This window comes from Camellia sinensis, chromosome 6 (assembly GCF_055761805.1).
Source record: "Camellia sinensis isolate YWXY chromosome 6, ASM5576180v1, whole genome shotgun sequence".
In the NCBI taxonomy this organism is placed as follows: domain Eukaryota; kingdom Viridiplantae; phylum Streptophyta; class Magnoliopsida; order Ericales; family Theaceae; genus Camellia; species Camellia sinensis.
The window spans coordinates 156,669,895-156,741,983 of record NC_138966.1 but is presented as its reverse complement, the minus strand read 5'-3'; the positions used below and the strand labels follow the sequence as shown (position 1 = coordinate 156,741,983).

Below are 72,089 nucleotides of genomic sequence, written 5' to 3'. Positions count from 1 at the left end.
ACAATGTCGAAGAGCTTGGAAAGCAATTCGGCATCGTTTAGATCTCCTTCAACGATGAAGATCTCGTGCTTCGTTAAAAGCTGTTGTCTCGCTCGTTTCAGAGACGGGTCGTAATACGAATTGAAATTATCGAGGCCGAGAACTCCATCGCCGCGTTTTTTCAACGCGAGAGAGCAGTGGGTACCGACGAAACCGGCGGCGCCGGTGACTAGAACGGAGAAGCCGTGGGGGCGGCGGGGGGTGGCGGAGTGGCGGACTTGCTTTTCCCAGGAGGGGCCGCCGCCGTAGAAGGTGGAGGAGGGGAAGGTGTGGGTGGTGTGGATGTGGTGATTGTGATCGGAAAGGGGAGGGTAATTCAAGGTGAAGAAGAAGATGAGGACGAGAGCTACTAAGAGAGTGACTCGGAAGAGGAGTTTAGAGGAAGCTGCTAAGAGCTTTGTGCTGTTTACTCTTCTCATATAGCTGTTGTAGCGTTCGAGCTTTGAGGTCTTGCTGGTGTCTGGAGGAGACGCCATTAGATCAGAGTATGATGTAGTAATTTAGAGAGAGAGAGAGAGAGAGAGAGAGAACTGAGAGTTGAGGGTGTTTTACGTACTATTGGTGTACGTTTGAGCCCTGAGGAGGGAGAGTGTGTAGAGGGACACATATAAAGAAGAAGGAAGATGAGAGAGAAAGAGACAAGTGTTGGTTGGAAGCCACTTTCTTTTCACCTTGACGCGTTTGATCCTGCTCTGTAAAGTTTCGGAGTGGTAAATTTTTTTGAAGAAATTGTGAATCAAGATTGGAAATGTTCATAATTTTAATTGTTAAGGTTAGAGTTGGTTCGATGTCTATATTTATTTGTATCATATTATTTATTTATTTATTTATAAAAAATTAAAAATATATATATATATTTAAATTATTTCTAACTATTCTTTAATAAATTTTATTATTGATGTGAAATTTATTTTAAAAATATAGGCTGAATTATAATTAATACTAAATTTTTTATTAAAATGTTAATGTGTGTTTAGTTTGAGTTTTTTTTATTAAGATTTTTGAAATTTGAGTTTTTTATTTTTCATTTTTTTTTATATTTTTAGTGAATATTTTTTAAATTTTAAGAATTTTTTTTAATCTTTTAGATACATCTTACTTGGATATATCTAAAAAGTTAAAAATTTATGAAAAAATATTTTCAAAAATTAATAAATACATAAAAATATGAAAAATATATTGAACTCATTTATATATATATATATATATATATTTAGTATTTAGTGAATTTTTTTAAAAAAAAAATCACCAAAATTATACTTTTTATGTGTATTTATGTTAGGTGTATCTAAAAATTAAAAAAAAATACTTAAAATATTAACTATTCTTTAATAAATTTTATTATTGATGTGAAATTTATTTTAAAAATATAGGCTGAATTATAATTTAATACTAATTTTTATTAAAATGTTAATGTGTGTTTAGTTTGAGTTTTTTTTATTAAGGTTTTTGAAAATTGAATTTTTTATTTTTTATATTTTTTTTTATTTTTAGTGAATATTTTTAAAATTTTAAGAATTTTATTTTAATCTTTTAGATACACCTTACTTGGATGTATTTAAAAAGTTAAAAATTTATGAAAAAATATTTTTAAAAATTAATAAATACATAAAAATATGAAAAATATATTGAACTCAATTTTTTATATATATATTTTTAGTATTTTCAAAATTATACTTTTTATGTGTATTTATGTTAGGTGTATCTAAAAATTAAAAAAAATATACTTAAAATATTTTTAAAAATTCAATAAAAACAAAAAAATACGAAAAATAAAAAAATAAATTTTTTTAAAAAGTGTTTTTAGAAAACAAAAAACAAGCAAAGTGATATTTTTTTTTTTTTTTGAAATGAGAATAGAGTTAAAGATTTCTGACGAAAGCTTCTATTTACACCAATTTCACCTCTTTGCATCAACTTTCTTATTATCCTTAGATCTTGTTTGGCAATATCATTTTTTAGTTTAAAAATTAAAAAGTCACTAAAAAAAATTAAAAAAACCAATAATCTATATAAAAAAGTCAATGATTCTTGTTTCTGTCTACTTTTTGCCCATCTTTTCATAAAAAATTAAAAAATCATCCTAAACATACTAATTTTTTTACATCATATTTTAACCAAAAAATTAAGAAATTACTTAAAAAAAATATATTCCAAACAAGGCCTCACTCAAAGTGATTAAAATTTTCATTTTATTCTCTAATCACACCGTACTCATCTTTCTCTCTCCCTTTTAACCTTTCAAATTTTATTCCCACAATTATTTAAACCACCTCTGACATTACAATCACCACCTCTTATTGCCACCCCAACCCCATCCTCTTTCGCCATTGTTACCACCACTCACTTCTATCATCACGATACTCTCAAGCCCTCAACCACCACGACGCCCTCTCCCCACACCCTCTTTCCACTCCCGTGACACTTCAATCTCTTTTTTGCCAACACTATGACTTCATATCCTCACTCATCGCCAATGCTATATTTCCAGTTAGGATTGTTCAAATATCCGAATGACGCTTTTAAATTGACAAATTTGAACTGAAAGTACAATGAGCAGCCGACTTCACAATCATCAATAGTTGGTAGTAGCTGTAAGCATTAGATATTTTTGAATTGCAGGACGGAGAACAATTTTTTTTTTTATATTTAAGTGTCCAGGTTAGTTTTTGTGCATCTCAACTAATCTTGGAGCTTTGAAAGTAACGACCGGACAAATATCTAGTGCCCCTAAGGTATGACTCAAACTCGAAACCTATAAATTTTATCCTCCAAACATTATCACGGGGATAATTCTGAATACATCCCAATCAATTAATCCTAACTTGACAAAGAAAATTTTAAAAATATTACTTTTACACGTGGTAGTATGTAATTTGCTGGCCATATTACAACTTACATTCACTTGATCCTTTTTTATTAATATGTTTTTTTTCAATTTTTTACTCAACCCACAACTTCAACAACTATTCTCAATGTGTACAAAAAACTGTATGACACGTACGTGTGCTATTAGAAATGAGATGACTTTGTGTAACGGGTATACGCATACCATAGTGGTATACATTTTTTTTAATAATATTCATGTGATTTGTATAGATGTGGACTCGGTATATATGTCAGAAAGGTACATCATCATTTTGTACACTTATACCTTAGGCCAAGTTTGGGAAGACTAAATAAGTGCACTTTTTGTCTTTTTAGACTAAAAAGTTGAGGTTGAAAATATGAATGTTTGGGTTAACTTTTTGACTTTTTATGGAAAAATGTGTAATAAAAAATTGTAAAAATTAGTTTGTAGGGGAAAATTAGAATTGGGAATTGTGCAGCCGTAATTGTTGACTTTTGATGAATAGTAATGACTTTTTAACTTTTTGAGTAACTTTTTAGCTTTTTGGCTTTTTTTAAACTATCCAAACTTGGCCTAAATACATAATATTTGGAAGAGAGAACTACATGAGATGGAGAAAAAAATTATTAACATATGGTTTTCATCTCACCACGGACACACTTGTACTCCATGTGTTTATTATTTTTTTTTCTCTTCTCCCACCTGTATGTAGTTCTCCCTATTTGGAAACACTCCAAAATTAAGACTTGGACAACCACATCTTTCATGTATAACTTGTAAATATATATATATATATATATATATATATATATATATATAAATATTTTGGTTTTGTTACTTTTATTTTGATAAAATGCTTTGATTTAGTGCAGCTTATTAGTGATTTTTTTTTTTTTTTGGAAACTTTGTGACAACATTAATTTAGTGTAGTCAAATGCAAAAATAGTTTATTTTAAGTCAATTAACGAATTTTTGGAAGCTGGGAGATATCTATCAGCTTATATAGTACATGGGAGAAAGAGAATAAGCAACAGTTCTTAAAATGTTTATTTTGCACAAGAGAAAGAGGGAAAGAGGGAGAACAAGCAAGAGTTATTATAAAATGTTGCAAATTGTTCAAGGTAATAACTGGGAAAGTCTCTGTTTGGATAGAGAGAAAGTAGAGGAAAATTCAAGTGGGTTAACAACTACCCTAAATTGCATAAATGAGGTCAAAGGAGTCCTAAAAAAGTTGTGTGGTAGTGTTGATTTCGTTGTTGTTTTGTTGTTTGTGTGTCTTTGTTAGTGCATGAGAGTGTGACCGTTTGTTACCGACAGAATATTTAAGGTTATGACAAGCTTTGTGTTTTTTTAACCACTAACGTACAACGGTTAATTTATATTTTATATGCTGGTTTTACAGTTTTTAATTCTTTTTCTTGATAATATAATTTAACTTTTTTCCACCAGATTAAAAGCCAGCTCGTCACCAAATTAATATTTTAATATTTAAAAAATTATACCATGAAGTCGCCTAATTAGTAATTCATCCTATCAAGAATCATTCTTGGTTTATCCGTATTGCTTCCGAAATCCTTAAAAACGATGTACCTAATTGGTTCCTCGTTTGGTGGGATAAATTTGGCCTTTCCCTTGAAATTTTACCAGAATTAGTGCGAACAGCATTTAATGAATGGCATGTGGCTTACTCCCGTGCTTATTCATTTTTAAATAAAAACAGAGAACTCTCCATCAGTAAATCTGTCGTCCATTTTTCTATCCGTTTTGGAATACCATGGATATGGAAATGGGATTTCGCCTGTGACTACCAGAACAAAGTCCCCCGACTTAAAAGAATCTTTTTTGTTAAATGGTGGGATAAAATGGATATAAAAGAAACTCCTTCCGAAAATTCACCAGCATACCCAAGCTTGTTGGGAATCCGTTAAACAGCCAGCCTTACCAGCACCCTCTCCGGCAGAAGCCATTAACCCGTTTGTACAAATTCAGAAGGAATTAAAACAGAAATATCCTCATCTTTCCGATAATGAATTAATTGTTAAAAGTATGGATTATTTAAAAGACCAGTTCCTCCAATCAGTCAGCCAGGATGATGACGCATCCATGAGGTCAGGCACAAGTCAGACTCCATCCGAACAAGATAGTGATCCAGCTGAACACGTGTTGGCAGGAGAATCACAATTACCCGAAGACACTGAGCCCAATCTTGGAGATTTTTGGGACTCCCTTACAGCTGTCATCGCAGAAAAAGTAGCCAAAGACAAAAACAGTAGAGGAAAAGGACCCGAGCACTAGGCGTCGGCAGAACCAGACAAAGGACTTTTGCAAAAGTAGATGCTCGCCAACAGTACAAAGGAGATGCTGCTCCCCACTCCGTCAAAAGCTGAAGATAAGATGATAAGGTGGAATTTGTCGGCCCAGTCAAAGAAGAACACCTGTCCCCTTGTAATAATTTTCTTATCTTCTTTTGTAATATAAAAGGGCAGTCCTCACCCTTGTTGAGGCAGAGTGAATCAGAGTCAGTTTTTATTTTAATTTCTCTTGTAATATCTCTTCCAACCCCTCTGTGTAAAATAGTTTTACTTCCTCAATAAAAATTCTCTTTTGTATTTATGGTGTATGCCCTCAGTTAATGCCTTAGAACAGTACTTGTGGTTATTACAATTTTGGCAAAATCAGAAAGAGCATTATCTTAATACTCCTGTAGACCAGTATACACGCCAATACATTGCAGAGCGCTTAGCCGAGTGTGACCAGCGGATAGCAGACTTGCAGACGTTGATTCACGAACAGCTCATTGCGTGGGCGGCCAGTAGGCCTCCACCACCTCAACAGTAAGGTAATGAGATCATATATGTTGTAATTTGTTTTCTTTATAATTATATTATGTGTATGTTAATTCCTGGGTTTGTGCTATTGTAAGGTTAATTAATTGTTAGGGTTAGTGGGACGTCACCCAAGTCGCGTAGGGATTAGGTCGTTTAGCAGAGATTGCGTTTGACCGTCTGATGCCCGTAAGCCGTTGACAGACGTGCTAGCCTTAACCTTTAGTAAGCACCTTTAATGCTATCAGAGCCAAGTTTTAATTATCACATAAAATAAAGATAAATTAAACAAATTATACATATATGATCATTGTACAACCATGGCCGAACCACAAGATAATAACGTAGAAATACCAGGATCCGAATCAGTAACAACAGTAGGAAATACAATTTCCTCATTAGCCGAAGCAGCTGAATTAGTAGCTTACCAGAATGTGAAGGAAGCCCTAGATAAATGGACTATCCCATCTGTAGATCCGCAAACCATTTATAAGAAAGGACGCTTTCAATTTTTCAGTAAAACTATAATCAAGACATTTGAACATGCATCTTGTATCCAGAATAATGATGAAATAATCCGTTTAATTCACATAAATGACTTTATTCCGTTTTTAAAAACATATAAGTACATCCATATAGGATTAGTACAAATTGCATTTAAACCATTGACCCTTCTTGGTCAAAACACCAGTATCCAGTGCACCCTTAGAGATGGTAGATGTCTGAACTGGAAAGCTTCGCTTATGAGAGCTATTGAGACAAGTTTGTCTCATAGACCAGTATATTTCGATATTTATCCGAACCTTAGCATAGCCTTGTGCGATGCTAATCTTTCTGATGTCCTAGAACTACGAGTTCTTACTCATGGATATGAGTATAAACCCGGAACCCCTCCTTTTTCAGTACATTCCAGAATTTATATTAAGGCTTTAACAACGTTAAATCCTTATGTTAAAAAGAAAACTGAAACAGGACAAACAGTATTAATTGAAACCAATCTTTACAGTAGTCAGGTAGCCGTACCAAAGTTAATCCCCTGGAAGGATATAACATTTCCCGAAATATGGCATATTCCAAATGCTGTTCCTCCAAAACCGATTATTCAACATAATATTGATGATGTTATCCAAACACAAGGAGGTAATGTTTACCTTCAATTCCAGAAACCTTTGCTTACCCGTAGTAGTTCTTCTAATGCTAGTTTTCGGACAGCACCTAGAAGTTTTTCCAATAATAGTTTCCGATCTATGCCACCTTATAGAGTAGATCTTCCCGAATCTAGTAGACAGTCAGTTGACTCTCTTTTACAACAGATTCCTTCTAGACCTCCTAGTAGACCACCTAGTGATCCACAGGAAGATCCAATGAATTCAGAAATCCAAGGAATCAGATCATCCCATAACAGAATTCCTCATGGTGTCTATACAACACCTCCACCAGATAGCCCAACGGCCAGTGATATGAATTTTGAAATTTAATGGATTTTACACCAGGAAGTGAAAATAGAAAAATATTAAACCAGGAATTTAACCAGAAAAAATATAAAGACTTTCGAGGTTGGTATTTTGCCAGTCATACTCCTGACCAGTTAGCAGAATATAAAACTCAATACTGCCAACATCTTGAGTTACACCAGAAGTTAATACCTTTCGTAGAATGGTATCAAACAGTTAATCAACCTCAGCTAAATGCTATTGAAGACCAGTATAAAACCTGGACCATGACCGAAGGACAAGCCATCAATGCTATCCATCCGCCACCTCAAGCACTAGAGCTAGCTCCTAATGGTGAGACTACTCGTCAACCCTTATTAGCTACAGCATACATAGATGCTCAATCAGGAAAATTTGCGAAAACCGATTACATTAAATTGGTAGATTTAGGCTTAACAGTTAAACAACATAATTATACCAACTTAATCTGTCAAACCATGAGTAAACAATTAACCAAAATTGAAGAAGCTATTTCCACTTTCAAAGATAGAAGTTTAACTTTACCAGTAACCGGATCTTCTACCTTACATCCAGTATCCATCAAACCACCTTTAGAGGTTACTAACTTTAAGTTAAAAGCCTCTAATACAGAATTTATGGACACCCTTTTACAGAAAATGCAGACCTTAAATGTCCGTCCTCCAGAACCTATTCCACCCGGACAATCCAGTGGCTCAGTCCAGATGCTTAGAGCCGAGTCCACACCTGAAGATAACTTATCACCAGACCAAATTTATGAAATTCAAATGAATTTCCAAGAACCCTCATCTGTTAATAAACTGCATTCGTATAGTTCCTCTAGACCTGCTATGTTACCACCCAGTAGGAACTATTATGCTCGACCAACTCCACCTGATGTTCTTTATGAAGAGACTTACATCAATGACCAGGGAAGCTATCATGGCAAGACTATCTATGAATGGAATATAGATGGTGAATCCGAATACGACATTTATAAGAAACTACATCAGATGCTGATGTGTGCAACCGTTTGTCGCCAGTATAGTAACCAAGACCAAGCCATTGCTAAATTTATTATTAATGGTTTTACCGGACAACTCAAAGGATGGTGGGATAATATCCTCACCCTAGCCCAACAGTTCGAAATTCTTAATTCTGTTAAAACAGAAGTTGATCCAACTACCCATCAACCCGTCCAACAGCAGGATGCTGTTTATACTCTCATCCAGACCATTATTCTTCATTTTGTTGGCACCAGTACTTCTTCTCAGGATCGTGGCCGCGAATTACTTCAGAACCTTCGTTGCCCTTCTCTTACCCATTTCCGTTGGTATAAGGATGTTTTCCTCATCAAGGTTATGCAACGCCCTGATGGTAACAGTACCCATTGGAAAGCCAAGTTTATTGATGGCCTTCTTACCCTTTTCGCCGAACGCGTTAGGAAAAAACTTCGGGACCGCCATGACCGGATGTCTATTCCTTACGAACAGTATACTTATGGACAACTTTGCTCCATAATTACCGATGAAGGTCTTTCTTTGTGTAATGACCTTAAATTGTATCACCAAATGAAACAACAGAATCTTACAGGTAGAAAAGAATTAGGCGAATTCTGTGAACAATTTGCCTATGAACCCGTCATTAAATATCAAGGTAAAACTCGTAAGATTTCCCATAAGAAATCCTCAAAACCATTCCGAAAAAAGTCACACAAGCCCAGTCATCCGCAAACTACTAAGAAGTTTTCTTCCAAAAAATCAACCAGTAAAAATAAAGGTAAAACTAAATCCGAAGTAAAGTGCTACAAATGTGGCCAAACAGGACACTATGCAAACCGTTGTAAATCAAAAGCTAAATCTAAGGTTAATGAATTAAATCTTGATTTAGGCATTAAAGAACAGATCATTCAAGCCCTTGAAGCTGAAGAAAATTCAACTGACGAAGAAACCCCTTCTGAAGATGAAATTAACCAGTTATATTCTACTTCAACTAGTGAAGATGAACCAGAAGAATCTTGCCCTTGTAATACTAACCAGGAACACATATCCGAAATTAATTATTGGAAATCAATTGTTGAAATGAATGGTTTACACTTAGGTAAACCCAGCAGTATTAATGTGTTAACTGATACACAAAAAGATATGCTTGCTGTTACAGATCAGATCCAAGATCCAGAAATGAAAATGAAATATTTAAAAATGTGTTATGAACATCAACAGACAATACAGGAAACTCCTCCTATACCCGATTACTCTTACAATCTCCAAAATGTAATTAACAGGATTCACACAAAACCTGTGATAGAACAACCAACTACACTTCAGGATTTAAATATGGAAATTAATGTCCTAAAAACAGAAGTAAAACACTTGCAAACAGCTAGTGAAGCAGCAGTCAAAGATATAAAATATCTGTATACCCAGTTACCAAATAAACCAGTCAAAGAAAAAGAACTAGAAACTAAGACTGAATCTTCAACAACACCATATCTATTATTAGTCAATCAGGTAACCTTTCAGAAATGGTATATTAAAATCTCTTTTATGATTAAACCCGACTTTATTATCAAAGATGCTATTGCCTTGGTAGATAGCGGAGCAGATATGAACTGTATCCAGGAAGGAATAGTTCCTACCAGGTATTTTGAAAAAACCACCCAGAGTCTCACCAGTGCTAGTGGTAATTCTCTCCAAATCAGGTATAAAATTCCAGAAGCTTATATTTGTAACCAAGATCTCTGTCTTCCAACTTCATTTGTCCTTGTCAGAAATCTTGCTACAAATATCATCTTAGGCACTCCTTTCCTCTGTCTTCTCATGCCTATCCAAAAAATTGACCAAACAGGTATCTATTCCCAATTACAAGGAAAAACAGTTATTTTTGAATTTATCACTCAACCGTATACAAAAGAATTAGATCAGATTAGGGATCTAGTTAATTTTAAACAAAACCAGATAAAGTTTTTACAAAAAGAAGTTCAATTTTTAACAACAGAACAAAGATTGCAACAACCCTCTTTACAACAGAAAATTAAATTAATCAAAAAAGAATTTCAAACAGAAGTTTGTAATGATGTTCCAAATGCTTTTTGGGAACGCAAAAAACATATAGTCACATTACCATATGAACCAGATTTTGATGAAAAATATATTCCCACTAGAGCTCGTCCCAGCCAAATGAAAAAGGAATATATAGAATTATGCAAAACATAAATAAATAATCTTCTTATTAAAAAATTAATCCGACCTAGTCACTCCCCGTGGAGTTGTGCCGCTTTTTATGTAAACAAAAATGCTGAAATTGAACGAGGAGTTCCCCACCTTGTAATAAATTATAAACCGTTAAATGATAAATTAAAATGGATTCGTTATCCTATTCCGAATAAAAAAGATCTTTTGGATTGCCTCCAGGATGCAATTATTTTTTCTAAATTTGATCTTAAATCAGGATATTGGCAAGTCCAAATTGCAGAACAGGATCGTTATAAAACAGCTTTTACAGTACCCTTTGGGCATTACGAATGGAATGTTATGCCATTTGGTTTAAAAAATGCTCCATCAGAATTGCAACATATCATGAATGATATTTTTAATCCGTATACAAAATTTACTTTATCCTATATTGATGATGTCTTAATTTTTTCCTCATCAATTGACCAGCATATTCAGCATCTTAATATTTTTAAGAATATTATTATCCGAAATGGTTTAGTTATTTCTGCCCCAAAAATGCAGTTATTTCAAACCACTATCAGATATTTAGGTCATAATATTTCCAATGGTAGTATTATACCTATTAACTGCAGTATGGAGTTTGCTTCTAAATTCCCTGACGAAATTAAGGATAAAACCCAGTTACAAAGATTTTTAGGTAGTCTTAACTATGTTAGAGACTATTATCATAATTTATCTGCAGAAGCTAACATTCTGTATACCAGGTTACGGAAAAGTCCACCACCTTGGTCACCTGAACATACTTTAGCTGTTAAAAGAATTAAAGCTAAAGTCCAACAGTTACCTTGTTTACAGTTACCAAATCCTCATTGGAAAAAGATTGTTGAAACTGATGCTTCCAATGAAGGTTTTGGGAGAATTTTAAAACAGCTTAATCCCAAGACCCAGAAAGAGGAATTATTACGATTCCATTCTGGACATTGGAATCAAGCCGCTTTAAATTATCCGACCATTAAACAGGAATGCTTAGCCATTGTTAAATGTGTTATTAAATTTCAGGATGATTTATTAAACCAGCATTTTCTTATCAGAGTTGACTGCTCTGCTGCTAAGCAGATTTTTAAACAGGATGTGAAAAATCTTGCCTCCAAACAGATATTCTTGACTTGGCAGAGTTATCTATCCAATTTTGATTTCGATATTGAATATATCAAAGGTGAAACTAACCCTTTGCCTGATTTCTTAACCCGTGAATATTTGCAGAAATCTGTAAATGACCAGTAGAGGCCATCGTGGGCGTGGTCGTGGCCGGGGTAACACCCCTCGCTATGATCAAACAGAATATCCACCCCTCTCTCGAGGAGGTCAAACCAGTAATCCCTCGTCTAAGGATATTCTGGTTAAATTCCTGGTTTAATATTTTTCCTGGTTAAATTCCTGGTTTAATATTTTTCTATTTTCACTTCCTGGTGTAAAATCCATTAAATTTCAAAATTCATATCACTGGCCGTTGGGCTATCTGGTGGAGGTGTTGTATAGACACCATGAGGAATTCTATTTTGGGATAATCTGATTCCTTGGATTTCTGAATTCATTGGATCTTCCTGTGGATCACTAGGTGGTCTACTAGGAGGTCTAGAAGGAATCTGTTGTAAAAGAGAGTCAACTGACTGTCTACTAGATTCAGGAAGATCTACTCTATAAGGTGGCATAGATCGGAAACTATTATTGGAAAAACTTCTAGGTGCTGTCCGAAAACTAGCATTAGAAGAACTACTACGGGTAAGCAAAGGTTTCTGGAATTGAAGGTAAACATTACCTCCTTGTGTTTGGATAACATCATCAATATTATGTTGAATAATCGGTTTTGGAGGAACAGCATTTGGAATATGCCATATTTCGGGAAATGTTATATCCTTCCAGGGGATTAACTTTGGTACGGCCACCAGACTACTGTAAAGATTGGTTTCAATTAATACTGTTTGTCCTGTTTCAGTTTTCTTTTTAACATAAGGATTTAACGTTGTTAAAGCCTTAATATAAATTCTAGAATGTACTGAAAAAGGAGGGGTCCCGGGTTTATACTCATATCCATGAGTAAGAACTCGTAGTTCTAGGACATCAGAAAGATTAGCATCGCACAGGGCTATGCTAAGGTTCGGATAAATATCGAAATATACTGGTCCATGAGACAAACTTGTCTCAATAGCTCTCATAAGCGAAGCTTTCCAGTTCAGACATCTACCATCTCTAAGGGTGCACTGGATACTGGTGTTTTAACCAAGAAGGGTCAATGGTTTAAATGCAATTTGTACTAATCCTATATGGATGTACTTATATGTTTTTAAAAACGGAATAAAGTCATTTATGTGAATTAAACGGATTATTTCATCATTATTCTGGATACAAGATGCATGTTCAAATGTCTTGATTATAGTTTTACTGAAAAATTGAAAGCGTCCTTTCTTATAAATGGTTTGCGGATCTACAGATGGGATAGTCCATTTATCTAGGGCTTCCTTCACATCCTGGTAAGCTACTAATTCAGCTGCTTCGGCTAATGAGGAAATTGTATTTCCTACTGTTGTTACTGATTCGGATCCTGGTATTTCTACGTTATTATCTTGTGGTTCGGCCATGGTTGTACAATGATCATATATGTATAATTTGTTTAATTTATCTTTATTTTATGTGATAATTAAAACTTGGCTCTGATATCATTAAAGGTGCTTACTAAAGGTCAAGGCTAGCACGTCTGTCAACGGCTTACGGGCATCAGACGGTCAAACGCAATCTCTGCTAAACGACCTAATCCCTACGCGACTTGGGTGACGTCCCACTAACCCTAACAATTAATTAACCTTACAATAGCACAAACCCAGGAATTAACATACACATAATATAATTATAAAGAAAACAAATTACAACATATATGATCTCATTACCTTACTGTTGAGGTGGTGGAGGCCTACTGGCTGCCCACGCAATGAGCTGTTCGTGAATCAACGTCTGCAAGTCTGCTACCCGCTGGTCACACTCGGCTAAGCGCTCTGCAATGTATTGGCGTGTATACTGGTCTACAGGAGTATTAAGATAATGCTCTTTCTGATTTTGCCAAAATTGTAATAACCACAAGTACTGTTCTAAGGCATTAACTGAGGGCATACACCATAAATACAAAAGAGAATTTTTATTGAGGAAGTAAAACTATTTTACACAGAGGGGTTGGAAGAGATATTATAAGAGAAATTAAAATAAAAACTGACTCTGATTCACTCTGCCTCAACAAGGGTGAGGACTGTCCTTTTATATTACAAAAGAAGATAAGAAAATTATTACAGGGGGACAGGTGTTCTTCTTCGACTAGGCCGACAGATTCCACCTTATCATCTTATTTTCAGCTTTTGACGGAGTGGGGAGCAGTATCTCCTTTTTACTGTTGGCGAGCATCTGCTTTTGCAAAAGTCCTTTGTCTGGTTCTGCCGACGCCTAGTGCTCGGGTCCTTTTCCTCTACTGTTTTTGTCTTTGGCTACTTTTTCTGCGATGACAGCTGTAAGAGAGTCCCAAAAATCTCCAAGATTGGGCTTAGTGTCTTCGGGTAATTGTGATTCTCCTGCCAACACATGTTCAGCTGGATCACTATCTTGTTCAGATGGAGTCTGACATGTGCCTGACCTCATGGATGCGTCATCATCCTGGCTGACTGATTGGAGGAACTGGTCTTTTAAATAATCCATACTTTTAACAATTAATTCATTATGGAAAGATGAGGATATTTCTGTTTTAATTCCTTCTGAATTTGTACAAACGGGTTAATGGCTTCTGCCGGAGAGGGTGCTGGTAAGGCTGACTGTTTAACGGATTCCCAACAAGCTTGGGTATGCTGGTGAATTTTTGGAAGGAGTTCTTTTATATCCATTTTATCCCACCATTTAACAAAAAAGATTCTTTTAAGTCGAGGGACTTTGTTCTGGTAGTCACAGGCGAAATCCCATTTCCATATCCATGGTATTCCAAAACGGATAGAAAAATAGACGACAGATTTACTGATGGAGAGTTCTCTGTTTTTATTTAAAAATGAATAAGCACGGGAGTAAGCCACATGCCATTCATTAAATGCTGTTCGCACTGATTCTGGTAAAATTTCAAGGGAAAAGCCAAATTTATCCCACCAAACGAGGAACCAAGAATGATTCTTGATAGGATTCTGGTAATAAAAAATCTGGGTAAAAGCATCAATATAATCCCAGTAAGTATACTTTGTCTGTTTATTCCGGAGATCAAGATCACGGGTTGTATGCGGATGAATGCCCCAAGTGGAAATGGGCATAATGTTACGGATAACAATCTTACTGTACTGGATGGGGCTAGCGGCTTTGTTGACATCATGCAAAGTATGCTTGATCTCAGGGGCCCCTGTTTCGGTTAACATCTGTTCATAGATGTAGCGATACTGATCAAAAAATTTATTTTATGTTAATAAATTTTTAATACTGTTAAAATTTAAATATCAGTATGATAATTATATTTGTGCATAAAATGTTAGTTTGTCATAATATAAAATTAATAAAATTAATACAATGATGCTAGATGAAATAATAAATAATATTAAACTTTATATGGAACAAGATCGTCTATGGAGATATCTCCCTCTCTATATGGTCTGGAGATGTAAGGAGACGATGCCATCTCATTGATGAGGCATCTTGCTATTGAGATAGCACATTTGAACCGCATAAGACGGGCGTTCGGCCAGATGACTTCTCGGACGATCGGAGTTATTCTTATCAATCGCGGCTGCCACCCTTATTTACCGGTATGTCAAAAAGCATCCGCTTGGATGATTGGCATCCTACAGGAATCAGATGACCGACCGAATAACCAGCATGCACATCTCCAGACCATATGGAGAGGGAATTATCTCCATAGAGAAACCTGATTTCCTTGTTTAACTCACCCCAAATTATTTTTTTTATTTTTTTGTTGCCCCTATAATTTATTTTATTTTATATAATAATAAAATTATTTTTGAGACATGAGAATAAAATATTGATGCCCGCAAGGGTTCAAAACATAATTATTATTTTTGTAGTGTCCATCTAATTAACATTGATTGAAAATTTTCATTTTTATGTTTCTAAAAATGTATTTTTTAGTATAATTTATGCACTCTTCAATGTAAATGAAATAACTAAAATTTTATTATTAATTTTTGAAGCATATGGCTTGGTCCCTCCTAATTATAATTTAATCCAAAGTTCAGGCGCATTGGATCAAATTATGTACTCACAACAAAGTTCAGGTGCTTAATGTTGGGTATACCTCCTTATTGGAGTGTGGGACCCAATTGATTTATTAAAAGAGTTTGATTTAGTTTGGTATTAGTTATAATATATTTTTATATATTATATCTAATTTTGTGGAGACCTAATCCAATTTGAAAACAATTTGGGTTTGATTACAAAACCCTAGATTCACAATACATATTGGGGGTATTGTTTTTCCCAAGAAAAACGTGAGCGGCAGCAGCTTTGGTGCTTTGCTTCAATTGGTATTGTTTGTAATTCTTGATTTGACTTGGTCAATCAAAAATTGGTGCTTTGATTTGTGAAGAAGTTTGGTTCAATTTTCGGTTCTGATTTGGTTCGTTATTTTGGATCTTCTTCAACTCTGATTCTGAAGATTTTGGTTCTTCTATTTGGTGAGGTCTTTCCTCTTTGTTTATTTGTGATTATTTGGAATTCACCTAAGGGTGTTTTGTGAGACCATTAGTGTCTCGTTTGTAATCGTTTGGAATTATTTGGTTGATAGTGGAATCGGATTTCGATCCCGTGGACGTACCTCACATTGAGGGAACCACGTAAAAATTCTTGTGTTGCTTCTGATTTAATTTTTCCGCATTAGTTTTTATTCCCATTGATTGATTTACTTGTGGGGAATCACGGATTTTCCCTAACATCTGGTATCAGAGCTTACGGTTTATTTGAGTTTATTTATTTGTGTAAATCAATGGAGGGGAATGTGGGTCGTATGTCTAGCTTCAATGGAAGCAATTGGGTAACTTGGAAAACTAAAATGGAGGACCTATTATTTTGTAAAGATTTGTATGGACCCATTGAGGGTGATAGTGGCAAACCCGAGGGTATGAAAGATGATGAATGGAATAGGCTTAATCGAAAAGCCGTTGGTGTTATCCGTCAATGGATTGATGACAGTGTGTTTCATCATGTTGCTACTGAAACTTCAGCACATGATTTATGGAAAAAATTAGAGAGCCTTTATGATAGAAAATCAGCCACAAATAAAGCTTTTTTGTTTCGTAAGTTGGTTAATTTAAAATACAAAGAGGGCAGCCCTATTCCTGAACATTTGAATGAAATAAAGAGTATTGTTAATCAACTTGCTTCTATGAAAATTATTTTTGATGATGAGTTGCAGGCTTTGATGCTACTTAGTTCTTTGCCCGAAAGTTGGGAGACTTTGGTTGTGACAGTTAGTAATTCAGCGCCCGATGGAGTTGTCACAATGGGCCAAGTCACTAGTAGCCTGTTGAATGAAGAAACCAGAAGAAAATCAGCGGGTTCCTCTCATTCAGAAGCATTTGTTGTGAGAGGCCGAAGCAAAACAAGAGGGAGGTGTAAGACTCCTCATGGTCGTGATCAAAGCCGTGACAAATCAAGAGATGGTTCTTTTTCAAAGAAAGACGTTGAGTGTTATTATTGCCATGAGAAAGGGCACATGAAGCGAGAATGCCGAAAGCTCAAGAATAAGGAGAAAATGCGTGATAAAAGTGTGGATAAGAAGCAAGAAGACACAGCAGCAGTTACTACCAATGGTGATCTCATGGTCGTTTGTGAAGATGATTGTATCAATTTTGTGGGCCAAGAGAGCAATTGGGTAATTGATTCCGGTGCTTCTTTTCATGTGACTTCTCGAGTTGATTTCTTCACTACCTATACCGAAGGCGATTATGGTTCTGTTCGAATGGGTAATGAAGGTTTGTCCAAGATTATCGGCATGGGTGATGTTTGCTTGGAAACAAATCTGGGCTGCAAGTTGTTGCTTAAAGATGTGAGGCATGTTCCCGACATTCGCCTCAATTTGATCTCTACCGGGAAGCTAGATGATGAAGGCTACAACAACAAATTTGGTGATGGAATATGGAAGCTCACAAAGGGTTCCTTGGTGGTGGCTAAGTGTAAGAAGACTCATACACTTTATTCGATGCAAGGAAAAATTTGTAAAGGTATTGTCAATGCACTTCAAGATGATACTTCTACCGAATTGTGGCACAAGCGGCTTGGCCACATGAGTGAAAAGGGGCTGCAAGTTTTGTTCAAGAAAGAGCTTCTACCCGGTTTGAAAGGTACACATCTTAAAACTTGTGTTCATTGTTTGGTGGGTAAACAACATAGAGTTTCTTTTCATAAAAATGTTGCTTCTAGAAAAGAAAATGTTTTGGAGTTGATTCACTCGGATGTTTGTGGTCCTTTAAAAGTTAGAACACATGGTGGTGCACTTTATTTTGTTACTTTCATTGATGATTATTCAAGGAAAGTTTGGGCTTTTTTACTAAAAACTAAAAATCAAGTTCTAGAAGTATTTAAGCATTTTCAGGCTATGGTTGAAAGAGAAACAGGGCAGAAATTGAAGTGCATCCGATCAGACAATGGTGGTGAATACATTGGGCCATTTGATGAGTATTGTCGCAGCCAAGGTATTCGGCACCAAAAGACAGTTAAGAAGACTCCTCAACAAAATGGGGTTGCCGAGAGGATGAACCGCACCATTGTGGAAAGAACAAGGTGTTTGCTTTCACAAGCTAAATTGCCAAGATCCTTTTGGGGTGAGGCATTGAAGACAGCGGTTGATGTGATCAATTTGTCTCCTTCCTATCCTTTGAATGGTGATGCTCCAGAAAGAGTTTGGACCGGTAAAGATGTGTCTTATGAGCACTTGAGAGTGTTTGGTTGCCGAGCTTTTGTTCACATTCCAAAAGATGAGAGGTCCAAGCTTGACAGTAAGTCAAGACAATGTATTTTTCTTGGCTATGGGCGTGATGAATTCGGGTATAGATTGTGGGATCCGGTTGACAAGAAAGTCATTCGAAGCCGTGATGTTGTGTTTCTTGAAGACCAAACAATTGAAGACTTTGGCAAAGGTGATCAACCGGAACCAAAAACTAGTGATCTCATTGACATGGATCCATCTCCTTCATCTTCAGTTGATGATGAAAACGGGGGAGATGTGCAGCCACCTATTGAAGATGTAGAGGATGATGCTAATTCTAATGAAGTTGAGCCAGAAATTGAGGAAGAGCATCCAACTCAAGTACCGTCACCACAACTTGAGTTGAGGAAATCTACAAGGGACCGACAACCTTCAAGAAAGTATCCTCCCAATGAATTTGTGTTGATTTCTGATCAAGGGGAGCCGGAGAGCTACCAAGAAGCAATTGAGCATGCAAAGAAAGGTGATTGGAAAAAGGCCATGGAAGAGGAGATGAATTCCTTAGTTGAAAATCACACTTATGATTTAGTGAAGTTGCCTAAGGGGAGGAAAATTCTGAAAAATAAGTGGGTCTTCAAATTGAAGAATGATGGCAAGAATCTGAGGTACAAGGCACGTCTTGTTGTGAAAGGCTTTGGGCAAAAGAAAGGTATTGACTTTGACGAGATTTTCTCACCGGTTGTAAAAATGTCTTCTATTCGGGTTGTACTTGGCATGGCTGCAAGTATGAACCTTGAAGTTGAGCAACTTGATGTGAAGACCGCATTTCTGCATGGTGATCTTGAAGAAGAAATTTACATGGAGCAACCGGAAGGCTTTGTGGAAAAAGGGAAAGAGAAATTTGTTTGCAAATTGAAAAAAAGTTTGTATGGTCTCAAGCAAGCCCCGCGGCAATGGTACAAAAAATTTGACTCTTTCATGATGAATAATGGTTTTTCTAAAACCACTTTGGACCATTGTGTGTTTGTGAAAAATTTTCCAGATGGTAAATTTATTATTCTTTTGCTTTATGTTGATGACATGTTAATTGTGGGTCAAGATTCTACCATGATAAACAGGTTGAAATTGGAGTTGAGCAAGTCTTTTGCTATGAAAGATTTGGGACCGGCAAAGCAAATTCTTGGCATGAAAATTGTTCGTGATCGCAAAGAGGGGCTGATTTGGTTATCTCAAGAAAGCTACATTGAGAAAATTCTTGAGAGGTTCAACATGGATAAAGCAAAGCCGGTTGGTTGTCCACTTGCGGGTCACTTCAAGCTTAGTTCGAATCAATGTCCTACAAGTGAGAAAGACAAGGAAGAGATGCTGAAAGTTCCTTATGCTTCAGCAGTTGGTTCTTTGATGTACGCCATGGTTTGTACAAGGCCGGATATTGCTTACGCCGTTGGTGTGGTGAGTCGTTTTCTCTCTAATCCGGGTAAAGAACATTGGGCAGCGGTAAAATGGATTCTAAGGTATCTTCGAGGGACTTCAAAGGTATGTTTGTGTTTTGGGGATGGTAAACCGATGCTTGATGGGTTCACAGATTCTGACATGGCTGGTGATGTTGATTCTCGGAAATCTACTTCGGGGTATTTGATAACTTTTGCAGGGGGAGCTGTGGCATGGCAATCTAAATTACAAAAATGTGTTGCTCTCTCAACTACCGAAGCTGAATTTATTGCTATTACGGAAGCTTGCAAAGAAGAGTTATGGTTAAAGAAATTTTTGCAAGAATTGGGTTTGAAGCAAGAAAAGTATGTGCTTTATTGTGATAGTCAAAGTGCTATTCACTTGAGTAAAAATTCAACTTTTCATTCGAGATCGAAACACATTGATGTGAGATACCATTGGATTCGTGATGTGTTAGATTCGAAATTGTTACAACTCGAAAAGGTTCACACAGATGATAATATTTCAGATATGCTGACAAAGACTTTGTCGAGGGACAAACATTTAAAGTGTCGAACTTTGGCGGGTATGGTTGATCTCTCCACCTAAGTCGGTAGGGGGAGAATTGTTGGGTATACCTCCTTATTGGAGTGTGGGACCCAATTGATTTATTAAAAGAGTTTGATTTAGTTTGGTATTAGTTAGAATATATTTTTATAAATTATATCTAATTTTGTGGAGACCTAATCCAATTTGAAAACAATTTGGGTTTGATTACAAAACCCTAGATTCACAATACATATTGGGGGTATTGTTTTTCCCAAGAAAAACGTGAGCGGCAGCAGCTTTGGTGCTTTGCTTCAATTGGTATTGTTTGTAATTCTTGATTTGACTTGGTCAATCAAAAATTGGTGCTTTGATTTGTGAAGAAGTTTGGTTCAATTTTCGGTTCTGATTTGGTTCGTTATTTTGGATCTTCTTCAACTCTGATTCTGAAGATTTTGGTTCTTCTATTTGGTGAGGTCTTTCCTCTTTGTTTATTTGTGATTATTTGGAATTCACCTAAGGGTGTTTTGTGAGACCATTAGTGTCTCGTTTGTAATCGTTTGGAATTATTTGGTTGATAGTGGAATCGGATTTCGATCCCGTGGACGTACCTCACATTGAGGGAACCACGTAAAAATTCTTGTGTTGCTTCTGATTTAATTTTTCCGCATTAGTTTTTATTCCCATTGATTGATTTACTTGTGGGGAATCACGGATTTTCCCTAACACTTAAATCCACTGTCATAATATTGGATCCAAATAACACTTACTATCACGCTAGATCACATCTTTAATAATTTAATTTTTACCAAATCAATTTTAGTTTTGAATCTTTTCATGACATTGAACATATGAGGTTAAAAATTGGTTCATCACTCATCTTTTTTTTTTTATTTTGGAGTAAAAATTAGTTGTTTAAATTACTTTGTAGGATGAATTTTAGGTTTGTTTAGTGTTGATCTAAGTTTTCACTCAAGCAACTTCACTTATCTTTCTTTTCTTTTTTTTTTCCTTTAAACAACAAATAAATTTTTGAGATTAGTTTAGATAAGATTATAAAATTATATTAATAAAATTTATAATATTTACCATGAGCAAGATACAAGAGGATTCAATAATAGTCCAAAATTTCGACTATTCAAAAAATTTGATCAATTTGTAACAAATTTTGATTTACAAGAAAATTAAATTTAGAGAATTAGACATCCCGCTTAATTTTATCTGCTAATCAAACATGGCATTCAAAAATTGATCTATCTTCATATTAAATTCAAAAAATTAACTCTCAATAATTTACAAAGACACAAATGTACATAACATGTATCATCATTAATAAGTGAAAATTGCATTCAAAAATGGATCTATCTACATATTAAGTTCAAAAAATTTACTCCCAATAATTTATAAAGACACAAATATACACAACATGTATAATCATTAATAAGTGAAAATTACATTAGATGATGATTGATGTAACATAAATTGGAACCCACGTTGTGTCCCTTTCCCTTGGGTTTCATATTGACACGATATGCCGGGCTGGAAAAGAAACAAGAGGGAAGGTACCTACGGCACTATTTTGAAGGGCTACCCTCACATGGGAGAGGGGGGGAACATTGAGAGAGTGGTCTTCAACATTAAGTGGGAGAGATTCATATCAACATTGAGGGGTTAAGAGATTTATTTGCGTGATGGGAATGTGAAACCAAACTAAATTGGAATGACTTTTATCATGTAATCGACATTAAACTTATCTGTTATTAAATTATTTTGTCATTATGTCTTAGTACATTTTTAATTGTATAATTTTATTATAAGATTTTGGGCAAATTATATGCACCCCTCGAGGTTTAACAGAATTACAGATACCTTCTTGAGGTTTGAGAAATTACAGATACCCTCCTGAATGTACTATTTGCATAACAAATTAAGGGTAAATTGTTATGAAAATATAAATCTCATGGGGCAATTTGTTATGAAAATATAAATCTCAGGGGTATCTGTAATTTAGCTAAACCTCGAGGGAGGTATATGTAATTTGCCTTAAGATTTTTATTTTTTGAGATTTGCACCTCCTTATGTGATTGAAATTATATTGAAATAGACAGAATATCAAAAAGATTTAAGACACGGAATTCTTGACCCATGTGAACCCTAGAACAAAACGTACCACGATGGAAAATTGATAGATATTGCAATGCATGCGTACTTGAACTTCAAGATTTGGAATTGGTTTCAATATTTCACAATAGAGATAGTTGGGGCAATTTACATTGTTTAGAATGATCTAAATAAGTATATTTTTTTACTTTTTATGAAAAGAAATATTAAAAAGTAGAGAGTTGATGTGACCTGAATAAGTGTACTTATCTAAATAAGTACACTTAGGTTGTTTGGAATTTGCTATAAAAGTACACTTTTTAAATTTTTGGCTAAAAAAGTAGAGAAAAAAATATGTATGTTTGGAATAACTTTTTAACTTTTAACGAAATGATATGTAATAAAATATTGTAGTAAAATCAAAATGATCATTCTACTTTTGTTGACTTTTTGACTTTTGAATAGTTGAATTTAAAGGATAAAATAATAATTTTTCCCTCTAAACTTTCCCAACCAATTTTTTCCAAATAATATAAATTTTTTAACTTTTTTAATAGTTTTTTTAACTTTCGTTGGTTATCCTAAATAAACACTATGGCAAATAGTGCTTTAGTTGAATATTAGTTGAAGGTTGTGGGGCTTATGTTATGGGTAAGAATTGAATGGAAGCAATTGGATTTGTTGGTGAGAAGTCCTCTCAAATTTTAGTATTAAAGCCAAAAGGTTGTACTCTGATTCTATGGTCAGAGAGAGGGGCATGGCATGGTTCCCTTATTCTAAGGGCCATGGACATTTTTATTTTTATTTTTTAGATTGAGGGACACATGTCTAATTGGATTGTTGAATTTGAAATTGAATATTGTAAAGATGTTCCTCCCTGGAATTTGGCAATTGTTAGAAAAATATTTGATGGTCCGAATTTGTGTGGTCTGAATGGCTCAAATATGTTAAATTGACATCATTTTACACCCAAAACGACGTTGTTTTGAGACATTTGAGCTATTCAAGCCAAAAAAATTCCGGTCACCTAACATTGTTGCAGTTCTTATTAGGGACATTTGGTGGGACATTTGGTCTTCTTTACTTGAGTTTTAAAATTTTGTTTGTTAAAATTATATTTTCAAAAATTATAAATTAATTTGATAAAAATAAATATTTTGAATTTTTAAAATTATTTCTATTCCAAAAATAAGAATCACATGAAATGAATATTTTTATTTTTTCATCTTTTTCATCAAATTAGATTTTAAGTTTGAACATCCGACTTTTTCCAATAGAGGTTATTTAATATTTGCCTAAAACATTGGGAAAAATTATATTATGGATCTGGAACAGTACATCAGTTGTGTGACTTACCAATAGGGTGCAAAATTAGGAAAATTATTAGATATTTTAGGAGTATTATGTGGCATTATCTATGTACTATGTCAATCAGAAATCGCAATACACACCGGTGTCAAAAATGGCTAAATAGTAGTTAAAGATAGCTCACTTAGTGTGCGTTGGCTAGTTATTGCCATATTTTAACAATGAATAGTGTTAAAATATTATATTTTATCAATGTTGTTTCAATAATGTAAATATTATTTATTCTATATTTGTTTCAACATATTAAATAAAAATGCTATATGTGAGTTCTATCATAAATAAATTTTAAAAAAAAAGGTAGAAATAAAAGAGTGTCAATTTTTTGCTATAGATATACCTTCTCCTAAATTTGACACAAAATTTAGCTAGTTATTGAAGAGTTCAAAGTTGAATTTCATGCTACTTGTTAGCAATAACAAGCCCTTTTTTTAGCCAAAAAAATAAAAAGAAATTGCCTCTGACAATGATGGTAGTGATAGTTGTGTAGTTGTGATATAGTAGAGTAATTGTGTCGACAATCGTGTTGGTAGTAGAAGGATGACGGCCTTAAAATTGTAATATATTTTTAAGAAGTACTTAAAATTTTAAGTGATATTTATCAAACAAGTTTAATTTATTTATACTGAATATATGTAATTTACTGGAACCTAACCTAACATTGATTTCTAACTATTCTACTAAAATATGAAGATATGCATCCACTCCATAGCCATAATTCATGTTGGGCTTCTAATTAAAACATGTTTTATATTTAATCAGATCCTCATATGGTTCCAATTATCTTTTGCATTTAACATTGATATTTGGTTAACTTAGGACATTCACAATTTCTTTCTTTTTTTTCTTTTCTCCTCTCAACTAGAAATTGTGTTGTCCGAAAAAGGGCACCATGTGAACCTGGAGAAAAACATACTGTTATTGTCATGATGTTACTACCTAATTATAAAACGTGAAATGAATAAGATGAATTTTACCATGTAGATGTAATTATCAAATTTAAGATATACTCAGTAACTTTCACATCTATATGATAGGATTCACCCATTACATTTAAGTTATATTTAGTGAATGGATTTGGTAAGGGATTTGGAAAGAAAAAAGAAAAATGTGAGTAAAATGTAAATGAAATATAGTTATATTTCACACATTTTTCATATACCTTTTGCCTTTTTCTTTCCAAATTACTACCCAAATCTATAAACCAAATACAGCTCTAGTGATCTCTAATTAGATAGTGATATCATGTAGTAATAATAACTGGTATATTGAGGGTTATTTTTTTATTTTTTTATTTTTTAATTTTTGTGGGAATTGAATCTAGCATTAATTGTCTAATTATCTCAGCCCAAAATGAGTTTAGGCTAAGGTCCTGGTCCTCCATCTCCCTGAGCATTCAATGGGAATGGTGGATTGAATGAATTATCCTGTCTTCAAGAAATTCTAATTAGATTGTGTGGCCTTCCAATTATGTTGGTTGATTTATATAATAAATTGGAGAAAAAAGAAAAAAATAATGGATATGTAACCAATAGAATTGTAAATATATACCACGTAGGATATGAGGTGGATCTATGTGATAATTTTTCGGTGGATTGAGTTCCTAAGTTTGCACCTTATATTTGAAACTTTGGGCCTTTTCAATTATTGGGCTAAGCATGGCCCAAAACAAACTTAAGCCTCAGAGATGACAGAAACAATTTCAGTTTTGTTATTATTATTATTATTATCATTGAGTGAGGGTGTCTTGAGCTTTCGTCTTTCCTATTCTTCTTCTGGGTTGCCCAAGAAAGGTGCCATTTCAAATTTAAGAAAAACAAATGCTGTGTTTCATTGGTTTATAGCATACATGGATGCCCTGCCATTGGTCCGTGGGCTTCAATTTTTTAGCAATGTTGGAGAGATGCTATTATAAGAATTTAATGTAGTGATTACTTGATCAATTATTTTTACTGTTGATTAAAAAAATAATTACTACTTTAATGGCAACTTCATTGAGTTATGACCCATATGCTGGTCAATCATAGCCATCCACCTTCATTGTCTAAACTTGTCCATTTCCAACACATATACATATCTCAAAACCTCTCAAAACCTCACATCACATGGTCCTCCCCACACAATAGAGAGAGTGAATAATAATAAGGGTAATGCTAGGGACACCAAATTTTCTACCAAACAAATGACCAAATGTCTCACATGGGTGTGGGGTCCGCAATTTTGTGGACCCCACACCCATGTGAGACATTTGGTCATTTATTTGGTAGAAAATTTGGGACCTCTAGCATTTTCCTAATAATAATACCATTGATTGACACTCTCATGCAATGGTTGGCCCCACTCACATGCATTGGCTCATCACCTCTCCATCTCTTTGTTTTCCCCACATCAGTTTCTAATTGGAGGATTCTTTGGCCCTACACATGCACATGTTTTAGCTTGACAAAACACTTTCAAGTTTCCAACAATAAATCATCAACTTGGGGATTCCAATAAAACCAATCACTTTAAAATTAGGGTAAATTGAACAGTTAATAATTTGGAAACCTAAAATTAGTCTCATATATATATGGGGAAACAAAATCAATACTAGTATTTTGTAGAGGAAAGTACATCCGAAAGCATCAAAATCAGGCTCTAACAATTCATTCCAAAACCAAAACACCTTTTCATAACTGTTTTGTTTCTGAGTCACAGGAAAAGCAAATTACACAGCCCTAAGCATACACACAGCCTACTTAAGCTATACTAGGAAAAACTCCAAGCGTTGCAGAGCTTGTTGAATATTATATAGATCATTTAACAATCTAATTATATGAAGAATAATCTAGCAATTTCAGCACTACTCTTTTTTCTTTTCTTTTTTTCCAATTGTGGGCATCAAACCAAAAGATTACAAAGAGTTCATTGCTTCAGACAACATGAGAATGAAATCTGATGGTGGAACCTTGTCCACGTCCATACATTGCAACCCAGCCTCATGCGCTGTAATTTGAAGACACACGAAGGCCACAAATCTGTTGTGATTTGAACTGCTTCCCATGCACTAACAGCTTCAACATGATCCGCCCCAAAGATAACCCCACATTTTCGGATCAAATTCGGACAATACCATGACCTCTCTCATCAATGGTGGTGACCCCATTGAATAGATATTTTTTTACTGAAAGGATTCGAAAATTGTGCTAATTCAACAATAACAGCTGATGTTGAGTACTCTGTAGCAACAAGGCAATGCCGACATAACTATCTGTAAAATAATAAATAAATAAAAGTACAACAATCATTGTAATGGCTCATTTCCCAGTTCTTCACATTTGTTATCAGCGGCATCGGGGAGACAATTCAGCGCCTGCAACAATAAAAGGGAACATAGTTTTTTCACCCACAATATGACAATAAAAAATATGTGAGGAAGATAATTGTAATTTTCATTTACCTGATGTAGGTACCAAGAAACAAAAGCATCAGTGGCAGCATATTCTAGTTGTTCCTTCGATAAAAAATCTGCCTCCCAGTTTCCCAGTCTAATTTTTTCAGGCTTTGGAAGCTGCAACATCAGAGAACTTTCAGTAAGATCTCAAACAAAATTTATTATAATTGCAAAGAATATCATGGGCTAGGAAGCACGGACATATCATGTGGTGTGTCAATTTTTTATTATTTTTTTTTCTTTTGGACACATTGAGGACACTTCATGGACACGGTTTTAAAAAAAAAATTAGAAAGTTGATTTGGGTTCAAAGTAACATAATGAAAGAAAGAGGGAAGGAAGGTGCAAAAAAAAATCTGTTTAGAACAAGATCACAGCAAAGAGGCTACGCAATATAGATCTCAGTAAGCCAATCTTTCACCCTAGCCCTCTAAGTCACAATCCACAGCTAATTAGCAAACTCATCTCACCAATCCACAAATACAACTTTGAGGATTCATGGATACAGGCTGTTTTTAATTTGACTACTGAGTGGCATGTGGTCAAACAACTAAAGGAACCGCTCAACAAGCCTCATTATGATTCCCCATGAATGCTCTATTTGCATCATCAAATGTTCAGTAACCTTGTTATGATGCTCTTAGATGCACTCAATTGAAATCAGTTTTATTAATAAAAAAGCTAGTAAAATGGCAAAGGTGATGATGTGACTAGAAACTAGGAAGGATAACACATAACTTCGACTAAAACCATAGCTTCCATAAACCCCCACCCCAAGGACCAGAGGAAGGCAAAATTTGATCCCAGATCTGTGACATCAACACCAATAGACTTCATTGGCTAAGCCAGCTGGCAACTTAGAAGCAAAAACACAAAAACAAGTTTAGAAATTAAGAAAGATAAACATAACCAGAAACATACCACATCAACTAGACAAACCCAAACCAATTACCCACCACCTCAAGAAAGGATGATAATCAAAGTAGAAAATAGTTCATCACATAAAGAGGAATTCTAGCATGGGTCAAGTTCATGGATCTTCTGACGAGTTCTCCTTAATTGCTACCTATTACCATACATGCACCATGTAAACATTTTCACTCAGTAAGATGGTCCTAGTGACAAAAATAGGGGGGGAAAAACCAAAGATGGGCCCCTACATGCCAATCAAACAACACAAACAAAACAGAATTGAACCGGGTCAAGGAGAGGAAGGGCTCATCTTTGACCAGCATGCATGATTTGATCTAATTAAACTTTGGTGTGGAAACTTGTCATGTGTCTCAATTTGTGTGCAAGATTGGACCTAAATGTACTGGGCACATGCCACATGAAGTTGACCTCATGATAGTTTCCATTACATAAATGCAAACCAATTAGTACTGACCAAGTTCACAGATACCTTAATGTCAACCAGTTAAAAACAGGGGGCAAAAAGAAAAGGAGAGAAAACAAAATTAAAAAAGGGTCTGTAGATATTAAAAAGAATGATTTTCCATATTGACATAGAAGAGCCAGTTGAAGCTATAATTGTGGAGGCAGTACACTCTGACAATGCAAAAAATGTGATCCACGAATCAGATTTTCGACATATGCTTGTCACAGCAGGAAAGACTTTTTAAGACAATAGTGTCTGGTAAAGAGAGAGTGAAGGGGAGGACTGGCTCTCCAATTGAGACGGTCAAGATTGGCTAAAACAAAGTAAAGATGACAATCAGGTATATGAGATGGCGAAATAAATTATTCATAGAAGACACCTAGAATGTTAACCTGTTTGCAGATAAGCATTTCAGTTAGTGATGCCAGACTCCACTTCTTCGGATCTCCACCAAGCTTTTGGTTGGCTAGCCCAGACAGATCTTCCAAACCTTTTATAGATACATTATGATCTTTGAAAACCTTAAAAGCATCATTGACAATGCCCACCCCCACCTATGCATGTGTTAGGCAGTATATTAAAATAGACAACAATATGTGGAATCCAGAGAATAGATAAGACAGTACATGCAGCAAGGTCAAAAGCTACTAAGACTACAGATTTAACTAACCTTCACAGAAGTAGGATCTTCAAGAAGAGCTTGCAAATTTTGAGGAATTCCAGAATGAATTATATGCATCACATAACAATGACTAGTGTCCCCACATATCTGCATAACTGCAGCCTTTCCAGGTGAAACACCTGCAGAGATCATGTTTCTTTCTGTAATGATCTGGCAATAGAAATACAGTCTACACTCTAAATGCTGACATTCCAAAATTAAACACTCAAGAAAAGGAATCTTCTATGTGAATGTACCAGAACTGATCAACTTTAGGAAACAAAGTCACTGCTCTGTCCCAAACGTGCGAGCCTGATTGATAAATTTGTTCATCTCAAATTCTGCACACTCAAATTTTTGTAAAATATAAACTTTACCAAATGCCCCCTTAACTAGTGTGCTTAGGTTGCAATTTGGAAGAAGTTGCGTTTTGGATTTGCAAGGCACTTTCTATATCTAATTCCTCCCTCGTCCCTTAGGCAGCATTTTCCTAGGGTCACTCTTGGGGATCATAATCTCTATAATTAGATAAGAAACATATAAATAAAATAAAAAGAAAATCTAATGTCAAAAAAAATACATTACTCCATCGAGGAGGAAGACTCATAACCAATTAGGGCTAGCCTAGTTGGGAGAACCCAGCTCCTCACTGGGAGGTCAACACTATGTTACCAGAAAATGTTAATATCCTAGCGAATTACGTATTTTTACGCATGTTCCGAAACATGGTACACTTCCGTTCCAAAACAATAAATTTAGTGTTCCAAAGCAATCCCAAAAGTTTTTTCAATATATGTCCTTAAATGTTACCTTAGGAGAAAAAAATTCAAATATAATGAACTAAAATCCAAGTTAAGTTTTAACAAGACAAAAAATCAAAAAATGAGTCATAATGCTCATAGAAAATGACAATACAATACGGTCAATGGGAATGGGTCAGACTGATCCACGAACTCTATGGGTCTGCTGACCTTCGTCTTCTCAGAGCATCCCTGCAAAAAGGTCCAATGGGAAGGTACCAAAACCGGAGTGGTCCCTCCCCGTGGACTCTCCGACGGCTAAGTTAGACAGGAAATGGTCGAAAGAAGTGTGAATAGAGGAAAATGAGAGTCGCCAGAGAGAAGGAGAAGAAAAGAGAAACTATTACTCGTTACCAAATGTACTTCAAAAGCTTCCTTATATCTCTTACTAATCATTTCCTTATCTATTCCAAGGTATCTCATTGGCTGAAAGTCTATAACCTAGTTGCTATCGATCACAGTGATTTTGCATACTCCGGTCGTGAGGGGTCCGGTTGCATTTAATGCTATAACAACCTCATTTAATGGCTGATGTGCAAGGTCAATAACTCTACAGGATCTTTGTCTGCTACATGACTGACCCCCTTTTTGACAGGTGTCTAAACGCTACTGGACTTGAGCTAACATCGGCTTCTCATTGCTACTGGGCTTTAACCGTGCGACTGTTTGGGGGAGCTTAGGACAAAGGTGGACTGGGCCTTTCTGGGCTACGCCCATCAGAAAATATTATATTTTATTGGATATCCAATAGTTAAAAAAAAATTAACCTTAAATTTTTAAGTATAATATATACAAGTCTACCCCTATCGTACCATATTTTAGAACATGTGGTGTACCATGTTCTCATTCCGGTTCGACATACCGGAATGATCTACATTCCAAGTAACATAGGGTCAACGGTTTAAGTTTTTTCCACAGGCAAGACTCTCCCCTCCCCAAGCTACAGAAAACTTGTAATAAAATAGACTTGAGAGGAAAAAGAAATAAACTAATTCATTTTAAGGACATAATTTTTTAAAAGAATTCTGCATGTAAAGGTCTTCAGAAATCATCAAATAGAGGTAAACTACAAACAAATGAAAATGTTGGGATTCAAGCTAAGTTGAGTTTAGCTATAACATACTTGTGAATAGCTACAAAGAATTGGTGCTTTCATTTCCTACTGGATTGCAAATTAAAGAACAAGATAACAAAGTAAAACTTTCAATCATGCATATGAATCAAATTTGCAGAGATTAGATAGAAAATACGAACTTAAAGCATGAGAAAATGATACATCATCATATACTGCACAAACCTCTTCTAAATGTGGGCCTCCATTCAATGTCAAATCCGAGAATGACCTGATCCACTCCTCTCTTTCTAGTTTCAACAATCTCTAAAAGCTCTTTCGCAGCTTTCTCTACATCACCAAAAGTTCTGCTATATACAATTTGACCTTTGAAAGTCATTGTCGGGTATCTCATCTTTAACTTCGCTGACATAGAGAAGACAAAGAAGGTCGAGATATTAAAACTTGTTTCTTTCCTAACAAAACTTAGATTAATTAACAAGAAATAGATTTCAATCATTAATTTTATTTTATTATGGATCCAGAAAGATGCACAAAAAAGTAGTTTTGAAGTGTTATGTAATGGAGAAAACATGGGGGAAAAGAGCAAGGAATTCAGCATAAAAGTGTCATTTGATAAACTTCCTTACAATTACAATAAAAAGTAAGTGAAGCTTATCCTCAGAAATATCAAATTTAACTGAGACAGGTATCAATCAACACACATGGCATCCATTTTGAAGTGAAATTCATCCATATACAACAGAACCCTCTCAACGCCTACCAGTACGACTCGTTTCCTTAACCTCTTGGAGAGTGCCTACATATTGCATTTCCAATTTAGAACCACAACAGCTATTGAAAGTATGATTCATCACATCTGCTATGTTTTTAATGTGGCGTAATAGCTTACAATGCCAGTATTGCCAAAATGATCTTGACATCTGCATTAAATAAAAAGCTAAAACAGAATCACTCATGTCCAATTTCTATGTAGCAAGACCACCCCCAATATTGTACAGTGCTTAGCAGGCATGTTGTCCCTAACATTTAAGAACACTCTTGAACAAAACTTACTAGCTGTAACTTCATTTATGCCCAAGGATGGAAGTATTCTTCGGGCCTCTATGGAATGGAATAAAACTGAAATGTAGCAAATAATAGGGGTCTTTTGGCTTAAAATTTCTTTCTTGATAAAATATATAAAAAGACCGCAATGCCTAAACTATTTGGCAAAATACAGCAATTTTAAAATTGCAACTTAAAATCATGATTTATCGCAAATTGCATCTTCAAGTTGTGATTTTGTATTAAGTTGAACATCATCTTGACAACTTAGCCAGCATAGCAAGGTGAAATCACATGTTCAAGTGGCAATTTGAGCTAGAACTGCAAATTCAATCTGTGATTTCACTCTTCATGCCTATGCAACAGATTAATAGAACGGTCACGTGTACAAAATGGGGCACTTTTTCTTTATATCTTTAGTAGTTTCCCAAAAATTGAAATTGTAAGTTCAAATTTCAAACTTGCCAATCCAACACAGCTCAAAATCACATTTTCAAATTGTGGTTTTACTTAAAATGACAATTTTAAATAGTGATTTTAAGAAGTGCGGTATTTTTTTCAAGTAATTTCAGAAGTAATTTATTTTTTTTATTAAAAAAAAATTAAAAGCATTTTTTAGCAAAAATATAATAGAATGTGAAAGGAATAGTTCAGATTCAAATGTTTGCAACACACAAATTTGAGGGAAATTTAGTTTACATTCTACAATTACTTTCTACATTTTTAGCATTTTATTACAACTATATTTGCTTGATTGAGCTAACTTTTTCCACAGCAGCCAATCAAAAATGAGAGACAAAAAATAAAATAAAGCAAAATAAAAACATTTACCTGGAGTTGAAGAATGACAGGCATCAAAAAATCGATTCCTCGGACACGGCAATAGAGAGAACGAATCTGAGACGCACATCATCGAATTGCTCTCACTTCCAGAGCCATCGCCTCGGCGGAATTCACTGGCGATCGAGCCCGGCAACCGCCGCCGAGCCGTCGGGCGGTCTCCGTCTCCGCCGTCGTTCCGAGTGGGAACGTGGCGTTGCTTGATTGGAGAAGAAGTCGAAGATGACGAGGTAGTAGCGGATTGGAATGCAGCTTCGATGGCTTCGAGTTCTTGGTCCGTTAAGGGTCGATCCCAGTCGGAAATAGAACAGTTCTCTCCTGTTTCCATTTTTTTTTTTTTTTTCAGTAGATTTGGAGAAGAGTAGAGAGAGATTTGGCCCTGTATGGGGCACAAGCATCCTCTAGAGTGAAATTTCTCTAAAGTTTATATTATGTGGTTGAGATTTACTGGCAACTTGCCAGCAAATCTCAACCATACAATGTAGCACTCTAGGAAACTTTAGGAAAAAATCACTTTAGAGAATCCTTGCTCCTGTATGGGGGTCGGCTATTTTACTTCCCTATTTCATTTTTTTTTTTATTACTTTAGATTAGTTAAAATAATTGTATTTAAAAAATTAATTCATTTTTTTAATTAATTAATAATTGAAAGAAGAAATAAAATCATTGATGGTGTTTGGGAAGTGAGTTTTTATGTAGATTTTATTAGATGTGGATTTTTATGAGATAAAAAATTTTTGGTGTTTGAGAAGATAGTTGGATTTTTATGTGGTTGGATGTATTGTTTGTGAAAGAAAAAGTGAAGTGATTATAGGATTGAATGTGATATTTTATTTGAATATGTTTTTTTTAATTTTGTAAAACTTTTATCTTTTAATAAAAAAAATAAGAAAAAAATTTGAAAACTTACTTCACAAACACCACCGTGAATTATATATAATATTTTACTTTGTTAACTATTTTATTTTTTAGGTAAGTTATTTTTACTCGACCCTCCCTCCGAACACTTTCATAATTGAGAGTGGATAGGGACGGGCTGTCAGAAAGAAGGGTGAGGATCTAACAGCAAGATCCTCTCCTTGTATTTCTTCTTTACATTTTTATTCACAAGTCTATTGGTTTTACTTTTAAATTTAATTTTGATAATTCGAACAGTTCACATTTTAAAATTTATTCAATATATTATATTTATAAAAAATTAAGTTGATCGAATATCATAAAGTATTTGTTCGAAAAATTATTTATTAAATTCTTTAAAAAAATAATTTTTAGTTCAAGTTTTTCGAACACATATTTTCTGATATTCGATCAACTTGATTTTTTACAAGTATGATATACTGAACAAATCTTAAAATATGAACGGTTCAACTTATCAAAATTGAGCCTGAAAGTGAATTCAATGAACTTGTAAATAAAAAATACAATAAGGAAATCCCAATTCAAAAAACTAATGGAAAAAGGACCCGTGTTCGTGCTGGTGAATGTATTACTCGGTTTTGAGTTATATTATAAATCTCAAATAAATTATCAAATATTTTATTAAATATGAGACTCATATAAATTACATGTGTATGGATCTTATAAAAAATTTAGTAGAATATTTGATAATTTATTTTAGGCCTATAGTATTTTTCCTTGATTTTTTTCTTTTTGGTTATGCGTGGCTTGTTTCTATTGGTCATTCATACTCAGTTGTGACGAGCCTTTGTATCACTTTGAATTTGGGAGAAGTGAAGCGGCCGTGGCCCATCCTTTCAAAATTTATTAAAAAAATAGTAAAAATTAGAATTCAAATAACTTTTAAGAAAATTACAATTCCATAAAAAAAATAAACTAACATTTTAATTATTAAAGTTTGTAAACTTTTTGTTTTTCTAAACCTATAATGTATTGTTATTTTTTCAAAAATATATTATGTCAATAATTTTTTATTACTGTTTTATATGATTTTTTTTCAATGAATATTGTAGTATTAAAAAAATCAAATAATATAGCAACCCTCTTGGGAAATGTGTGTATCGGATTCCGCACTAGATGAAAGTGAATCGGGGCTCCGCACTCAGTTAGACTATCCAGGGACCGGGACTCCTGCCACAAGAAGCACCGTTAGAGCTGCCCGACCGGGGTCGGCCGGATAACCCCTTCGGCTTAGGAATCAGTGATCGGAGAAGGAATGTATGTTAAGTGTGATTAGAACAGATCTCCTTAGTTCAGTTCAATTCAGTTACCTTCAATGTGAAGTTTATGAAATATATATAGTATTCCTTACTTGCTTCTCAAGGTGGTTTCATGGAATGTGGATGCTGCCAGGTGTCCTTTCAGCACTGCTCCAGGTGGGGGACCACTTGGTAGTTGTCATTGATTACATATACTCATTGTAGGCATGCTAATAACAAATCACATTCCTTTAGTTTTACAACTTCTGTGATTCTAGGTGTGGGGGACCAGCTGAGGTGGCAACCTGCACATGCTTGCACTCACAGCTCCCACGTTTCCTTGTGAGGTTTCTCCAGCTCGGTACTCATGTACTTCAGTTCGGTACTGATGTGCCTCAGCTCGGTCTTTTTCAGGATCATTCATGAAGATGGGCTGGCCCATTATCTATTCGACCCACAGATTCCGTTTCGCAGCTCGGCCCAAACCAACACTACGGCTGGGCTAGCCTTTCCACTGCGGGTTGGGCCCAAGTGCTTGAAGACTTGGGTGGATTGTTGATCATGAAGTTGGGCTCAACTGGTTTGTCCATATACTCATCTGACCCACTTGGATTCAGACTTTGTCGGATTGGGCCGGCCCAAGGCTTGGACCTAACCCATTTCACATTTAATCCCTTCATTTGCCCCTAGCTCCCGCTAAGGTTCCCCTTAGGGGGAGCTATTGTTCGGCTTTCCAAGCGTCGCGTCGTTTTGGTTCTCCCCCAGTTCGGCCTTGGTGGCAATTCAATCCTGACACACAATTCCTGCATGCGTCCTTTCAGGTAACACGTGGCGACGTGTAGGTGTGCAGAGATAATGCGTCGACTCCATACTGAAGGTCGTGATTCGTGTACCTACACGCCGACTGGTGTAATAAATGCTCAGGCTATCAATTCAAATCCCTTGATTTACTTTTCTCATTCCTCTAGTGAGTTCCAAAGAGAGAGAAAGAGTTTCTTCCCATTCCTCTAGATCGATCTCGTTGGTGCTCTGCTTGGGCTTCTTCGCCGCTGATCCTGCTTCGCTACCACTGTTCTGATCTCCGTAAGTCGTCTCATGACTCTTCTTCTCTTTCCCTTTTCTATTTTAATCATCTTTTTTGGCCCACTTGCTATCCGTGTCCCATACTCTGTTATCTGAATCCTACTTTTGTCCCATTAGGTTGGTCGAATAGGGAAGTTTCGTTCCTTGGTTGATACCCCGGAGGCCATGGCTATGTTCCGTCTGGATTACAATATTCCTCATGACGTTACCCTTTCACTGGCGAAAGTAGACGCCAAACGTATGGGTACGAGGAACACCGTTGCCTTTCCCATCACGGCAATAGTCGAGAGAGGGGTTCGGTTTCCTCTTGACCCGTTAGTGCGCCGTTTTCTACATCAAGTCCAGTTAACCCCAATGCAAGTATCTGTGAACCTTTTCCATGTTGTTTGCGGCATATCTGCCCTCAATAGACGACTGGGCCTGAACCTTGACATATGGGATATCTTAGGATGTTACACCATTTCCCATAACAAAGACCATAGTACATATTACCTGCGTGTTCGCTCGACTAATTGTCACTTAGTTACTAGACTACCTGATTCGGATAAACACAATGACGATTTCCTACAAGTTGGTGGAAATTGGGAGTTCCCCGCCGGAACTGAGTTTCAGTCTGAATGGATGCCACAGAAAGACGGCTACCCAGGTCCGGGCCTCTCCTTCTAATGCCTTTGGTGTTTCTTACTCTATTTTGAATATTGCTCTGATGGGTTGCTTTCTTTTTGCAGAGTCCTCCCGTTTCCAACAAAGGCCGAACCGAGAGAATGCTGAAGCCATCAAAGCTGCCTTGAGGTATAAAAAGAGATCTGCACCTGAGTTATTGGACTACCAGTCAACTTACCGTTCCGTTATTCCAAAGAAGGCAAGGCTCGCGGCTGCCCTTCTGGACTCTAATACTGAGACTGACACGTCTCTCACCCCTCTGGTCTCGAGCCATCGCAAGAGTCAAGATGCATTTTCTGAGAGAACGCCCTCCCCTGCCCCCAGTTTCGCAGGGAGCGGGTCTGTGGCGAAGAGAAGGGTGTTGGTGGATTTAGAGGCCGAGGCCTTCGGAGCCTCCGGTACTTTGCAAACCCCTCTGGAGAAGACCGAGGTGAAGAGCCTTATGGATGTAAAGATGAAAGTTGGAGCTTTTGGGACCCCTGTGACTACTATCGAGCCCTCAAATTCAGTCGCTGCACGAGCAAAAAAGAGAAGAAGGGAGGTTGGCAAAGCAGTAGTAGGGGAAGCTTCTCAGGATCCTACTGAGGATGATGCTTTTGAGAAATGGGAGCCGCCAATATCGCACGATGGCAGGCCCATTTCCATTTCTGATTCAATTGTCGCTTCACAAGATTTTGCCTTTAATTTGACCAAGTTTTTGTTGTTGCCGGTTGATATGGCCGACCATGATGGGCCTCGTGACATTCCTATCTTGAAGGGGACCCTTCAAATGATGACTGCTGTAAGTGTTTTCTTCGCTTTACTTAACTTCGCTGTTGCGTTGTTGTCTTCCTTTTTTCTAAGTTCTTTGTCGTCCTTTGCAGTGTATCCAGAGAATGCACCTGTCCATTACCCGTGCTAAAGAGCTGGAAAGGGCCGTGCTGGAGGCTGCAATGAACGTAGAGAGACTGACGGTAAACTTGGAGTCAGAGAAGGAAGGACGCCGAACCGCTGAGAGGGAAGCCTTTCGTTTGAACAAGATTGTCGCTTCTGCTGAACAATCGAAGGAGGATGCCATTGGGACACAGGCTCAACTCGAGGGGAAGGTGGCCGAACTGGAAGCCGTTATTGCCGTAATGGCTGCCGAGCGTACTGCGCTAGAGGCCAAGCACTAGCAACAAGGCTGGGATGAAGCTGGGACGGCGTACAAGGATGAGGTTCTAGTGCTGCGAGACAAGATCTTTGTAAAGGGTTGGACGAGTGCCTTAGCCGCTGCAATGGTTCCTGAAGGCTCTTCCCTGTATCATGATGTCCCTGTTCCTTCGAGATCCTTGGGTTTGAAGACTATTTCTACCCCTGCTGTTCTACCAAACGATGTTTCCCCATAAGATGATTTTACAAGCAAGACCCTAAGCATGAATGTTGCCACTGAAACGGTGGACGTTCAAGGGGTTGAAACCCTAGAGACCGAAGCCACGGGAGATGTGGTTAAGGTGGCTCCTACTTCTCAGGAAGTTGGAGCTTCCTCTACTTTTTCTCCCGCAGATGGCCTGGACAAAATTACTGATGCTGCTCCTGAGTTACCCACTGTTGATGAAAATTGATGTTGAAAGGATTTGAACTTTTTGCTTTTCTGTTTTGGTGTATTGTGGCTTGGTTTCCATGACGGGCTTTCTTTCTTCACTTTATCAAGACAATTTTTCCTTCTTTTTTTTTTTTTTTTTTTTTTGCTGCTGGTTGTGAGGTCTTCTGTGCCCTTTGCTGGATGATATAATTTTCTCTTTGAACTTGCAATTTGATGTTGTTTGGCTTTTATGTCTGAATGTATTCTATACTGCTTGCCCCCAGCTGAGCTCTGTTAGGACCTTTGGGCCGAATAGGTGCTCGGTCTGATTCTATACTGTCTTTAAATAGATGCTCTGTCTGATTTTTGTACTGCTTGCCCCCGGCCGAGCGCTGTTGGGGCCTTGGGGCCGGACTGATGCTCGGTGTGGTACTGCACTATTTGCCCCTGGCCGAGCACTGTTGGGACCTCAGGGCCAAACTAGTGATCGGCGTGGCTAACGGATATGTGGTATGGCTGTGCTTTGAGTTCGTAAGTGGGTCTTACTTAGGTCCAAGTTGGTTTCGAAAGAAAACAATTGTTTGCCCTCACCTGGAGCTAAGTAAGATCGATACTGAAGAGTTGTCCCTTGTATAGAACTGCTTGAGTCTGTTTCAACTTTGATAGTACAAGTGCATTTGAATGAGAGAAATGCAAAGAGGGATGTCTTACTCAGGTCCAGGTAGGTTTTTTTTATATAAAAAAAAAAAAAAACAATTGTTTGCCCCCAGCTGGAGCTGAGTAAGGCTGATGCTAGAAGCTTACTCTTGACGTAGCTCAGTTGAGTTTGTTCCAACTTTGTTGGTTTGAATCAATACTGAAGTGTTGATGTGCTGATACTTAAGAAGTTCTGTAGGTGCAAAGATGTGTGCTTAAGATATGTCAATGTAGTTTCCACCAAGCAATTCTACTTGGCTAAATAGAGATATTTTACTTAAGATACATTAGTGCGGTTTCCACCAAGCAATTTCACTTGGCTAAATAGAGATGTTTACTTAAGATACATTAGTGCGGTTTCCACCAAGCAATTTCACTTGGCTAAATTCCAATTTAGTTGCCAAACATTTTTCCATCAAGCTATACCACTTAGCATGTTTGAGTGCTAACCAAATTTAAATTCCGTTCAGTCGTTCTGAAACTGAGCCATTTGGGTTAAAACCAAAGTTAATTCCGTTTGACAAACATTAAAGCTAATTCCGTTGGGTAAAGACCAAAGCAAATTCCGTTTGATACACGTCAAAGCTGATTCTGTTTGGTAGAGACCAAAGCTAATTCTGTTTGGTAAGAACCAAAGCTAATTCTGTTTGGTAAGAACCAAAGCTGATTCCGTTTGGTGGGAGCCAAAGCTTATTCCATTTGATAAACATCAAAGCTAATTACAAGAATTGGATAAATCTGAGAGGAGTGGAAAAACATTTGCATTGGTCAACAAGTAAGTGCCTTTACATCCTGATAGAGAAGTTAGGGGATGATTCTATTGATAGTATTTCTTGAGGTTTGCTACGTTCCAGGGCCGAGGTATTGCTTTGCCATTCAGATCCTCTAGGTAATAAGCTCCATTTCCAACAACGGCTGTGATTTTATACGGACCTTCCCAGTTCAGCCCAAGTTTGCCCTCACTAGGCACCCGTTTGTGATCCATGACTTTCCTCAAAACCAATTCTCCTGGTATAAATTGCCTTGGGAAAACTTTTGGGTTGAAACTTCTGATGAGCTGCTGCTGATATGCTTCAAGTCTGATCAGCGCTGCCTCTCTTCGGCCCTCTGCCATATCCAGTGCTTGCGCGATAGCTTCCTCATTACTGGAGCTTTCAAATAATTCAGACCGAAGGGTTGGCAGACCTACTTCAAGTGGGATGATGGCCTCCATTCCATAGGTTAAAGAGTAAGGTGTTTCTCCTGTGGGGCGTCGTGCTGTAGTTCGGTAGGCCCATAATACGTGAGGTAACTCTTCAACCCATTTGCCTTTGGCATGTTCAAGCCGCTTTTTCACTCCGTTGATGATGGTTTTGTTCGACGCTTCTACCTGACCATTGCTCTGCGGGTACCCTGGAGAAGAGTTCCTATACTCAATTCTGAGGTTGGCACAAAATTTTCTGAAGATCTTACCATCGAACTGTGTTCCGTTGTCCGCAATCAGTACCCGCGAAATACCGAAACGCACTACCACATTTCTCAAAACAAACCGCTTTGTGTCGGCCTCTTTGATGCTTGCCAGTGCCTCAACTTCAACCCACTTGGTGAAATAGTCGGTTGCAGCAATGAAGAATCGCCTGTTCCCAGTGCCTCGCGCCAATAGTCCAACAATAACCAGGCCCCATTGCGCAAAGGGCCGTGGACTGGTGAATGGAGTGAGAGTTTTGGCTGGCTGATGAATGAGTGGAGCAAACCTCTGATATTTGTCGCACCTCTATACGTACTGCTGTGCATCTTGTTGCATCCGTGGCCACCAGTACCCGTGAGTGAGGGCTCGGTGCGCCAGTGACCTTCTGCCAACGTGGCATCCACAAATCCCATCGTGAATTTCGTAGAGAACATTCTCGACGAGATTTGGATGCACACATAGGAAGTAGGGGCCAAGGTAGGAACGTCTGTATAGTTTCCCAGACGGTGAGATCCAGAATCGAGCTTATTTATGCCTGATCTTGTTGGCTTCCCTTCTGTCTTCAGGGAGTTTACCAGATTTCAGAAAGACCAATATTGGATCCATCCAGCTCGGCTCTAAGTTGTTGCAGAGGACTCGAGATGCAATACTTGGTTCTGGTACAAACTCAACCCAAACTCTTCTGGCATCCTTTGTATCCACTGATGAGCCAAGGCATGCCAGAGCATCTGCGTGGCTATTTTTGTCCCGACTGATTCGTTCCACTCGTATAGATTGAAATTTTCTGAGTAGGTCTCTGGCTTTGCCTGCGTACATAGCCATTCTTTCATCTCGAGTTTCATAGACCCCAAAAAGCTGGTTTACCACTAGTTGTGAGTCGTTGAAAACAAGAAGTTGTTCTGCACTGAAGTGTTCGGCACTACGCAAGCCATCCAATAACGCTTCGTACTCGGCCTCGTTGTTTGAAGCCTTCTAGCCTAGCCTGAGAGCCTGTTCCCAGATAAATCCTTTTGGAGAAATAAGAACTACTCCTGCCCCCGAGCCTCGGTTATTGGACGAACCATCGACGTAGAGTTGCTAGATGTTTTCAATAAAGAGTTTTCATGCTTCCGAAGTGCTGAGTTTTCCTTGTTCGGTGGCGCATGGCACCTGTGCCGAACTCAGATTCCCTGGTTTGATACTCTAGGTGGGAGTAAATTCTGCGACAAAATCCACCAAGACCTAGGCCTTGATTACTGTCCTAGGTTGATACCGAATGTCAAACTCACTAAGTTCTACCACCTACTTTGCTGTTCAGCCAGAGAAATTGGCTCGGCCGAATACAGATCTGAGGGGGAATTCAGTGAGGACGTTAATGGTATGCCCCTGGAAGTAATGTTGCAACTTTCTTGAGGCGATAAGCAGCGCGTAAGCTAACTTTTCCAGTGGTAGATACCGTGTCTTGGCATCTAGTAAAGTCTTGCTAACATAATATACTGGTCTCTGTTCCTTGTCAACTTCTCGAATCAGTACTGCGCTCACGGCATGATCTGAGACTGCTAGATAGAGGTACAGCTCCTCTCCCGGTTCTAGAGTGAACAGTAGAGGAGGTGTACTGAGGTATCTTTTAAGGCTCTGCAGTGCTTCGGTACATTCACTACTCCATTCAAATGCTGCCTTTTTCCTCAAAAGCTGGAATAAGGGCTTCATCCGATCTGAGGATTTGCTAATAAACCGATTCAGTGCGGCCGCCATTCCGGCTAGTTTCTGCAGTTCCTTAGACTTTGTTGGCACTCCGAGATCCTGTATTGCCCTGCTTTGATCCGGATTCGCTTCAATTCCTCTGTGAGCGGCCATGTAACCCAAGAACTTCCCTGTTCCTACCCCGAAGGCACATTTCGAGGCATTGAGGCGAAGCTGGTAGTTTTTCAGGATGCTAAAAACTTCTCTCAAGTCAGTGAGGTGGTTTGTAGCGAACTTGCTTTTTACTACCATATCGTCTATATAGGCGTCCATGGTTTTCCCCAGTTGGTCTTTGAACATCCGAGTGATCATTCGCTGGTAGGTCGCCCCAGCGTTCTTGAGGTCGAACGACATTACTCTGTAGCAGTAAGTCCCTTTCAGAGTGATAAACACTGTCTTTTCTTGATCCGGACCAAACAGTGGTATTTGATGATAACCGCTATAAGCGTCTAGAAAGCTCATGCGCTCATGCCTTGTTGTTGAGTCTACTAGTTGATCAATGCAAGGCTGCGGAAAACTATCTTTAGGGCAGGCTTTGTTCAAGCAAGTGAAATCGACACAACCTCTCCATTTTCCGTTCTTCTTCTTGGCTACAACTGTGTTAGATAGCCATTACAGGTACTGAACTTCTCTGATTGCTCCCGAGGCCAGGAGTTTTTCGACTTCAGCAATTACTGCTTCGGTGTGCTCAACTGAGGATCTCCGACTTTTCTATACAATGGGTCGAGCTGAAGGATTGATGTTGAGCTTGTGGCAAGCAAATTCTGGGTCCAACCCTGGAGTATCATATGCTGACCACGCGAATACCTCCATATTTTCCCTCAGCAGTTCTAACAGCTGAAGTTTCTCATCAGCGCCTAGCGAGGTACCGATAAGGAAGTACTTTTCCAGGTCATCTTCTCTTACCAAGACTTTCTCCAAATCCTCTACCATCTTTTTCTCTGGAGTTCCCCCTACATCTTCCAAGACTAGCTGTCCGGCCACTTCTACCGTCTATACCCGATTGCAGAGTTGCTTTGCCTTTAATGCTGCCATGAAACAATGTTTGGACACAACTTGATCCTCTGAGATCTGCTCTACTCCGTGTTCCGTTGGGAAACGGATGAACTGGTGATAGGTTGAAGGGACTACTTCCATTCGATGAATCCACGGAAGGCCAAGTATGGCGTTATAAGGGGATGGTGTATTAATAACCAAGAACTCTATCTGGAGGTTTTTTGTCCCCGCTACAACTGGCAATACTATTCTGCCGAGCGGCCATTCCGGCTGTGAATTGAAACCGACCAATAGGGCTGCCGCTGGGGTGAGATGCTGCTCGGAGAAGCCGAGCTTTCTGAACAAATCATAATACAGTATGTCTGCCGCACTGCCCTGATCTACTAGGACTCGTTTTACATCAAATCGTTTCCCAATCCCAATAGTTATAATCAATGCATCAGTATGTGGGTGCTGTATGCCTTCTAAATCTTTGCTAGTAAATGAAACAGTGCACAAGGGGGATTTAGGTACTGTACGCACCTTTTTCAATGCCGGCTCCACTGACATGATTCATTGAATTTGCGCAGCCTTAGCGATCTCTTCCTTCAGTGCCTCCTCAGATTCCTGAGCCGCTGTCCCATGGATCACATTTATTATCAGCCATGGTGGATGCTCAATATTTGTTTCTGGAGGTGGGTTCCCCAGCTCGGCCACTTCCTTATCCTAATCAATGTATTCCCTCAGGTGTCCAGCTGCCACCAAGTCTTCCAAGTGTTGCTTCAGTGCCCTGCAGTTCTGAGTCATGTGTCCCCTGTCTTGGTGGTAGGTGCATCTGAGCTTCTGATTACGCCGAGCTGGATCTCCCAACATTTTCGGCGGACAAACAAAGAAGGGCTCTCTCTTGATCTTTTCCAGGATTCGATAAATTGGTTCTTTAAACACAGTCATAACGGCTTCATGGGTTTTGGACTTATCCACCTTATTCACTGCAATCCCTCGGTGTTCTCCTCGATCCGTTCTCTTCTTCTGCCGGGCTATTTGTTCTGCTGACACTACCTCGATAGGGATCTGATCATCTTCGAGACGAGCATACTGCTCAATCCTGGCGCGCAAGTCTTTCAAAGCTGTGGTCGAACGCTTGGTAAGTAATTGTCTCAACTTACTTTCCGGGCGCAGACCATGTTTGAAGGACATAACGGCCATCTGCTCGCTGCACACATTTTCTTCCAGATCATTAGACTCTTCCCAATATCTCCTAGCATAATTGCGCAGCGTTTCCTCTTGCTCCTTCCTGAGGCTGAACAGTGTATCCGACTCTTTTGGGATCTTAGCATTAGAGACAAACTTGGCTAGGAACTCTTCGGAGAGCTACTTCTAGCCATGAATTGATCCAGTGGGGAGTCGATCGAACTATCGGAGTCCGGTTTATCCCAAGCTGGATGGGAAGACTTTGCACATCAGTGCCTCATCTCGGCTCCATAGGGACATCATCTGTCTAAAATGGCTGATATGTGTCAGAGGGTCCGATTTCCCATCGTACGAAGTGAACTTTGGTGGAGTGAACTTCTTTGGAGGTCTCATGGTCTCAATTTCCGAAAAGAATGGCGAAGAGACGAGCCTGTCCAGCGCTCGATGTTCTCTCTGGTGAACAGTACGGTCCAGATGATCTCGATGTTGCTCGTTTTGCCTATTGCCAATCAGCCAAGTACGATGGTCCAGAGGAGGGTATTCAGTTTGTTGACTAACCGTCTTCTGCCTCTTGGCCCTCCTCCGGCGTGACCCACGGGTGTAGCTACTCGCCGCTTCACTCTGTGCCGGGATGGGTAGGCTTCGTTGCCCAGAGTCATTCCTAGGGAATTTTTTCACTGGTAGTTCTCTAGACGAGCTCCTTTGTTGTAAACGAGAGGGCTCTGCTTCCGTCCTCTTTTCCGTCGGATGACCCAACACCTTCTTAAGTTGAGCTTTCAATTCCTGTATCTCCATTCCCATGGAATCTATAATTCGATCTATATAATCCTTTTCCAGAAGAAAATGATGAGAAGAACCTCCGGCGAAGGGCAGTCGATGCTCGACGGATTCGGGGGTTTGATTATTATTTCCAGTTTGCTCCTCCAAAACTGTTGGGAGTGCCAAACCTTTGTCCTTCGTCTTCTTCGTCTGTGGAGTATGTGCTGAAGGCGGAATGTCCTCAATCCCCATTGCCGGGACTGAATGCAGAGCTCAAAGATAAAGTGATCCACACTCACCACACCAATTGTGCGTACCAGATTCCGCACTAGATGAAAGTGGATCGGAGCTCTGCACTCAGTTGGATTATCCAAGGACCGGGACTCCTGCCACAAGAAGCACCGTTAGAGCTGCCCGACCGGGGTTGGCCGGATAACCCCTCTGGCATGAGAATCAGTGATCGGAGAAGGAATGTATGTTAAGTGTGATTAGAACAGTTCTCCTTAGTTCAGTTCAATTTAGTTACCTTCAATGTGAAGTTTATGAAATATATATAGTATTCCTTACTTGCTTCTCAAGGTGGTTTCATGGAATGTGGATGCTGCCAGGTGTCCTTTCAGCATTGCTCCAGGTGAGGGACCACCTGGTAGTTGTCATTGATTGTATATACTCATTGTAGGCATGCTGATAACAAATCACGTTCCTTTGGTTCAACAACTTCCATGATTCTAGGTGTGGGGGACCAGCTGAGGTGGCAACCTGCACATGCTTGCACTCACAGCTCCCACGTTTCTTTGTGAGGTTTCTCCAGCTCAGTACTCATGTACTTCAGTTCGGTACTAATGTGCCTCGGCTCGGTCTTTTTCAGGATCATTTATGGAGATGGGTTGGCCCATTATCTGTGTCACGACCCAAACCCGGCCCTATGGGTTTAGCACCGTAACCGGCCAGTAATCCGAGATTACCGAAGGCCTGCTTAACAGTAATACAGTAAAACAGAGTACAGGGTCTGGCGGAAGCCAATACAATAATTAAACAATGTCCAATGAGCTGTGATAGTCTGTATGCCAAAAAGATTTTACATGCATTCATACATATACAAACAGTACAGTCTATACAAAATTTACAGTCACACAGTACAGGGACCTAATCCCTTGATAACAGTACGGTAAACATTCAGTCTGTACAGGACAGTTAGACAGTATGAAGACAGGCGGGGGAAAACAAACAAAACACCCCAAAGCCATAGCATGGCAACTCGGAACCTCGCAGTGAGGCGCAAAGGCTGGCTTGACAAAACTGGAGTTACCCTGACGCTCCTAGCTCCGATCTGGTGCCTGTACACCTACATATATATATAAGCAGTGAGCTAAAGTCCAGTGAATAACATAAAGCGTAAAGGGGTTTAGAATGAATGTCCTTACAGTAATGAAAACAGTTCAATTCAATCAGTATTTCAGTTGTTCAGTACAGTAAACAGTCATATGTGGTACATCCATTAGCATAACAGTAACAGTAGGTCTTAAAAGACCGAACAACAATGATGGCCATCAGTCAGTAAACAGTAGTGGCTCCACGAGGGAACCGACAGAGATCTCTGTAACAGTAACAGTAACAGTAAGCAGTAGGTACTAAGGATGCCACAGTACAGTTCAGAAATAAAGGACATACATTCATTCAGTAATACCAGTTCAATAAACAGTTCAGTTCAGTATTCAAAAGATATCAGTTGAACACATCTTTACACAATTGTTACTCACAGAGTTCTGGGCTACAGTATGCTAGAGCGTGTCTTCCCAGTTGCCAACCCTACACAGTTCACAGGTTGAACACACACTAAGCTACACAGTTGGGAAATATCATAACTTAATCCCTAATTTGCCTTGGTGTGTTCTACAACGATATCCTCATCTAAATGTCTTAAACTAGGCCTAAGAATGCCTAGGATGGGATGAGGATGCAAAAATACACTTAGAAAACATTTCGCAAAGTTTGCTGAAACTAGGAGCCTCGCTCGAGCGAGACTTTCTCCGCTCGAGCGTAAGTCCAAAATCAAAGGCTTCGCTCGAGCGAGTAATCCTTCGCTCGAGCGGTCTGCAAAACAGTAAAAATACTGGATGCTGAGATTTTATGCGCGATGGTCGCTCAATGGTCGCTCGATCGGAGCCCTGGGCAAAGGTGCTCGCTCGAGCGGGGAACCCTTCGCTCGAGCGAGGAAGCCAAATCTGGAGTTTCCAGATTTGCCTCCCAAGCTCAAACCAAGCATTCTACCACTCCAAACTCGACCTCTTGGGCCCAAATTCTGGAAAACATAACTAAATTCAATGTATAACAAGTTTCAAAGCTCAATTTATGAATTCAAGCCCCAAAGGTGAGTCAATTAAAACCATATTCAAACCCATTTTCAAGAATATGAAGAACATGCAAACATGCATGGATTCAAACCAAATTCAACCTTCAAAGCTTGTTCAAATGGACTCATTTCTTCAAGAACATGATGAATTCATGGAGTATGACCAAAAGATGGACATGCATGTGAGGAAACATGGACTTACAACCTCAAAACTTCAATATATGTACATGCATGCAACAATTAAGCCACAATTCAACATCTAAACCATGTTTGGCTCTACACTCCTTCAATATGACATGAATCATGCAAGAATCAACTCAAAACATGAACAAGAAGACAATGGAGCTACCTTTAGTCTTGTAGTTCAAGAAGGGAGCTCCAATATGCAATCACTTCAACAATTTCTTCAATTACCAAGCAATTTACAAGCAAAATTGAGATGAACTCCACTCCTCTAGTTTTTCTCTCTCTATGGTCGGCAATGAGAGGGGAAATGGCTGAGGAAATGTTGTCTTTGGCTCAAGTGTATGAGTGTATACAAGGCTTAAAGATGTGTGAGATAGTGGCCCACTCAAGGGCAAAACGGTAATTAAGTCCAACTCTTTAATTAGCTTAATTTAATTATACCTAATCAATTTTCAGATAATTATACCATAAAATCACATTAATTCTGAGGATCATGGAACATCAATCGGTTTCTAATTCGGCCGCCGATATGGCCTTCAATTTACAGTTTAAACATATAAGCATGAACAGATAATCATACAGTCAAACAGATAGAATGCAATTTAACTAACATATACTCAATCAATTCGGTTTCCAATTTCAGTCAGTCAGTTCAGTACTTTTAATCAGTTCAATTATCAGTCATTATCAGTTCCGTTTAACAGTAATCGGTGATTATCGGTAATCAATCGGTCATTAATCAGTAAACAGTATGGGGGTTGTTACAGTCTCCCCTCATTATAAAGAGTTTAGTCCTCTAAACTCGAGTTACCTTCATTCTGGAAGAAAACAGGATTCAGTGGAAACAGTTCAGGATATCGTTTGGCCATGTCATCTTCCCTTTCCCAAGTGGCATACACGCCACCGTGGTTCTGCCAGTCAACTTTTACTAGCGGGATCTCTGGTTCTGCCAGTCAACTTTTGCTAGCGGGATCTCTTTGTTCCTCAGTTTCTTGATCCGTCGGTTTACAATCTGTATAGGCCGTTCTTCGTAAGTGTAGTCATCACTCAACACTACGTGGGTAGGCTCTATTACATGGAACGGATCCCGAAGATAATCTCTTAACATGGAAATGTGGAAAACATTATGCATGTGTTCCATTTCAGGAGGGAGCGCAACTTGATACGCCACCGGATTGATTTTCTCGATAATCTCATACGGTCCGACATATCTCGGCGCTAACTTGCCTTTGACTCCAAAACAAGTCTGGCCTTTCATTGGTGTCACTTTCACAAAAACGTGATCACCCACTTCATACTCTCTGTCCCGTCTTCTGACATCTGCATAACTTTTCTGTCTACTCTGTGCAGTTTTCAGTCTCTGCTGTATCAGTTTCACTTTCTCAGTTGTTTCATACACAATCTCGGCCCAAGCAAAGGCCCATCTCCAACTTCTGCCCAGCAAATTGGAGACCTACATTTCCTGCCATACAATGCCTCGAAAGGCGCCATACCTATACTCGAATGGTAGCTGTTGTTGTAGGCGAATTCAGCTAATGGCAGATGACTTTCCCAATCTCCCTGAAAATCAAGGACACACATTCTCAGTAAATCCTCCAGAGTTTGGATGGTCCTTTCTGATTGGCCATCTGTCTGAGGATGATAAGCACTACTCAGTCTCAGTTCAGTACCCAATGCAGTTTGTAGGCTTTGCCAAAACCTCGATGTAAACTTCGAATCCCTGTCAGAAACAATAGACACAGGCACTCCATGCAGTCTTACAATCTCATCAATATAGATAACAGCCAATTTGTCCGCGTTATAGATTGTCTTGACAGGTAAGAAGTGAGCAGATTTGGTTAATCTATCAACAATAACCCAAATTGAATCCATACCTTTTCTGGAGCGAGGTAATCCCACAACAAAATCCATGGTGATATGCTCCCATTTCCACTCTGGTATGGGTAGGGGTTGCAATAGTCCGGCAGGTCGTTGATGTTCAGCTTTGACCTGTTGGCAATGAAGACATTTGGATACAAAATCGGCAATTTCTTTCTTCATTCCCGGCCACCAGAAATTCTGTTTCAGATCCTGGTACATTTTCGTATTCCCCGGATGGATAGACAGTTTCGAATTGTGGCCTTCTTGTAGAACTCTTCTTTTTAGTTCGGTATCATTTGGTACACACAGTCTTTCTTGAAATTTCAGTACATTATTCTCAAATTTGAATCCCGGTCTCGGTTTAGATTCTCTTTCTTCGATGATCTTTTTCAAGAAGTCATCCAGTTGCTGTTTCTCTTTAATCTCCTCAATCAGCGCCGGTTGAGCAGAAATAGCAGCTAAGATTCCACCTTGTTCTCGTAAAACAATTTCGATTTCAGATTTTTCAAGGTCACAAAGCAACTCTTTCTGTCCTGTAAGCAAACAGGTTAAGTTTCCAATCGATTTCCGGCTCAATGCATCGGCAACGGTATTGGCTTTTCCCGGATGGTACAATATCTGTAGGTCATAATCTTTAATCAGTTCTAGCCATCTCCGCTGTCTCATGTTCAGTTCTTTCTGTGTGAAGAAATATTTTAAACTCTTGTGGTCGGTGTATATTTCACATGTCACCCCGTACAGATAGTGACGCCAGATTTTCAGTGCAAACACCACTGCAGCAAGTTCCAGGTCATAGGTCGGGTAGTTCTTTTCATGTGGTCTCAACTGTCGGGAAGCATAAGCAATAACTCTCCCATTCTGCATTAAAACACATCCCAAACCCTTATGAGAAGCATCACTAAATACAGTATAACCATCCGTACCTGAGGGTAAAGTCAAAACTGGTGCAGTCACAAGTCGAGTTTTCAGCTCCTGGAAAGCAGATTCTCTTTGGTCAGTCCAGTCAAATGATGTCCCCTTTTGAGTTAACTGAGTCAATGGTAGGGCAATTTTGGAGAAATCTTTGACAAATCTTCTGTAATATCCAGCCAGTCCCAAAAAGCTTCGGACTTCAGTCACATTTGTCGGTCTAGGCCAGTTCACTACAGCTTCAATTTTCTGCGGATCAACAGAAATTCCATTTTTGCTAACAACATGCCCCAGAAACATAACATGGTCAAGCCAAAATTCACATTTAGACAGTTTAGCATACAGTTTCTGTTCTCTCAAGGTTTGTAGGGCAAGTCTCAGATGATGTTCATGTTGTTCTATGCTTTTGGAGTAAATCAATATGTCATCGATAAATACAACAATAAAGTCATCAAGGTACGGTTTAAAAATTCTGTTCATGAGGTCCATAAAAGCAGCAGGGGCATTCGTGACTCCGAATGGCATAACTAAAAATTCATAATGTCCATACCTCGTTCTAAAAGCAGTTTTATCAATGTCTTCTGGTTTAACCTTCAGTTGATGATACCCCGATCTAAGATCAATTTTGGAAAACACTTGTGCACCCTGTAACTGATCAAACAAATCATCAATACGTGGCAATGGGTATTTATTTTTCACAGTTACCTTGTTCAATTCATGGTAATCAATGCACAGTCTCAGTGAGCCATCTTTCTTCTTGACAAACAAAACAGGAGCACCCCATGGCGAAGTGCTAGGTCTGATGAACTTTTTGTCTAACAGTTCTTGCAATTGCACTTTCAGTTCTTTCAGTTCAGTTGGAGCCATTCGGTAAGGAGCTTTAGAAACTGGTTGTGTTCCGGGAATCACATCAACGGTAAATTCAATCTCCCTGTCAGTCAAATCTCCTGGAAGATTATCTGGAAAAACATCTGGAAATTCTCTGACTATAGGAATACAATTCACATCAGTTTTAATACTATCATCAGTAGACACAGTCAGTACAGAACACAGATATCCTTTACACCCCTTTCTAATTAATTTAACAGCTTTCACTGACGAAATCAAATACGGAGGAGGTACTACTCCACTCCCATTAAACACAAATTCAGGCAAACCAGGTGGACGGAAAACAACTTGCTTGGTCACACAGTCAATAGTGGCATGATATTTTTGTAACCAATCCATCCCCAATATTACGTCAAAATGATCAATGTTCAATGGCAGTAAATCAATAAACAGATGCATATCCCCAACAATAATTTCACATGCGGGGTACATATAAGCACATGTCATGGATCCCCCTACGGGTGATGATACGGCTAGCAGATAGTTCATAGGTTCTAAGGGTCTATTCAATTTCCGTGAGAAAGCATGCGATACATAAGAATGTGTAGACCCCGAATCAATCAATACATATGCATTTTGTGTACAAATAGAGAGAATACCTGACACAACGGTCTCAGTATTTTGCACGTCTCCCGGTACTAGTGCGAACACTCGGCCTTGCCTCACAGGCTCTTTCCCGGTAGCTCTAGGGTTAGGCTTTGGTGCTACAGTTGATGCTGCTGCGCTTGGTGCAGCTTTACTACTGGCTTGTGGAGCAGAGGGGCAGTCTTTAACCATGTGGCCCACCTTGCCACACCTGTAACAGGCTCCAGATATTCTGTAGCAGACCCCCTTGTGCTTCTTGCCACACTCAGGACAGGGTGGTATGAACCCACTCCCTTGGCTGGGGCTAGTTGTCGACCCCGTATTCTGTTTCTTGTTGGCTGGGTTGTGCTTGCCTTTCTTGAATTTGAAACCCTGCCTTTTACCATGCCATTCAGTTGTTGGTGTTTCAGATTGTTTCACCGCCGCAATGTTCGACTCGGCCATCAATGCCCGGTCGAGAACACCCACAAAAGTCGGTAATTTCAAAACATTTATTCGGTCAAGAATTGCAACATTAAGGCCGCCTTCAAATTTTCTGGCCTTCTTATATTCGGTATCCACCATGTGTGGTGCATATCTGGCAAGTTCAGTAAATTTTGTTTCATATTCCGCAACAGTCATTGTGCCCTGCTTCAGCTGTTCAAATTCAGTCACTTTTCTATCCCTGACACACTGAGGGAAATACTTTTCAAAGAAGGACTCCTTGAACTGAGCCCAAGTTATAACAGTATTTGTATCACGGATCAACATCCACCACCTTCTAGCCTCTTCTTGTAGGGTGAAGGTAGCTAGCAATACTTTGTTTGCTTCTGAGCACGGAAATACTTCAAATAGTTTCTCTGTTTCCAGAACCCAAGCTTCAGCTTTTAACGGTTCAAGGCCTCCCTGAAAGGATGGCGGTTTCATCTTGCTGAATTTATGGGTGAGAGCAATAATATCCTCATCATTCACATTCACATTAGGTTCCGGCTGTACCGGAGGAGGAGGAGGTGGGGGCGGTTGGTTCTGTTGTTGTTCAAGTCTAGCAGTTATCAGTTCTATCATTCTTTCCATTCTTTCCATTCTTGCCTCAGTAGATGAGGACTCAGGTTCATTTGCATTGTCCATTTCACTATAAGCAGTTATAACAGTTTTTAAACATAAGCAGTCATTTGTTTAACAGTTTACCACATCAGTATGTATTCAGTCATAACATAACCACACACTTATCATGCTCATGAGATGCCCTAATAACTTTTCTAGGACACCCTATAGCTCATTTGGACACGTGTGTGCGGTATAACTCGTGGTAAGTATCGCTCTGATACCACTCTGTCACGACCCAAACCCGGCCCTATGGGTTTAGCACCGTAACCGGCCAGTAATCCGAGATTACCGAAGGCCTGCTTAACAGTAATACAGTAAAACAGAGTACAGGGCCTGGCGGAAGCCAATACAGTAATTAAACAATGTCCAATGAGCTGTGACAGTCTGTATGCCAAAAAGATTTTACATGCATTCATACATATACAAACAGTACAGTCTATACAAAATTTACAGTCACACAGTACAGGGACCTAATCCCTTGATAACAGTACGGTAAACATTCAGTCTGTACAGGACAGTTAGACAGTATGAAGACAGGCGGGGGAAAACAAACAAAACACCCCAAAGCCATAGCATGGCAACTCGGAACCTCGCAGTGAGGCACAAAGGCTGGCTTGACAAAACTGGAGTTACCCTGACGCTCCTAGCTCCGATCTGGTGCCTGTACACCTACATATATATATAAGCAGTGAGCTAAAGTCCAGTGAATAACATAAAGCGTAAAGGGGTTTAGAATGAATGTCCTTACAGTAATGAAAACAGTTCAATTCAATCAGTATTTCAGTTGTTCAGTACAGTAAACAGTCATATGTGGTACATCCATTAGCATAACAGTAACAGTAGGTCTTAAAAGACCGAACAGTAATGATGGCCATCAGTCAGTAAACAGTAGTGGTTCCACGAGGGAACCGACAGAGATCTCTGTAACAGTAACAGTAACAGTAAGCAGTAGGTACTAAGGATGCCACAGTACAGTTCAGAAATAAAGGACATACATTCATTCAGTAATACCAGTTCAATAAACAGTTCAGTTCAGTATTCAAAAGATATCAGTTGAACACATCTTTACACAATTGTTACTCACAGAGTTTTGGGCTACAGTATGCTAGAGCGTGTCTTCCCAGTTGCCAACCCTACACAGTTCACAGGTTGAACACACACTAAGCTACACAGTTGGGAAATATCATAACTTAATCCCTAATTTGCCTTGGTGTGTTCTACAACGATATCCTCATCTAAATGTCTTAAACTAGGCCTAAGAATGCCTAGGATGGGATGAGGATGCAAAAATACACTTAGAAAACATTTCGCAAAGTTTGCTGAAACTAGGAGCCTCGCTCGAGCGAGACTTTCTCCGCTCGAGCGTAAGTCCAAAATCAAAGGCTTCGCTCGAGCGAGTAATCCTTCGCTCGAACGGTCTGCAAAACAGTAAAAATACTGGATGCTGAGATTTTACGCGCGATGGTCGCTCGATGGTCGCTCGAGCGGAGCCCTGGGCAAAGGTGCTCGCTCGAGCGGGGAACCCTTCGCTCGAGCGAGGAAGCCAAATCTGGAGTTTCCAGATTTGCCTCCCAAGCTCAAACCAAGCATTCTACCACTCCAAACTCGACCTCTTGGGCCCAAATTCTGGAAAACATAACTAAATTCAATGTATAACAAGTTTCAAAGCTCAATTTATGAATTCAAGCCCCAAAGGTGAGTCAATTAAAACCATATTCAAACCCATTTTCAAGAATATGAAGAACATGCAAACATGCATGGATTCAAACCAAATTCAACTTTCAAAGCTTGTTCAAATGGACTCATTTCTTCAAGAACATGATGAATTCATGGAGTATGACCAAAAGATGGACATGCATGTGAGGAAACATGGACTTACAACCTCAAAACTTCAATATATGTACATGCATGCAACAATTAAGCCACAATTCAACATCTAAACCATGTTTGGCTCTACACTCCTTCAATATGACATGAATCATGCAAGAATCAACTCAAAACATGAACAAGAAGACAATGGAGCTACCTTTAGTCTTGTAGTTCAAGAAGGGAGCTCCAATATGCAATCACTTCAACAATTTCTTCAATTACCAAGCAATTTACAAGCAAAATTGAGATGAACTCCACTCCTCTAGTTTTTCTCTCTCTATGGTCGGCAATGAGAGGGGAAATGGCTGAGGAAATGTTGTCTTTGGCTCAAGTGTATGAGTGTATACAAGGCTTAAAGATGTGTGAGATAGTGGCCCACTCAAGGGCAAAACGGTAATTAAGTCCAACTCTTTAATTAGCTTAATTTAATCATACCTAATCAATTTTCAGATAATTATACCATAAAATCACATTAATTCTGAGGATCATGGAACATCAATCGGTTTCTAATTCGGCCGCCGATATGGCCTTCAATTTACAGTTTAAACATATAAGCATGAACAGATAATCATACAGTCAAACAGATAGAATGCAATTTAACTAACATATACTCAATCAATTCGGTTTCCAATTTCAGTCAGTCAGTTCAGTACTTTTAATCAGTTCAATTATCAGTCAGTTATCGGTCATTATCAGTTCCGTTTAACAGTAATCGGTGATTATCGGTAATCAATCGGTCATTAATCAGTAAACAGTATGTGGGTTGTTACAATCTGTTCGGCCCACAGATTCCGTTTCGCAGCTCGGCCCAGACGAGCACTACAGCTGGGCTAGCCTTTCCACTGCGGGTTGGGCCCAAGTGCTTGAGGACTTTAGTGGACCGTTAATCATGAAGTTGGGCTTGTCCATATACTCATCTGACCCACTTGAATTCAGACTTTGTCGGATTGGACCGGTCCAAGACTTGGACCTGACCCATTTCACATTTAGCCCCTTCAGGAAATTAAAAAAAAAAATTGAAGGTGGAGACGTAATTGTAAATAGATGAGAATTAAAATATTAAAAAAAAATACCACAAAATGTAAATTTTATATATTTTGTTGTACCCACTATTTGTATCCGCTATTTGAAAGGAGTTTGTGACCCCCAAATTTAAAAAATAAAGAGGGAAAGTAAGAGAATCTAATAAAATTGTAGTTCTTTTCTCTTTTTTTTTTTTTTTTTTTCTCAATATTATTAAGAAATGAAAGTAGTAATACATCAAGTTCCTTAGAGAAAGTTTCTCTCAAACTCACAAAACTTGACACCCACTACAACTTTTAATAGAACAAAATCCAATCAACTACACTACAACAGTGAAAAAAGCAAAAGGTGAAGACAGTTGCATATTATTTTTCTTCCAAGTACACTTTGAACGGAAATACAAGAAAAGAAAAATTTATGAATTCAAAATCCAGAAACATGTGATGACAACAATAACAATCATGAATGTTCCTGAAACCCTAATCCTTGTACTTCATCTCGGACATTAAGAAGCCGGGCATGTCAAATGAGCCTGCAAACTTCTCAACATCAGCCTTGAGTTCCTCAATGTCCTTGTTGTTCACCAGACCCTTGTTGAAGTCTTTCAAGAGCTTTCCATGCTCCTTTTGGATCTTCAATGTGATTGTCACAGAGCGGTGGAGGAACTCTGCAATCTGCTCAAAGTCCTTCTCAACCAACCCTCTGGAAGTCATAGCCGGAGTACCTGCAAACAGAGAATCTCCTCACTCATTCATATCAAAGAAAGGAATGTCGAACTATCTGGTTTTCTGATTTCATATTTCAACAGAAAACAAGTGAGAGTTTTGAAGTTCTGAGTAAATTGAAAAGCAATCAACCCAAATTGTGAAAACAATCAATTTACTGCATCACTGAACAAACACGCGCACCAAACCAGATCTGTCTGAATTACTAGACATGTAATTTGGTGGATACGGGCAAGCAACTTTTTTTTTTTTTTTTTATAAATATACACAGGCAAGCAACTTCAAGCTTTCATTTCAATTATTCTTTAAATTCCACTTTCACATCTAAGCATTTAATGAAATATTGAGTAACACATGGCTAGAGGAGTCGAATAAAACCCATTTTGCCTAGTTAAATCATTTATCTCAGGGAATGGGGTAAATGGGTTTGAGCTGAAGTATCCAGTGGTAAAAAACCGCACTTTCAATTCAAGTCCACCTCCCACCTCCCCTATTAGATTCACTGGTTTCTATGGGAGAAAATGTTGTACTAATCAGTAAAAGTCACTTGTTCTAGGAGTCAATTTAAAAGACTCTTTCAGTCACATTCTCATGTGAGATCTATCTGTTATCAGTAAAATGATGCCCTCAAATCAACAGTTCTTACCAATTCGTACCCCTCCAGGAGACAAGGCACTGCTGTCACCAAACACAGCATTCTTGTTCACAGTTATGTTGCACAAGTCACAGAGCTTCTCAACCTTATTGCCTGCAACAAAAGCAACAAATAATTAGATTCCATGAAAAGACAGAATAAAGTCTATAAATAACTCATAAAAACATTGTAAATTCAGTCATTTTACCAGTCAATCCTAGAGGACGAAGATCCCATAGAACAAGATGGTTCTCAGTCCCTCCTGTGACGAGCTTGTAGCCTTTGCTCATCAAGTAGTTCCCAAGGGCAACTGCATTGGCCCTGACTTGCTTAGCATATTCCTTGAACCCAGGGGTCATGACCTGTTTCAGAGCAACAGCCAAAGCACCAATCTGGTGGTTGTGGGGACCCCCCTGAAGGGCAGGGAAAACAGCAAAATTGATCTTGTCTTCGAAATCATAAACTGCGTCCTCCGGCTGGCCTTTCTTGGCTGGTTTAGGACCCTTCCGGTAAAAGATCATACCAGCCCTAGGACCCCTCAGGCTTTTGTGGGTAGTGGTTGTGACTATATCACAGTACTCGAAGGGATCTGCAGCTTCCTACACACAAAAATGACAAGAATTACAACGGATTGTCTGGATCCACAAGATCTACCTCAATAATCAAGAAGCTCAAACCCATCCCCCCAAAAAAAAAACCAAAAGATGACAATGCAGATATCATGGATCCCGATACTCTTACAATTTTGCATCGAAATGATTAATCAGCATTGAAATTCGGTAGTGTTGGTTTTTAATTGAGTGCATATTAAACTGTTCTACTCCAGATTTGATAAGGAAAATGACGTTATTTAATTTTAATAAAATATAATAGAAAAAAACAAATACGCATAACTATGATGTCCCCAAGATCTCACAGTTTTCACCAAATTGGTATCAAATTGACAATTGAACAAAAAAATTATCAAACAGAGAACAGGATACAGATTTTAGCAAATTACTGTTTGTGACTATTGGAGCAGAGGAACCGGTCAACCAGCCGGTTGACCAACCGGTCGACCACGAAAAGGTTCAAACAGTTCAAATGGGTAGATTCAAACAATTCAAAAAATATATATATATATTTTTGCTTTACCGGTCGACCGGCTGGTCGACCGACCACTAAAAGGTTTAAACAGTTTAAATAGGTAGGTTCAAACAATTTTAAAAAAAAAAAAATTTTGCCTTACCGGTCAACCAACCGATTGTCTTGAAACAACAGATGTGATGAAAATCAATCATTGGAGCATTCTGTATCAAATTGAGCACATGGTCCTTTTTTTACTCAAATTTGATGAAAAATTAGGTGAACCGTTGGAGATGCTCTTGCCAATCAATTTCATGGAATCTCAATTCTCGTATACATAACTTAGAAGTAAGCTGAGATCAGATTCTCATTAAAAAAAAATCTTGGCAATTTTCATTAAATTAAATTAAAACAGGACCGCGCTTCAATACAATCACATTAGTAGAGACAAAGTAACCGATCCTAATTATTTATATCTAGATCCCAGACTCCAGTAAAATTCAATCAAAAAGTTCTAATCACGTGAATTCGAATTAATACCCAATCAATGTGAAATACACTATTACAATTACAGTAAGCAAACTGAGTTCCTTCTCAGTTTTATTAATTGTAAACCAAATATATTCCAAAATTGGAAAATACTTCAAAACCTTGACCTTTAACTGCAAAATGCATAACAAAAGGGACAGGGAATCAGAGAGAACTAAAGAAATGAAATTTAGAAGATCCAAATGACAGTCTTAAGAATTCTTGCAAACAAACAATATCTAAGTAACAAAAGAACAAAAAGAACCAGCAAAACCCAGATCCAAACTACACAATTTAACCTACTCTAAAGCCCAACTTCAATACAGATCCAATAATGCAAATCAAGAACATGAAAAACTCAGTAATACATCCAGATCCAATAATCTCTCACTAAGGACCATCATAAAATCTCAAAGTAAAATTTATTTTTTTTTTTTTTTTTAAAAAAAAAAAAATCCCAAATGCAGATCTACACAATTGAATAAAACAAAACCAAATCAGATTCATAAAAAACACAAACAAGAACAAGAAATGTACCTGAGCAGCAACAAGACCACTGATATGAGCCATATCACAAAGCAACAAAGCCCCAACCTTATCAGCAACAGATCTCAACCTCTTGTAATCCCAATCCCTAGGGTAAGCACTCCCACCACAAATAATCAATTTAGGCCTAAAATCCATAGCCTTCTCTTCCAATCTATCATAATCAATATACCCAGTATTGGGATCGACCTTATAAGGCAAACTCTCAAAATAAATCGAGGTCGCCGAGATCTTTTTCCCACCAGAGGTATAGTAGCCATGAGTCAAGTGACCACCAGAGGGAAGGTCCAGACCCATGATTCGATCATGGGGGTTGAGCACCGCCGTGTAGGCGGCGAAGTTGGCGGGGCTGCCGGAGTAAGGCTGGACATTGACGCCCCATTTGGTGGGTTCGAGACGGTAGGCTTTGAGGGCTCGGCTGCGACAGAGGTTTTCGATCTCGTCGATGAACTCGTTGCCTCCGTAGTATCGGTTTCCCGGCATGCCTTCGGAGTACTTGTTTGTGAGTGCGCTTCCGAGAGCTTCGATGACTGCGAAGGATGTGAAGTTCTCGGAGGCGATGAGCTCGATTCCATGGCTCTGTCGATGCTTTTCTTTCTCGATGAGGTCGTGGATCTCTGGATCCACGGTTACCAATGGAGTGTTTCCCCATTCTTTTACGGGCTCCATTGTTGCAGTTGCAGATGAAGAATGAGAGAGAGAGAGAGAGAGAGAGAGAGAGAAGAGGTAAGTGCAGTGGGTGGAGGAGGTGGAGGTTGGGGAGTTTAAAGGAGTTTTCATGGGATTTTTAAATTACAGTTATGCCCTTTTCTTTTTTTAATTTTTATTTTTTTGGATTTTTTTGGTATTAACTATTTTGCTATTTTGGTGGTAGGAGGAGAGATACAGCCTAGAGGGGGTTGGTGGATCCCATATTTTAATTGGTGGAGTGTTTTTGCTTCATTTTATTTGCTAATCATTTTATGGATGAGAATAGGTGAGTGAGGCCTTGAAAGTTACCACTTGCATTGAAGGCCATGATTTTTGCTTCGAAATTTATGTAGATTAGAAAAATAAGAATAAGTAAATTATACTAATATCCCTACAGTTTTTTCGATATTATAGTCTGGTTTGCTAATTTAATTGCAAACATCCCCAATTAGAATTCATTTACGAATGAACATGAGAAATTGTGAAAATTACATAATTATTTTGAATTCTTTCATACCTCTCTCTCTTCTTGAGTAGACTTACCATTTCCTTTTTTTCTTTTTCTTTTTCTTTTTTTTAATTCATAAAATAGATATGTAGATAGGCTACTTCACATATCCGCTAAGGAGTATTATCCCTTAACACTTACAGCACATCTACAGAGAACCCTATCGCACCTACGTCAGAGCCGAAGTATAGGCATGCTCCAAGTGATAAAGAATATGTTTAACCCCAACGAGGAACTATGGAGACTCAAACTCAAGTTTTGCGTAAGGGATTCGAAAGCCTTACCACTAAACCAACCCCTCTTAGTCCATTTCCATTTTTTACTTGAGAGCCATTTTCACCTTCGACTCCTCTATTTTCAATGTGTCACCATCATTCTACCATTCTACTCTATTGCACATTTAAATACAATTTGACTATCAATGTTACTTCAGTTCTTTGGTCTCTTTTGACAATTAGGTTAAAAGTCAATTTATTTATTTTTTTGACTTTTTTAATCACATCACCTCTCTATTTTTTTTTATACATTTTAAAAATAAAAAATAAAAAATTTAACTTTTAGCCTATTTTTCAAAAATATTGTTGACATCTCCCTCAAACCCACTAGACAACCAACAGTGATTCGTAGCTCAAAATATTGTGGCTCGAGAGTGGCCCGAATATTATTTTTTATCCTCTATGGACGTGTGCTTGAATTGAATGAAGTCTCACAGCCAAGCATCATATTCGGCGGCAAAACAATAAAAAGAGAACGAAAAAGAAAAACAAGAATAGAGATTAAAGAGAGAGAAGCATGTATTGTTCGTAACCTAGCGGCACAGTGAGAGGAGCGATCTGGGTTGCTGTTGCTGCCGTGGGTGCCGGAAGCTGTTGTCGTTGTGTCGTCCATAGTTGAAGAAGATGAGTCTTGACTAGTATGTATTTATGTTCTCAATTGGTATGTATTTATGTCCTCACCCATCTTTCTTCTATGTTCCTCCTTCAATGGTGGTCTGAGAGGTCTCTCTCACAAAATCTGCATTTTTCTGCAACTGGGGTCTTGTTTTCATGGCTAAATCACGAGTACCCATTAATTGTTGATTCCCTCTTCTTTCCTAGCCTTTAATTCTTTTGTGTCTTTCTTTATTCTTTTGTGTTCTTGGTCATTGGGGAATTATCTTTTCTTGCCTAAATGTAGAGATGCCATGAATTTTCTTGAATTTTTTTTTCTTTGTTGGTTTTAATTCAACTTGTTCACAGAGATGTTGTCTGTAATTGCAATATGTCAGCTTCACATGTCTCTTTATTTGATTCCATAACATTAGAATTTTAGGATTTTCTAATTATAATAGGATTCCAATTGCTGAGCATAAAGTTTAAGATTGGTTAGTTCACTTGTAAAGGTTTGGCATGCTGCTTTTCTTGCCTAAATGTAGAGTTGTCATGAATTTTCTTGAATTCTTTTTTCTTTGTTTGTTTTAATTCAACTTGTTCACAAAGATGTTGTCTGTAATTGCAATATGTTAGCTTCACATGTCTCCTTATTTGATTCCATAGCATTAGAATTTTGGGATTTTCTAATTATAGTACGATTCCAATTGCTGAGCATAAAGTTTAAGATTGGTTAGTTCACATGTAAAGGTTTGGCATGCTGTTTTTGTTGAAACCCCTTTTTTTCTTCGCATGTACTCTAAAATTTTGTATTCTATTTAACTTTGAAGGTAGAATGGATATTGATTCGAACAATAATTTTTTCAATGGGAGTGACGAAGTTGAAGAAGAAGATAACACTCTTTCATTTAATGAGTGTGGTGAAGTTGAAGAACCTAAGAAGGGAATGTATTTTAGCTCAAAAGAAGAGGTGTTTGCATTTTATGCAAAATATGCGAAACACTCGGGATTTGCTATAGCTTATAGAACACAAAATTTAACATGTGATGGGGAAGTTAAGTACTTTGGAATTGAATGTACTAGGGCGCGGAACAGAACAAAAAGATCATAAATAAATCCCTTGGAACCATCTTTGTCATCAAAAATTGAGTGTAAAGCAAGGGTAAGAGCCAGTCTACAAAAGGATGGAACATATAAGTTAACCATAGTTGTGCTTGAGCACACTCATGATTTTGTTGCTACTGACTCACGGCATTTTGCAATGAATAAGAGGATTGTTACTCAGGTGAAGAGGAGACTAGATGTAATAACCCTCACCACTGCCTACCGATAAACATTGATTACCGTTAAACTGAACTGATCATGACTGATAATTGAATTGATTAAAGTACTGAACTGACTGACTGAAAATTGAAACCGAATTGACTGAGTATATCTGTTCAATTGTATGTCTATCTGATTGATTATCTGTTTGTGTCTTTATGTTTAAATTGCAAAATGAAGGCCTTATCGGCGGTCGAGTCTGAAATTGATTGATGTTCTGCGATCGTTAGAATTAATGTGAATTTAAGGTATAATTATCTGAAAACTGATTAGGTATGATTAAATTTGATTAAAATGAGCTTAATTGCAATGGTTGCCTTATTTACCTTAGAGCCATTGTTAGTGGCCCACTACCTAGTCACTATTAGAGCCTTGCATACTTGAATCAAAACATTTTTCCTCAGCCATAGCTCTTGTTCAACCGACCTTGGAGAGAGAGAGAGAGACTTGAGGAGTTGATTTTATCTCAATATTGCTTGGTAATTGAAGGATTTAGAGCATAAGATTGCACAGTTGAGCTTGTTCATCTTGCATTCTAGACTTAAGGTAGAATTTCATTTCCTCATTCTTGTGTTTAAGTAAACTCTTGCATGATTTATAGCAAATTGAAGCCTTGAGCCAAGTTAAGGCTCTTACATGTTGAATTATAGCTTAATTCATGCATGCATGTTTGAATTGATGAGTTTTTGAGTTGAATTCATGGTAAAATTGTACATGCATGTTCATAATTAGGCTTGAGTCCATGAATTCATCATGTTCTTGAAGAAATGAGTCCATCTGAACAAGCTTTGAAGGTTGAATTTGGTTTGAATCCATGCATGTTTGCATGTTCATATTGTTCTTGAAAAATGGTTTGAAATTGAGTTTGAATTAAACACCCTCGGGCCTTGATTTCTCAAAAATTGAGCTTTGAAACATGTTATTCTATGTGTTTACAAATGTTTTCTGGAAATTCAGCCCAAGAGGTCGAGTTTTGATGCATTTAAACTTGAGTTTGAGCTTGGAGGTGCAATCTGGGTTTTCCAGATTTTGCACTTCCGCTCGAGCGGGGGAAGTGCCGCTCGAGCGTGGAATCCGAGCATCCAGCATCTTGCACTATTTTACAGTCCGCTCGAGCGGAGGATTGGGCGCTCGAGCGGAGTCTTGTGCCTCAAGCTCTATCGGGCGTCGAGCGGAGATTTCACCCATCCAGTACTTTTACAGTACGCTCGAGCGGGAAAGTTGACGCTCGAGCGTGTACCTTTGTTGCATGTCCGCTCGAGCGGGGAAACTTGCGCTCGAGCGGGACTCTATTTTCTGAAAATTCTGAAAATGCTTTTACAAGTGCATTTTGCATCCTCATCCCATCCTAGGCATTCTTAGGCCTAGTTTAAGGCATCTTATTGAGGATATAGATGTAGAACACACCGAGGCAATTAGAGATTAAGTTATGATATTTCCCGACTGTGTAGCTTAGTGTGTGTTCAACTTGTGAACTGTGTAGGGTTGGCGACTGGGGAGACACGCTCTAACATACTGTAGCCCAAACTCTGTGAGTAACAATTGTGTAAAGATATGTTCAACTGAGAATGTTTTCTGACTGTTTAACGAACCTGTTTTCTGAAGTAATTATTGTTAATTGTTTGAATGTATGTCCTATATTCTGAAATGTATTGTGGCATCCTTAGCAACTGTTGTATACTGTTACAGAGATCTCTGTCGGTTCCCTCGTGGAACCACTACTGCTTACTGATTGATGGCCATCATTACTGTTCGGTCTTTAAGACCTACTGTTTACTGCTATGCTAATGGATGTACCACATATGACTGAATAACTGTTCTGACTGAAAGACTGAAGTATTGTTTAATGAACTGCTTTCATTACTGTAAGGACATTTCATTCTTAACCTCTTTACGCATTACGTTATTCACTGGGCTTTAGCTCACTGTTTATATATATATGTAGGTGCTCAGCCACCAGAACGGAGCTAGGAGCGAGGGTTAGACTCCAGTTTTGTCAAGCCAGCCTTTGTGCCTCACTGCGAGGTTCCGAGTTGCCATGCTATGGCTTTGGGGTGTTTTGTATTTCCCCCGTCTGTCTCCATACTGTTGAGATTACTGTATAGACTGTCAGCTACTAACTGTACTGTTATCAAGGGATTAGGTCCCTGTACTGTGTGACTGTAAATTTTGTATAGACTGTACTGTTTGTATGTATGAATGCATGAAAAATCTTTTTGGCATACAGACTGTCACAGCTCAATGGACGTTATTTATTCACTGTAATGGCTTCCGCCGGGCCCTGGACTCTGTTTTACTGTACTACTGTTAAGCAGGCCTTTGGTAATCTCGGATTACTGGCCAGTTACGGTGCTAAACCCACAGGGCCGGGTTTGGGTCGTGACACTAGAAGTTAACGATGCAGTAGGAATTGGGGTGGCTAAGAATTTTCATTCCATAGTTGTTGAAGCGGGGGGATATGAGGCATTAACGTTTGATGAACGAGATGCAATGAATTATATTGACAATGCTAGAAGGTTGAGACTTGGAGTAGGAGACGCCGAATCAGTTACACATTATTTTCATAAAATGTAACAGCAAAATTCAAACTTCTATTCGCCAATTGACCTTGATGAAGATGGCCGCATGCGCAACTTGTTTTGGGAGGATGCAAGGAGTAGAGCGGCCTACAAAGCATTTGGGGATGTTGTCTCTTTTGACACAACCTATTTGACAAACAAATATGATATGTCATTTGCTCCGTTTGTAGGAGTTAATCACCATGGACAGTCAATTTTGTTTGGTTGTGGGTTATTAAGTAATGAGAACACGGAGACTTTTGTTTGGCTATTCAAAGAACGGTTAAGTTACATGTCAGATACTCCCCCAAAAGCGATAATAACTGACTAGTGCAAAGCTATGCAAAATGCCATAGAAATTGTCTTCCCATAGGCTTGGCATCATTGGTGTTTATGGCATATTATAAAGAAAATTCCCGAGAAATTGAGAAAGTTTATGATTAAGGTTGCTTTTAGTAATGCAGTTTATGATTCATTCACAATATATGAATTTGAGGAATACTAGGAAGCAATGATTGAAAATTTCAATTTGAATGATAACGAGTGATTGGAGGTATTATACCGTGAGCGACATAGGTGGATTCCTGCCTATGTTAAAGACATATTTTGGGCTGGCATGTCAACTACACTAATTTTGAGAAGCAATTTCGTGCAGCTTACACTAATTTCAAATTTAAAGAAGTTCAACTAGAAATGAAGCGTCTAGTGTATTGTCGTGCAAATCTTATCAAAGAGGATGGAGCAATTTGTACCTATCATGTGAGGGAGGCTGTTGTTGTGGGTGAGGGGATGAAGAAAGTGAAATTTGTTGTGTACTTTAATTCAACTGAATGTGAGCTCCAGTGTATGTGTCAGTTGTTTGAGTTTAGAGGTATTATGTGTGCACATTCACTTTCTGTGCTCATTAAGAGATCCATATATGAGGTGCCAACTAAATACATTGTTTCGAGAAGGAGAAAAGACTTGGAAAGAGGCTACACATGCATTCCAACCACATATACTAACTTTGGCTTTCTCTACATCCAAAGTTCCATGATAACTATCACAACACATTGGATGAGATCCTAGATCTTGCTACCATTGATGATGCTAAGCACAAAGTGATTCAACTTGGGTTGATGAGAATCAAGGATGAAGTGAGAACAGTTCAATCAAGTAGTGCGAGTAATGTGCCATGTACTAGTACTTTACCACCTTCAAGTAGTACTTTACCACCTCTCATACTTCACCAAAAAGTCCGCGTCATATAAATACTACAAACGAAAGCATGACTCGCAAGGTACTAAGTCCTTTGGTTGCTCGCCGAAGAGGCCTTCCATGTACGAAACGGAAGGTTAGCAAGGTTGATGCAATAGTCAATCGGTTAAAGGGAAAGAATAAGAAGGCTAGTCCGGTACAGGTACATTTTTCATTTCGCAGTACATATGTATATTGCAGAATTTGTTAAACTTCAAATATTCATCAATGTTTGGTAGTATAGGGTCAGAAGGTGCGTCAAAGTGAACCTCGTAAGTTAAGTTTTCCTTGTATAGGAGGCGTGCAACACACTATGCATGAACCGGTACGTGTTAAATATGAAGGTTGTTTCGTGTTTTTGATTTTGGCTTTTAATTTTAGTGCTTGAAATTAGTAATTAACTTGTGTTATTATTTCATCATTTGGTGCCGCCAAATCAACCTTACTATTGTCCTTCTATGGATGCCATAGCAGACACTTTCCTTGTATCGATATTGCACTTTGTTTGTTGTCGCTTGATATTGGTGAATATGTTTTTGGATTTTTTTTTTATTTACTTTATTTTTACAGGCACCAGTTACCACAAGTGAGGACGACATTGGGAGCACATCTCATACTGAAGCTGGAATGGTCAACAATATTAGCAGTCAAAGTTTGATAGTACCATCATATTTTGTTGACTTGAACATCGACGGGGATCCGAATGTCCCATTTTTTTTTAGTTTCGAAGTGCTATTTGTATGTGAATTTCATTTGTAAACTTCAGATTGTTCACTTGAATGTCCCATATTTTTTAGTTGAATGAATTGAATATTTTTTTTTATTCTTACAAATGGTTCTGTAGTGCTTAGCAGTTATCAACTTTAGACATTGTTAACCAATACACACTGTTGATGCTTGTTGATGCTTTGGGTACCCTGTTGATGCTTTGCTTGATGTATTGAGCAACCACAGAGATAAAGTAGCTTCATAATGTCATTCACTATGATCGTGGCTTTCCTAATTTGTCTTTAGCGGCCAATATTTTGATCTGCAATTTGTGTCAAATATTTTGATCTGCAATTTGTGTCAAATATTTTGATCTGCAATTTGTGTCAAATATTTTGATCTGCAATTTGTCTTTGGCAGCCAATAAGTCTATTCAATAAGTCTTCTGCTGGCATCAGGTTTCTGTTTGTTCAATAAGTCTTCTGTAGCAACTTCATTGATTTAAATGATCAAGTATTTTCAGTCAATATTTTCTATTAGCAGTAGTATGATTGGTTTGAAAAAGAATAACTGCTTTGATTCTTGTTTTCACTTATACCGATTAATTTTTAGTTTTTAGCAGTTCGAAGTTCATGAGTTGAATGTTACAGGTGAACACTGCAAATCCTGGAAGAATTGATTCATTTCCTGTAGCTCATCAAGGCAAGCAAACTACCCATGTGCTGAATGATCCATATGAGAGTTATGGTGGTGGGTTTGATCACTGAAGGAGAAATGACATTGAAAGCAAACTTGTCAATCCTGGTCGTGCAACAGATTTCATAGATTTCATGTGAAGTTCATTCAACAGATTTCATGAGAAATAAACCTGTTCATTCATGTCAAGTTCAACCTGTTCATTCAACACATTGTTAATCAATACACCTGTTTTTGCAAACCATCACATACAATACACACTGTTAAGCAACCAACTGTTCATTCAACAGATTTCACACATTGTTTATAATCAATACACATTGTTCATTCAACAGATTTCATGTCGAGTTCAACCTGTTATACACCTTCAACCTGTTCAACCATTGTCCAAAAAAATACACTGTTAAGCACCTGTACATTTAACACATTGTTAATCAATACACCGATTTTTTCAAACCGTCAGATTTTTAAGTAAAAAAGTACAAAACCTAACAACTAGAAAAGTAGATTACATTCATAGCATGTCCCAAAACCTAACAACTGAGTCATTTACATTATAAAGTACAAAAATACACAAAATACAATGACATAAGTCATTGCCTTGAAAATTTTCTCCATCATTTGAAGTCTTCTATCATGCTCATGAATTGCATTCTCCATCTCACCAAGCCTAATCCTTAGATCATTAATTTCTTCTGTTCTTGAATCTGTCCGAGGTCCAGCATTCGCACGGATTATGGAGGTAACGTCGTCGTCGTCATCATCTGCAAACTTGAAGTAGTTGTAATGTTCATTCGCAGTCTACAATGCATAAGAATCAGTTAATCAATAAATGACAAATGAAATTTGTAAAAAATAAAAGATTAATTTATATAACAGATACTTACATATTTTATTGGGCAAACAAAAAGCACACGTCCTTCATTTTCATTCTCATTAGTTCGTACAATATGCATGGAAGCTGTTCTTCCACAATTACACAATCTTGGCTTTAATCTTATGGTCCTATTATTAGCAGAAGATGAAGCCATTTTTTTATCTGCATAAAAAATACCAACAAATTCAATTACCTATTAGTAGAAGATGATGTTCTTCCTATTTTTTTCTCTTCCAAGTTGTTCTACCTATTAGTAGAAAATGATGCTTCAACTACCTATTAGTAGAAGATGATGATTCAACTACCTACCAATAGATTCAACTACCTACTAGTAGAAGATGATGATTCAACTACCTATCTGTTTAAAATAGAGACAGATGCGTTCAAGATTGAACCCTCTTATCAGGTTAATCTGGAATTAATTTTGATAATAGAGTGTAGACGTCCCCCGAACGTCCCGAGGGGGATGAATCCCCCATTTTGTTCGTTGGGACTCACTACAGTTCGGACTCAAATCGTCACGATTCTTAATCTAAACCAAAGAGTCCAAATCCGGCAAATCATTTTGGAAAATAGATTTTTAGAAAGAAGTGCCAAACATAAACTGCTTTGCCAGATACAGAATCGCCACCTAAATATTTTATTTTGGGAGAATTTAGGAAACTCTGACTCGTTTGCCTAAGGTGTAACAACCCCCATACTGTTTACTGATTAATGACTGATTGATTACTGATAACCACCGATTACTGTTAAACTGACTGATAATTGAACTGACTAAAAGTACCGAACTGACTGACCGAAATTGAAACTGAATTGAATGAATACATCTGTTTGAATTGCATTTTATCTGTTGACTGTTTGTTTGACCTGTTCGTGTTATATGTTTAAACTGCTAATTGAAGGCCTTATCGGCGGCCGAATCTGGAATTGATTAGTGTTTTATGATCCTCATAATTAATGTGATTTTATGGTATAATTATCTGAAAACTGATTAAATTAGATTAAAATAAGTCAATTAAAGAGTTGGGCTTAATTACCATTTTGCCCTTGAGTGGACCACTACCTCTATACCTTGAGCTCATTACACTTGAGCCAAAAAACATTTTCCTCAACCCATTCCTTGTGCTCTAGCCGACCTTAGAGAGAAAGAGGAGCTAGAAGAGTTGAGTTCAACTTGCTTCATTGTGAATTGGCTAGAATTACTTGAAGAATTGAAGGTTGATTACTAATTTGAGCTCCCTCACTTCTAATTCTACACTTAAGGTAGATCATTCATCATCTTAATGATGTCATTGAGCTAGTTCTTGCATGATTCATGCTTCATTGTAGAACTAAGTCATGAATTGGTTCATTGTTGTTGAATTGAAGCTTAATTGTTGCATGCATGTACATATATTGAAGTTTTGAGGTTGTAAGTCCATGTTTCCTCACATGCATGTCCATCTTTTGGTCATACTCCATGAATTCATCATGTTCTTGAAGAAATGAGTCCATTTGAACAAGCTTTGAAGGTTGAATTTGGTTTGAATCCATGCATGTTTGCATGTTTGCATGTTCTTCATATCCTTGAAAATGGGTTTGAATATGGTTTTAATTGACTCACCTTTGGGGCTTGAATTCATAAATTGAGCTTTGAAACTTGTTATACATTGAATTTAGTTATGTTTTCCAGAATTTGGGCACAAGAGGTCGAGTTTGGAGTGGTAGAATGCTTGGTTTGAGCTTGGGAGGCAAATCTGGAAATTCCAGATTTGGCTTCCTCGCTCGAGCGAAGGATTCCCCGCTCGAGCGAGAACCTTTGTCCAGGGCTCCCATCGAGCGACCATCGCGCGTAAAATCACAGCATCCAGTATTTTTACTGTTTCGACAGACCGCTCGAGCGAAGGATTCCTCGCTCGAGCGAAGCCTTTGATTTTGGAAGCCCGCTCGAGCGAATAAAGTCTCGCTCGAGCGAGGCTCCTATTTTCAGCAAACTTTGCAAAATGTTTTCTAAGTGTATTTTTGCATCCTCATCCCATTCTAGGCATTCTTAGGCCTAGTTTAAGACATCTTGATGAGGATATCATTGTAGAACACACCAAGGAAAATTAGGGATTAAGTTATGATATTTCCCAACTGTGTAGCTTAGTGTGTTCAACCTGTGAACTGTGTAGGGTTGGCGACTGGGGAGACACGCTCTAGCATACCGTAGCCCAAACTCTGTGAGTAACAATTGTGTAAAGATATGTTCAACTGATATCTTTTGAATACTGAACTGAACTGTTTACTGAATTAGTATTACTGAATGAATGTATGTCCTTTATTTCTGAACTGTACTGTGGCATCCTTAGTACCTACTGTTTACTGTTACTGTTACTGTTACAGAGATCTCTGTCGGTTCCCTCGTGGAGCCACTGCTGTTTATTGACTGATGGCCATCATTACTGTTCGGTCTTTTAAGACCTACTGTTACTGTTATGCTAATGGATGTACCACATATGACTGTTTACTATACTGAACAACTGAAATACTGATTGAATTGAACTGTTTTCATTGCCGTAAGGACATTCATTCTAAACCTCTTTACGCATTATGTTATTCACTGGGCTTTAGCTCACTATTTATATGTATATGTAGGTGCTCAGCCACCAGATCGGAGCTAGGAGCGTGGGTTAGACTCCAGTTTTGTCAAGCCAGCCTTTGTGCCTCACTGCGAGGTTCCGAGTCGCCATGCTATGGCTTGGGGGTGTTTTGTTTGTTTTCCCCCGTCTGTCTCCATACTGTTTGGATTACTGTATAGACTGTCATTTGCTAACTGTACTGTTATCAAGGGATTAGGTCCTTGTACTGTGTGACTGTAAATTTTGTATAGACTGTACTGTTTATATATGTATGAATGCATGAAGAATCTTTCGGCATACAGACTGTCACAGCTCATTGGACATCGTTTAATTACTGTATTGGCTTCCGCCAGGCCCTGTACTCTGTTTTACTGTATTACTGTTAAGCAGGCCTTCGGTAATCTCGGATTACTGGCCGGTTACGGTGCTAAACCCATAGGGCCGGGTTTGGGTTGTGACATAAGGCCACGTGTCCGTCATCACCAGAGTTGCCTTGGCTCGGGAACTTGGGTACGATTGGGGAAGGTCAGCTATGAGCACCCCCTCTCGCCCGATCCGAAGATCGG

At 38.1% G+C, this 72,089-nt stretch overlaps 4 protein-coding genes across 5 annotated transcripts in view; all 4 read right to left on the bottom strand.

Annotated features, from left to right (window-relative positions):
- Positions 1 to 793, bottom strand: part of LOC114323691 (UDP-glucuronate 4-epimerase 6) — a 1,970-nt gene extending 1,177 nt beyond the window's left edge. Inside the window, exon 1 of the mRNA XM_028271353.2 lies at positions 1 to 793. This exon is cut by the window's left edge and continues 1,177 nt beyond it. Within this exon, the coding sequence (XP_028127154.2) occupies positions 1 to 515 (515 nt within the window). The 5' untranslated portion in view covers positions 516 to 793.
- Positions 794 to 26,379: 25,586 nt separating this feature from the next.
- Positions 26,380 to 33,361, bottom strand: LOC114323690 (3'-5' exonuclease). 2 transcript variants are annotated; one of them, XM_028271349.2, is made up of 6 exons: positions 32,958 to 33,359; positions 31,305 to 31,484; positions 29,217 to 29,347; positions 28,939 to 29,100; positions 27,175 to 27,285; positions 26,380 to 27,087 (listed from the first exon to the last, which is right to left on the bottom strand). In XM_028271349.2, the coding sequence occupies exons 1-6, from the start codon at positions 33,292 to 33,294 to the stop codon at positions 27,019 to 27,021; spliced, it is 990 nt and encodes a 329-aa protein (XP_028127150.1). In that variant the 5' UTR covers positions 33,295 to 33,359; the 3' UTR covers positions 26,380 to 27,018. The 2 variants fall into 2 exon arrangements, 1 of the variants encoding a protein (XP_028127150.1); XR_014331325.1 differs by having other exon boundaries at positions 26,485 to 27,087; positions 27,175 to 28,024; positions 32,958 to 33,361.
- A 9,908-nt stretch (positions 33,362 to 43,269) lies between these two features.
- LOC114323698 (uncharacterized) lies at positions 43,270 to 43,821 on the bottom strand. The gene has a single exon (XM_028271357.1). The coding sequence runs from the start codon at positions 43,819 to 43,821 to the stop codon at positions 43,270 to 43,272; it is 552 nt and encodes a 183-aa protein (XP_028127158.1).
- Positions 43,822 to 56,120: 12,299 nt separating this feature from the next.
- On the bottom strand, positions 56,121 to 60,214 carry LOC114273434 (serine hydroxymethyltransferase 4). Its single transcript, XM_028215226.2, has 4 exons — positions 59,450 to 60,214; positions 57,528 to 57,918; positions 57,332 to 57,433; positions 56,121 to 56,684 (listed from the first exon to the last, which is right to left on the bottom strand). Exons 1-4 carry the CDS (start codon positions 60,125 to 60,127, stop codon positions 56,440 to 56,442), a joined length of 1,416 nt encoding a protein of 471 aa, XP_028071027.2. The 5' UTR covers positions 60,128 to 60,214; the 3' UTR covers positions 56,121 to 56,439.
- Positions 60,215 to 72,089: the final 11,875 nt, after the last annotated feature.

Excerpts from the sequence above, each read along its gene's own strand:
- LOC114273434 (XM_028215226.2), bottom strand. The coding sequence starts at position 60,127 with ATGGAGCCCGTAAAAGAATGGGGAAACACTCCATTGGTAACCGTGGAT. Across the intron at positions 57,919-59,449 it reads GTGGTCTTGTTGCTGCTCAG|GAAGCTGCAGATCCCTTCGA; the intron begins GTACATTTCTTG and ends TTTTGTGTGTAG. Across the intron at positions 56,685-57,331 it reads TCCTGGAGGGGTACGAATTG|GTACTCCGGCTATGACTTCC; the intron begins GTAAGAACTGTT and ends CTCTGTTTGCAG.
- LOC114323690 (XM_028271349.2), bottom strand. The coding sequence starts at position 33,294 with ATGGAAACAGGAGAGAACTGTTCTATTTCCGACTGGGATCGACCCTTA. Across the intron at positions 29,348-31,304 it reads GAGGCCCACATTTAGAAGAG|GTGTTTCACCTGGAAAGGCT; the intron begins GTTTGTGCAGTA and ends TGATCTCTGCAG. Across the intron at positions 27,088-27,174 it reads TTTCTTGGTACCTACATCAG|GCGCTGAATTGTCTCCCCGA; the intron begins GTAAATGAAAAT and ends TTATTGTTGCAG.
- LOC114323698 (XM_028271357.1), bottom strand. The coding sequence starts at position 43,821 with ATGTCAGTGGAGCCGGCATTGAAAAAGGTGCGTACAGTACCTAAATCC.